Source organism: Ciconia boyciana, chromosome 8 (genome assembly GCF_034638445.1).
Source record: "Ciconia boyciana chromosome 8, ASM3463844v1, whole genome shotgun sequence".
Taxonomy (NCBI): Eukaryota; Metazoa; Chordata; class Aves; order Ciconiiformes; family Ciconiidae; genus Ciconia; species Ciconia boyciana.
Genome location: NC_132941.1, coordinates 41,865,384 through 41,937,472, shown reverse-complemented (window position 1 = coordinate 41,937,472; position 72,089 = coordinate 41,865,384). Strand labels below are relative to the sequence as shown.

At 42.2% G+C, this 72,089-nt stretch overlaps 1 protein-coding gene across 1 annotated transcript; it reads right to left on the bottom strand.

The window, feature by feature from the left end:
• Positions 1-54,979: 54,979 nt before the first annotated feature.
• On the bottom strand, positions 54,980-59,194 carry ZNF503 (zinc finger protein 503). Its single transcript, XM_072870957.1, has 2 exons — positions 58,339-59,194; positions 54,980-57,245 (listed from the first exon to the last, which is right to left on the bottom strand). Exons 1-2 carry the CDS (start codon positions 58,645-58,647, stop codon positions 55,725-55,727), a joined length of 1,830 nt encoding a protein of 609 aa, XP_072727058.1. The 5' UTR covers positions 58,648-59,194; the 3' UTR covers positions 54,980-55,724.
• Between the last annotated feature and the right edge of the window lie 12,895 nt (positions 59,195-72,089).

Here is a 72,089-nt window from a genome sequence, read left to right as displayed (position 1 = left end):
ATCAGCTTCTGCTGAACAGTCATCCACTAAACGGACATCAGTCTTTATGGTTCTGAAAAAGTCCGTGATAGGACTGCTTGTGTTGAGCTTGTAATAAAAAATACACAATACAGGGACCTTCACATTTCAAAGTGAACTTGGAGGATGTTAACTTCAATGTCATCAGCTGCATTTATGGCCACTGTATCCAGCTACTCCAAGACTGTGTGTAAGGGCATCTTCAAAATTATGGCTTTGGCCTAGGAATAGTTCATCATGTTTTTCCGTTGGTTCTCTTCTGTCTAAAGCCAACCATCAGTGCAGCAAAAATTTGGTGCACTCTGCAGTCTCATGTACCATCGCTAGTAACAGAACTTCTTTCTCACCTTACCCTTCAAGTAGTAATACAACTCTGGAAAAGGACTTTTCTCCACCCCCATCCTCACCCACCCATATTGCACAGAACTAAACGAGGCTTTTGGAGATTAAAGTGCTTGGGACTGGAAATCTGGAATAAATTAAATATTGCACAATTATCAAATTAATGGGGTTCACACCTTGTGATCTGAGGAATCTGATGCTCTCAGCTAAATTAGTGAATGAATACAGGATTACTGACTACTGGAACATCTCAGTTAGCATTTGTAGCCAAATGTTGACTTACCTGTCTATCTCAAAATTGTTTCTCCTTTTTGCCCATCCTCACTGTACTGGACAGTTGATGACACTGTAATCTTAGACCTGTATCATAAATCAGCATCATAAATTGGTGCTACCAATAACAGCTAACAAAGCTCATCTGCGTTGTCCAACAGTCCCGTTTCCCTTGTCTCTTTATTTGTTTCTCTGTTGTAGACCTAAATCTGGTCATTTGGTTGTTGCTTAAAGATACAAGGGTAGCTCTTCTCTAGGATGGTACAGAGAAATTAATTGGCTTGAAAAATAGATCTTAACTTTCTTACTTGCAGTGATAGAAGTGACCAGTGAGTTACTGCTGTCCACATCACTCTGTTCTACCAGATAGACTTTAAATTGTAACTGTAATTTCTGTTTTAGTCTTTTCCAGAATAGATTAATATGATGATAAAACAAAATTTTCAAGAAAATATCCCAAGGCTGTAAGCAAGTCAAAAAAACCCCGTTCCTAACCTGCCAAGAGAAAGGCAGAGAGAGATCTTCTGGCAAAACAAAAGCATTTAAAATGTCTGGAACCACTTGAACTTCTCTATCTTATATAGGGAATGAAGCAGCATACAGGAAATGTGCTGAATCACTCACTGTCCCTGAATATACCACTATATAAAAGGTCTTTGCCCAGACTCAGTGGTGTCTTCATTTTACAGGCAAGCAATTAGCGGAAAGGAAAACTGTAAAGCATGTCTTTCCCATTCCACCTTTGTACATTACTATATATTCAGGCTGATAGAAAGAATCTGACTCAGAATAATTCATTAGCATTTTAAGGGTTATCTAGCGTATTCATACTGTTAACAATTGAGCAAATCAATGCAAGGAGAAATTATAAACAGTATAGTTTTTTTTTATCTGGTGATTTGCTGGGAAGTTCTAGTACATGGTTTTTAAGATCCCAACTCCAACAAACCTTGCCATGTTACGCTACTTCACTGTAAATACAAGTTAAAATTTTGTTCAATAAACCCATAAAAATAACAACCACACCCCCCTGACTTGCCATTAGCAATAGTGTCCTTCCTTAATATGGTGTCATTTCACCTTTCTGCCTTCACATTACCTCCTCAAACAACTGTGCCGGCTCCTGAGTTTTGCTCAGAGGAGTGCAGGAAAAATGGAAGTGGAGCAGTACATGGAAGAACACCGTTGATATTCCCTCTAGCTTCAGCAGCTACGCTCATATGAGTAAATGCTATGCACTTAATAAATTGCACATTGTTTGTGGTGGTAAATGAGGGAAGCTGCAATTCAGCTAAGCTGGGATCCGTGTTCCTGAATTAATTTTTTGGGGGGTGGGGTGAGGGGTACCAGGGAGTCTTATTCCAAAACACAACAGTAAGAGGATCTTTACTATTTATTTTACTGGGAATAGGTTCGAAATGACACCAAGTAGCTGTGATTTTAATAATTTATTAATTATTCTGTATGGCTAACTGGAGACATCTTAAAGCAAAAACTGCTGAGCTGCTTTTCTCTCAGAAAGGAACACCCAAATTCACAGCTGATTTTTCGAACCTTAACCTAGGTCTTGATGTAACAGTTTATGAGATTAGTCTATGTGCACACATTTGTGCTACTTCGAGTGTATAAGACATTTATGTTCTATGCTATTCATAACTATCTTGCCTTTTTTTTCTAAAATCCACCCTGTCAGTAAAAGAAAACAATCTAAACTCAAACTAGAATTGTTTGCGCTAATGATGTAGAGGAGTTAATTAATCTCTGTAGCTTTCAAGCATAAGATGGAATAAACCTCTCACGATCTTGAGAAATGCATAAACTTCTGTGCATTTTCCTTTTACCTTTTAAGCTCTTTAATATCTGCTTAAGAATTAAGCATTAACTCGAACAAATTCACCTTAATCATTCATAAGGAAATAGAAAATGAAAGAGCTCTCATTCCCAGAATAAAGGGGGGGGGGAAGCACACCGGTAAGTGAACTTCATTTTAGTTTTGACACTTAGAAAACTGCATGTTTAGCATATCACTTAGTAGAGGTTAATGCTAACTGTCATTGGAATGAGCTGATGAAGTAATGATTAATATAGTCAGTGTTTGCAAATGAAATTCCCTGGAAAAATACAAATAAACCAAAGGACTTCTTAAGATGGGAATTTGAATTTCTCAGTTGGGGGGGGGGGGAAAAGCAGGATAAGTTGGGAGTGGGGTTCTTGCTATTTTTCAGTATTGTCCAAGCTTCCCCCCCTTTTTTTAATTACAAGTCCAAAAAATTAGTGCAATAGAATTTATCTCAATCTGCTTCATATTTTTTAAGAAAAACAGTATGTTAAAAAAATTAAATAAAACCAAACTTTTTTTCATTGATATACCAATGAGATTCCACTTCTTGGTTAATTTACATGGTAGGTTTATAACTGCTAAGTTAGCATCATGTTTTACAACAAATATTTTTAAAAAATCTTACAAAAGTGGGCAGTAAATTTAAGTGCTTTCTAACAGCTGTCTTCAAAGGCCATCACCCCATATCAGCTATTCAGTAAATCCTCTGTTGCAACAGTGAGTGCTTACATCATGCAAAAGACTATTTTAATTGTCCAATTTGGATATTAAATGCCAGGTGAATATTTATTTATTCATTACAGCTTTTGGCCTTCTTGTTACTGAAGTTATTTAATTTACTAGCCAAACCTAGATTACTAATAGTCCCAACCTATGTCTAAGCCTGGTGGTTCTGGTCCTATTCTCAGGAAAAATAAAGTCAAAGGAGCTGCTCAGTTACATAAAGTACAACATCTATATCAGTATTGGTAGACTTAGAATATTAGGCATTTACTCTGCATAATTTTATGATTCCAATGAGTAAAGTATAAGGAGGAATTAAAGTCATGCCAAGTCACAGAAGACACAGAGCTAAAAATTTCCAGTAGCCCCTGATGCTTGACAAAAGCTCCATGGTGCAGTACTATAAGATCCAACATGCTGCTTTCAATCCTATCCTGCAAGAGGGTCCCTGAATCCTGAAAGCACAGTGAGCTGGGACTGCAGTTCACAACAGTCAGATATTTCAGGTAATCTCATAGCTCATCAACCCTGAGCTTTCTGCCTAGGAGATAGGGGACAGACATAATTCAGGTGGGCCTCTACGTTTACTAAACTTGTAAAGGAACATCAAACTAATACAGGGCTATTTCAGAGGTTGTTATTATAGTTGGCACCTAGTGGGTCCAGTATATTATATCTCTGCAAGAAGAAATCTTCTTTTCTTTCCTTCTTGCACTTCCCAAAGTTAAGAACAACGGCATGTCTTCTCTTGGGGGCATATTTGTGACAATTAGGCAAGAGATATGCACCACAGTGTATGCCTTTTCTTCCTCATTTTGGCTTCCTTTTCTACTGCAAAGTAATAGGTCTGACTGCCTAGTGTGCTAAAAGAGTCATATTTCAGCAGCACCCCAGGCTGTGTGTCTGAACAGCAGGCTTTTCCTCTGTTGTTCTATTGAAATTAAGTGCAATGGTTTGCTTTGTTCAGAATATTTTCTGTCTGGTCTTGCCTGTTTTCATCGCTCCATGCTAGAAGTCCTTGGCCATGAAGCCTAAATAAGGGCACTGCCACCTCGGTGAGATTCTGCCAACCACAGCGCAGCAGCTAATCGTGCTTTCTCAGTCAGAACCAGTGTTAGGCAAGGATCACTTTAAACTGATCTTCTCTTTCTTTCCCTTTGGCAGAAGAAATTTCCCCTCACCTGGAAATACTCAGTCACCACAGAAATAGCGCTTGCATGCCCTAGCCATCAGGAGCACTGAGACGTAAAATGACCGCTTCCATATACAGAATGAGGCTCCCAGATGTAGTTACGGGTAACTCCAGTGATGCTAGGGATGAACTTGTCCCATTGAGTTATTATCTTATAAACTTTTACTCAAGGATAGAAAACACAAGTAGGGACTTATTTAATACTGTATTTCTATAAAAGGCCTGATCCAAAGACCAGTGGAGTCAGTAGGAATCTTTCCAATAATTCCTGTATGCTTTGAATCAGACTATAAATGCTTTCAGCCAGCAACGTGACTCGGAACCGGATCCTACAGATGATCCAAGGTCATTGAGACAACTTGCTTCAGTGGAAAATGATGTGAGGGGCTAGAATGCTTTGATGTCCTCGTCATTAACTTTTACGCTGCACAGACAAGCCTTTTGCCTTATGTATGACATGAGAAAGATACAACCCTGGAGAATAAGGACTGAGACCGCAGAATTCAGCCAGTTTTGTTTTCCTGCCTTGGGTTACTGTATTGTTATGCCTGTGCAAGATCCAGACCTTGGTGTGCAGCAGTAAACTGAGAACCTTTCCCTGTCTGTTCTCCTTAGTTAGTTATGAGGGTTTTTATAGTCTTAGAACTTACTTATCAGTCCTGAGTGTGTACTTGGGCTATACTGTGTAATACAATTTACTCTCTCAGTCACTGTATTTCTATCTGAGAAACATAGCAATGAATGAACATGAAACTGTCTATTAGGTGGATCAAAAGCACTGTGCATCATCAGGAAATAAGGTAAGAATGAAATGAAAACATTTCTTAGGGGCAGATAAAATGGCTTACAGAGGTTTCACACACTAATCCAGTCAACCAGCACTGTGATTACTGGAACCTTTACAGTGTAGTTTGACAGGTTAAAGTAGCAAGAACACTGACATATATTTATATTATTATTTAGGTTACTTAAACTGCTGTACCTCAGGAGTAACTCTTGATCCATCAGATTCGGAATACAATATAATAAAGCATAACTTAAGTTCTGCTGGGAAAATGCCTTCCCCAATACCTATAAAATCTCACACATTAATGTTCCCATATATTTCTAAGGCAAATATAAGCAAAATAATCCATTAGTATTCAAAGAGGGAAATGTAATTAGAAATAAAAATGTAAGATAACCACATCCACCTTCCCAAAAAGAGATTTACATTAAAGAATAAGATGAAAGTGTTTACTCTTAAAGCTTCTTTACTGGGTAATTTCTAACAGAACAGACCTCTTTTTCCTCTTGTTTCACATAGCTGTCCCAAACCAATAAGGGCTATATTTATCTTCAGTTCTGAATTTCTGAACTTGTGCTGTCGTTCAGCAGCTCTTCTTGGATAAAATACATCATCATTTACTCTATTAGAAAATAAATGTATTGGATGTATTATGGAATTTGCATTCCATTACCTTGGTTTGCATGCCATAAAACATTTATTACACCCTTGGGCTACAGTCTTAATAATGACTGGGTGAAATGCACTAATGTGGTCTTGGCCTTGCTATAGAACAAAAGATTAATGCTCTTTGATGTCACCCAGCTAATAGTTGTGCTCGCCAATTTGTCCCTTCAAAAGACATTACAGTCACGCAGGCAATCCCTGTAAGACTAAAGTGAGCAAAAAATGTTTAAACCAAACCACAAGCTGAAGCCCAGTTAACCAAGTAAGCATTACATTAGATTTTCATCTCTAAAAATAAAGGTATGCAAGTTCCCTTCAGCAAGGGAAGAAAGATCTTCCATGTTTTATTTTATCCTCTCCTTTTCTGATTATATCCTGCTGACATCAAGTTTAAAAAAAGCCATCAATATTTTCTTATATTTTATGGCAGATACAAAATAACATTTTAGTTAAGCTCCTGGAAGACATATATCAATACTGTCTACAATCCTAAGCCTCTCAGGCCCTTCTCATGTAATAAATTTCACTTGCCTCTGATAAAACTATTGAATTTTTTATCTACCTGCTCCTCTTTAGGGAGGGGAGGAAGAAGTTGTCCCTTTAACCTTAAGAGACAACTTTGAGATTTTTAAACTTTTTTTACAACATGCATAACTAATGTTGGTGTAGCTTATAAAAAAACCTATTACAATTAAACCACCCTGTCCTACCAGCAAAAGTTGCAATCTTGTCAGACTTCATGAATTGAGCAGTGGATCAATATTTGGATGACAGATATCGGGGGGGGGGGGGGGGGAACTGTAAGGAGGAGCCTTGTGGTACAGAAGGCAGGCATCTCCCAGAGCCAGTGCCCCAGTAGTGGGGGGGGTGGGGGTGTCTGTGCTGCTGGATGTGCCAACTTTCTAATGATCCTAAATTGAGAAAGAGGGCCCAGTTCACCATATGATGTAAATCAGTATTGCTATTTTAAAAGCAGTGGAGTGACAGTGACTTACACCAGCTGAGTATTTTGACAAGACTGTATTATTTGTCACACTGTGCTGTGTTCCAGTCTGGAGATATGGCACTATGCCCATTTGAATTTTCTAAATAGTTTCAACAGAGGATTTTCCTGCTGCTGCAATTTCATATTTTGACCAAAATGGTTTTGCAATGTCCTTTCCAATTGAAAACCAGCTGCTGGTATTTCCAGCTAGAGGTGGCTGTGCTTCTGGGATGAAGGAAGCCTGTATCTGTTTGAAGCAAAGCTGTTTGTAATTAGGTAACGTAAAGCACTAGATATATAATCAGCATGTACTAGATTAAAATCCTTTCAAAGCTCTAGTGTATTGACTGACAGGCTATCCAAAAGCATGCTTATATAGCATAAAAAAAATTATAAAGCTTTCAAAAACACTAAAGGAGTGGCCATGAAGCAATCCTTTGCAAGCAGTTGTGATTAACGTAGCAGATGAGCCAAAGTGAATATGTTTTTTTCTTTTTTCTTTCATATTGCAAGAGAAAGCACAGTCTGTTTTAAAAGTCCCAGTGCACAGGGAATATGGCAACACAGAGACGAAACTGAGACTCTACGATATCTTTTGATAAAGAGGTGATAAAAATGAGTGGAGAAATTGATGTTTGTTGAATGGCAGATGGAAAGGGTCTTTTTATAAGTAAAGTATAGCCCCACAAATAGTAGCAAATACAGCGTGCCTAACACTGGTCCTGCAAATGAGATGACAAGGAAATAATCCAGATTATGTTCTTTTTTCCAAGACTTATTTTGAAGTAAACATTTTTTAACACTTCTCTAACTACATGGCAGGCCTTGCGTTGCTGGTTGTGTATATCATACGTATCAGACATATGATGTATGAAACATCAAGCATTAACAGTAGGGATAGATATCAGTAAATTTATTTAGATTAGCAGTTTTAAAGGGAAGTCTTTACAAAGCTCCAAAAGCGTGTGTAGAACTTTAATTATTATGCATGCATAAGCATAAAAACATTTATCTTCTAAAAATATATGTTTTGCATTACAAAGGTAATATCGTCACTTCAAACCCCAAAGCCTGAAGTAAAATGTAACAGGACTGGCCATGCAGATTTGGGGACCTAATATGGGGAATAATACAATGTTTAATTAAACAGGGAAATTAACTACCTAAATACCAGGGCTTTTTAGTTGGCTGTGTAGAATGACCTTTCTTTCTCCCTTTCAAAATGCCAGATGAGCACATGACAATTGGACTGCAGCCTTAAAAAAACCTCTACCAACACTTGTGCATGGGTCTGTGCAGTACCATAAGACATTTATTTCAAAACCAATTTCAACTGAATTGCAAGTGTCAATTCCTCTGCCTGGTTGGATTTGTGATTCAAGTCTCTCATCTAAGTCCTAGTTAAACCTGCCTCTCCTCAACTTGAGTTCTGGTGAACTCAGGGTCTGGTGTCTTTCTGTTTGGAAGCTGCTGAACTGTCTCTGTCTGCCTGCCAGATAACTGTTACAGGGAAGAGTAAAGATATTCCACTTCCAGGTATAAAGTAGGCTGATCTCTTCATATTTCTCCTCCTGTACGAGCAGCACATCTCTCTTAGCAACTGTGTTTATGCTGGCTTCTGCCTGTGTTTCTCTTTTCCCTTTGGCTGACTGGCGGGTCAGAAATTCTGCTGGTTTGCAGTTAGACTAGCAATACCTAATTGTAGAGCCCAAAACAGAGAGGCCAGGCCTGTTCTGCTCCTCTCCACAAACCCTTCCCAGCATGGCAGCCAGATGTGACTACTGTTTGTGTGAGTTTGCCATATCGCAGTGTGATGCTATGGCTCAGAATTACAAAACATCTGCCCCATGAGAGGCTGATCACTGCTTTTAGCCCAGAGCTTGGTGCGTGACACACGTTATCACTGTCAACCTTGATTCCCCTCTCTCCTTACAGATACCTTCCACAAACAATGAAATATCTTTGCAAGACCAAGTTTAACCATTAATTGACTACTACTAAACCAGCTTAAGGTCTTGAATCAAAAAGTGCCATGACAGAATACAGAAGGTTGGTTGGGAGTTTCTACCTCCTTAGGACCTCTGTATACTTCTCTATACTTTGCTAGGAGTGTTTCTCTGAATCAACTACTTTTCAGGAAACAGAGCATCTAAAATGCTCTTCTCTCCTCCCCCAACAACCCAAAACTGTATGTTATGGTTAGCCCTTACTGTGATCCTATGTTATTTCCATCAGACTCTTGCTACTCAGTAAGAAAGGCATTTGTTTACCTCTTACACTTTTACATTCACTGTATGGCCTCAGACGCTATTTCAAAACTATCACTGAATTATCTTTTTCACCTTTCTCACTTGTTTTCTTATTTTATACACACAGAGGGGTTTTTTTTGGCATGGCCAAAAAAAAACCCAGGTAGAATTGTCCAAGGTGTCCATCTTGAGACATCTACAGCTTTGATTTCCCTCAGTATTTGGCTTTTTACAAAAAGGATCTGAAGTTCAAAGTGAAGCTTTGAACCAAGTACAGCTTAAACTGGCCAGTGTTTCATGTTGATCACTTGAAGCTTAAGGAATAACACAGCTGGTGGCTCCTTCTAAAGTCTTAAAGTGGCTTGTTCAGCATCATATAAAAATTCTTTGGCAGAAGAAAGATAAGCTCCGATTCTTAACCACTGAAGTGGCATTCAGTGGTTTTAGCCATAACTGTTTTTTTCATGTGTTTTAACTAGGGGAAGAGATGAGGTAAGAATCCTACCACACACCAGGTTCGTTGACTGCACCGTCCTGGGCACAGCATCCAACCTGTGCTCTGAATAGGGCAGTAGTTTTACAGAATAAATAGGATGCTTCATGGTGTGCATGGCAAAGGAACCAAAATAAGGCTGTGTGTCTCGTTTGGTTCTCATTACCTAAATCTTGATTGACAGACTTAGAACTACTAAAAGATGACTTTATTGTTCCACATTTAAAACAAACAATACTTACAGCATAACTGCTAATTTATCTTCAAGGGATTTTAGATTATTAGATCAATGCACAGACTTCTAGCATTTAAATTATCATGTGGTTGCTAAAGAAGGGCTATTATCCTCTATCTATATTAGTCTTTAGAAAGGAATTAGACACAAATTTTATCGAAGAGTTTCACAGACAGCTGCTGACAGGGGAAGAGATGAGACCCAATATTAGGCTCAATTTCCAGGATGTGAACTGCAGGAATAAGCTCCTCTGCCCCTGTGAAACTAGCCTCTTGGCTATACCTTTATACCCTTGCTCATCCCACAATTCAATCTCCTCCGTCTTCCACCTGCCATTCAGAGCCCACAGCAACTGCAGAGAAAACATTGCTTAATGTTTGCACTCTGGTCAGAAGCATGCATCAGCGCTGCGTAGCCTGTGTGACTTCTGGCACAAAAGGCATGAAGAGGATGTGGGATGTACATTATATTTTGCACAGTGAGCAGAAACCAAACTGAGTGGCTGTTCTCAAAGCATGCACTTCGTGATCAAGTGCGCGTCCCAAGGTTGAAAAACAGTATGTCCCCTGTAATTGTAGGGTCTAATATGATGTGCAAGGATGGCACAGTAAAGCTTTCAAAATTAAATTCTTACTTACATCTCACATATAGAGCCTACTGCTATTTCTTAGTCAGCTTTGAAGTGCCTGGTCTTAAAATCCACTCCCTCCCACTTTTCCACCCATGTGGTGCCACCAAGCTGTAGGATTTAAAATCTTTTCCTTCAGCCTTACCAACTTCAATGACTTTGGTAAGTAATGGTTTAAAAAAAAAATCTTATATTTCATGAAAAATCTTTTTACCTCACTTACATACTGCCATTATTAGTATCTGAAGGGTCATACATTCATTGTGCTGCTGATGAGTTAGTTCTCTTTTCTGCCATGTATTACAATGCCTTCCAGGTCACCAACATAAATCAGTTATTCAAATTTTTAAAAAATCACATTCCTATTACAGAATTCATTGTATCCTAGAATGAGGACTTGCTTTGCATGAGAAAACATCTGTCCAACATTCATTCATACTTGAAAACAGGAAATTCTAACAGAAGGATGGCTTACTAAACTTTTTCTGCCTAGGCTATCTCAAGGAAACTACTACAGCTCTTATAGCAAAGCTCAATCTAAGAATAGTAACCTATTAACTATTCATAGCCAATAATGATCATCTGTGGGCACTAACCTTGCTTTTCAGTACAACGAATGCTGACTTGGCCACAGCCCAGTACGTTAATAGCAGCATTGCTGTTTAAACTGGGGAAAAAAAAAAAATCTGTTCATGGAGTGTCTGTTTGACCCAGCCCTTGGTTTAGTAGCCATTGAGTTCAAGGAGCTCCTGCATGTTGAAAAAGTTGGAAAGGGGTAAATAAAACCATTTGCTCTATGGTTGTCTTCTACTAATAAGTTCCTGGATACAGGAATCACTGCTGGCAGGTCAGTGTGCATCTTGCTTGCAGACATGTAGATAGCCCACTTTTCCATGTGGTAGGTAACTTTCAGTATGCTTTGCAGATCATAGTATTAAAATTTAACAGGCATATTCTGAGAAAGTGGGAGTGTTTTTTAGGGGAGACACATATATCAAAGTCGTTGGGTGGTTTGTTTCTTCTTATATATGGAATTTGGAGAGAGCTATCAGTTACTTTTTTTTCTACAGACAGAAAGATAGTAGTTGCCCAGTGTGGCTGAAAAAAAGGCAGTGGTTCACTGACTGAGTTTTCAGCACTTTTCTGTAGAAGGATAGGACATGGGTTACCTCTAGCAGGTCATCAGGACACATTTCAAAAATCCATCTCCTGCAATGACTAACAGCTGGTACAGCTGCCTTGTATCAATCTTGTGCTAAGCCTGGCAGAGATCAAACTCGGAAATTGCAGAAGAAGGGCTTTTGCTGCAAGGTACAAGTGCATGCAGTTCATTTAATTATTTTAGGAAGTCATGCATACTTTGCTCATCTTGGACCAAAACGCATAATGGTTGTATCTTTCAATTGCTTTTTGTACAATTAATTACAAGATGTGCCTGGGTATCTGGTAGGAATGGTATGGTTGATCTTTGCTGAGTCAATTCTTTTCCTTCCAATACGTCTTAAAGAATGTTATGGGATGATTTTTTTAGTAGGCTCTTTGTTATGGGAAACTCTACAGGATGGTGTTCTGTGCAGCTCTTTTATTTGATGTGTATGTGAGAACATTTGAGACCATAAGTGGACTTATTAATGTGCAGATGGCACTCAGCTGTCTGTCTCTCCTATCACACCGGAAGGTTTAATCTCTTTGCTCTTGTAGAACCAGATCACTTGGGAGGCTAAAAGGCAAGTTGGACCAACCTCAATTCAGATAAAATGGTATTTAGATGGATGGGGGGATGTTCCTGAAGATGATTGCTGACAGGGCAAATGTTCTCTCTGTTCTAAAGAAGTATGACTACATTTTTATTTTCCTCTGGCAAAACCAGTATGTTCTTGTGACTTTCTGTACCTTTTTCAGTATTATTAACTTCCCTGCACAGGCCATTGAAAGAAAAACAGAACACTGGTGCCTCAGACTGCAAGCTGTGATGGCCTACTCATGGCAGGAATAAATATCATACCCCCTCATTCTCATCCTATTCTAAATTCTGTGCAGAAGAGAGCATCTAGAGAAACCCAAAAGTTGTCATAGTGGCCATGATTTTCTTAGTCTGTCCTAAAGGCCCATCACCTAAATGAAAAGTGAAATAACTGAACGTGTAAGACCTTAGTAAGTCCCACCTATATTGCAGTGAGGAAGGCTGAAAACTGCTGGAAGTATGGCAAATCACTGTTAAATATACCTTGGTTCTCAAACTGACTCTCGTTTGGGATATCTAGTCAATTTGAAGTAAGTAAAACTTAGACTTAACCTTTAGTTATATGAATCAGTGAACTCCATTGTAGTCTGTGAAGAGCCAGGGATTTAGAAAAGCTGGTTTGCCCCTATGTTTTTATTGATGCAAGCATACAAAGAGCCATAAGCAATGTGTTTATATATATTAAAAATCAAGAAAGGAATTAATAGAGTTCAAGGAAAAGCAAGACAGAACAGGAAACCCTTTTCCTACCTGGCACATTCCTCCATTGCAAATGATCAGTTGATGATATATGCAATGAACAAAGAATCACTGCATGAAAAACTGCAGCCTCCCACAGTTATTGCTTTCCTCATGCTTCCTGCCAGAACAAGGGAATAGAAGGCTTTCAATTTGATGTTGACGTTATTTCCTTGAATGGTTTTGTTAAAGTGCTGAACATACAGTTTGTTTGCTAGCAACCTCTGGATTTATGAGTTGCCAGTCCTGGAGACGTTACTGTTTGTCATGCATTTTCCTCCTGATTTCCCTTCTTTATCCTCCTGCCTTCAAACCTTTTTAAAGTCTTTCCATTGCTGATACTCGCTCTGATGCTAACTGGTAGTAATAGAGTGCTGTGCAGCTGTGGCACTGTAGCTTCTTCCCTCTGGATAATGCTGACCACAGACTTAGCAGCTTGTGCCAGCTCAGCACATCTTGATAACTCATAATCCCTACTATATAGGTTTTTATAGTTTGTCTGGTCTACTGTAAATCTCTAACTCACTGTCATCAATAGAGCTCGACCTGATTCATAGGCACCAGGAATTAAGCTCCTGTCACACTGTTAAAAGACGACACCATTTATGCTGTGATATTATACAAATAAAAATAGATGCTCTTGAATATAGTGAATCATAGAACAGCATCAAAGGTCATGTTGTTATTTTGAATCTTGTTAATTAAGCCAAGTAACTAAAAAGAAGGAGGGGAAAAAAAAGAAACCCACAAAAAAATAAACCTGTGCATTAGCCAGCACTTAGAAGTACAGGCAGGTTATGTTATATTTTCTACTAACACATCTGTAATTTGGGGCAATCTAGGGTGTAATAAGAAAATCATGTACATGTACATTACTAAAATGAAATAGTTCTGCATTTTTTTCCCCTCTGTTTTGCTGTGAACGTATAAGTTGTGTTCTAGTGATAGATAGTCCTCAGCCCTATTGCAGTTTGCATTGGTTCCCAGCTATAGATAGATTCTGTCCCTCTAAGGAAAAAAGGACCTCAAAAGTATTAAAAGAAAAGAAAGAAAGAAATTAAATCATTTTTGACATTTTGACGCAGCGGAAATTAGATAGGTTGTGCTGCAAAAAGGAGCCTAGTCCAATTCTGTCTAGTTTCTCATTAAAGATCGATTTGTTCAGTAATGAGGACCCTGGATAGGGTACCAAGATAACAGAATTTTATTCTAGATCACACCCTGGCTTTTCATGGGACTTCTGTACTGAGGCTTCACTTCGCTGTGTTTTTTATTTTTACTGTATCATTTCTAAGTCTTGCCCACTCCTAGCCTAGGGTCCCAGGAGACTGCCGCTTGCCATGTGTGCTCACTGCAGCTGGCCTAGTGGAAGCTCTGATTGCAGGTGGAGGAGCAGGATGCTATAATAAAATAAACTTGATCTTTGGGGGCTCTAATATAAGGCAGAACCGTCAAGTTGCTTTGAGTAAATTATATTTTAAAATGCATGAGCTAACTTTATTTAATCATTCCAAACATTTTGCCTTTGTTACATGAACAAATACAGACATTTTCAACTGAGAAGATAAAGTGTTTTAGATAGATACAGAATATAAGAAGAAGTTGATCTTCATGGAAGTCTTTTTGTATTTTTAGTTATCATATTTGCCAGCATGAAATCATTTGATAATAGTAGATTCCTTGACTTCATAAGGCTAATTAAACATCCTCAGTATACAAACGTGATTCAATAACAGAGGCCTTGTTTGAGGGAGTACAAGTTTATTTTTGAGAATTACACAGGATTACACAGAATTACACAAATTGCATTTGTGCTGGTTTTGGCTGGGGTAGAGTTAATTTGCTTCATGGTAGCTAGTATGGGGCTATGTTTTGGATTTGTGCTGAAAACAAGTGTTGATAACACAGGGATGTTTTCATTATTGCTGAGCAGCGCTCACACAGAGTCAAGGCCTTTTCTGCTTCTCACCCCACCCCACCAGCGAGGAGGCTGGGGGTGCACAAGAAGCTGGGAGGGGACACAGCTGGGACAGCTGACCCCAACTGACCAAAGGGCTATTCCATACCATATGATGTCTCAGCATATACAGCTGGGGGAAGAAGGAGGAAGGGGGGCACGTTTGGAGTGATGGCGTTTGTCTTCCCAAGTAACTGTTACTTGTGATGGAGCCCTGCTTTCCTGGAGATGGCTGAACACCTGCCTGCCCATGGGAAGGAGTGAATGAATTCCTTGCTTTGCTTTGCTTGCCTGCGTGGCTTTTGCTTTGCCTGTTGAACTGTCTTTATCTCAGCCCACGAGTTTTCTTACTTTTACCCTTCCGATTCTCTCCCCCATCCCACCAGGGGGGAGTGAGCAAGCAGCTGTGTGGTGCTTAGTTGCCAGCTGGGGTTAAACCATGACAGCATTTTTTGGTACATGACGGTGAAACTATAACTGCTCCTCCAGCTGTATTTTCCTGACAAAAATATGGCTTGACTGACCCACCTATCACATGAATACGTTAATGCTCAGAAAAGTATTATTATTATTATTATTTCAGACAGTTCCCAGTCCCCCTAACTCAGTTATCTTCATTATCAAATTCCCAAATTGTAAAAACCTGATTAGTAAAAATACGTGAAATTGCAAAGTAATCACAGACAGATGGAATAATGTGGTGTTTGTAAGAGAGGAGACTACATAAAGACCACGTTACACAATCTCTCTGCTGTATGTAACTGGTTTGACTATATCAGTCGTTGTCATCTGAAAACTGGTTTGTGAAGCAAGTTAGTTATTTTAGTTCACGTGTAGAGGAGCTGTCAGAGAAGGGGACAAATACCTCACGATACTACTTGATCTCCTTCAGGCAAGTTTAGTGCAATTAGTAAGGACTAAGTGGGCACACACCAGCTCCTTGGAAGACTTTTTCCTTTTTGGCTGTGATGGAAGGGCACTGGCGCACAGAATAGCGAGCACTGTGTCTTCCCCTGTCTATTGTGTTGTCAGTCTAGGATTTCAGTTTCTGCAGGCGATGATTTAGCTTCTTTCATTCATATTAAGTTCACTTGAGAACATTTGTTTTGCACTTTGAATTGTAGAGGTATATCTTGTCATTAAAATAACTTTATTGAAAATTTGGCCCCATTTAACCTCACAGACACATTTTTTCCTCTAGTGGTGTCAAGATTAGATGATGTAGCATTTTAATTTGTCATAGATATGGCCTGACAATATCTACAAAATCGAAACACTTAACTGCATAATTCAGTATTCTAAATTCCATGACCTATCCTTGGTGTGATACATATGATCTATAGCACATCCGTCTATATCTCTAAGGCACATTGGTGCCAATTGATGGTGCTAAGGAGACATAGAAGGAAAGACAGCCACTTCTCTGGTATGTATTTGTTCTAGCCTTAGGATACAGCAAACCTCCGTGTGAACTCTCTAATGGTCTGACTGCACTGATCAGAAAGGAGAAGATCCAGCAGTTCCTCACCCTCAAGCCATGCTGGATTGGGTACAGGTTACTCATGCCAGGGCAGTCAGGGATAGGGTAACTGCTGCAAGGCTCATGTTGCCTGGAGACACGGGTGGTCATAGGTACTGTTTTATGTCTTGGTAGCAAAATTCCTCTGTTTGGATGCCTCTAGCACTGACAAATGCAAGATTTCTAACATACCTTCACAGAAGGGTAAATCTCAGTTTCTGTTGAAATCTACTGATAAGGTCTATGTCTCAACTTGGGTCTTTTGAGTCCCCGGCAGGAATAACCAACCCATTGGGACAGAAATGTAGCTAATTTGTAGTCTGTTGTCTCCATAATCCTAAACCATTTTAGCCATAACAGAGACAACTGTTAGAATTGATAGATACTGATCTCTCCAACAGAAAAAGGGTATGGACTACTTGTTAGCCTGATGCATGTCAGCTGGCTAAGTGCTAAAGCTCTGTCACTACCTTAGCAACATCATTGCATGTCTTAACTTTATTATAGAAACAAATTAATGAAAAATTATATAGATTAAGGCAGGTAATATTCAGATCCAGTTCTCTTCTGTAATAGAGAAGCTATCTAACAATTATAACTTCAAAATTCCAGTGTGTTTCTCTGTGCTTTCTGATTTGATATTTCAGTGTGCTGTCACTTGAAATTAATTGCAACTAATTAAAAATGATCCAGTTAGGACAACTGGACAATAGTGGTCTGGAGATTGCTTCATTCCCAGAGGTTTTAGTGGCTTGCTGCTGCACTGGTTCAAGTCTTCAGAAGGGTGCTATACATCATAATGTTATTTTACATTGTTATTTCTCTGAAAGCAGCAATTTAAAAGAGTCTCCAGTGAACCTTGAGCAACTTTGCACTAAAAAGAAAAATGTTACCGTTCAAGATCTGTAAAATATAAAATATAGATTCAAAGAAATCACTTGACATGAATAGTAGCATTAAATTTGTGCCATTATTTGCATGTAATATATAATGTTGTAGTAAAAGGCTAACAAAGCATTTAGGCTGCTCTGGGGCTCATTGATTTTCTGCACCTTTGTTCAAACTAGGTCAAAAACAATGTTGGTCTTATTTTATCACACTCATTTTTCTCATGTTTGAGACTTATGTCTTAAAGTGATATAACACAGTTTAAGCCCACAACATATTGTGGCCTACAGCACCTATTTAGAGAAAAGCACTAGTCTTGTTTTGGTTTGAATTACCCTAACCAAGCAGCTGGCTAATGTGAACTAAACTTCAGAATATACAGAGGGCCCATTTTTTAGTAACTTGGGTGAACCGAGGGCTTAATGGAATAAGGCTTGCTTTCATGTTAGGGTGAAGGCCAGTCACTTAAAGAATTATGAAAATGAACCTTGTAACCAGTGCGAACGTGTGGCTCTAACACAGCTAAACAGCTCATTTGATATTCTGCCTCACACTACGCAGAAGCATAGAGCCTACTAAAATTAGATTTTGTCCCAAGTCCCAAAGCAACAAATCTTACTGCCTGTGCAACTCATACTTAGCAAACTTTATTCTGTGAAGAAACAGAGATGCAGAATTGAGGATCAGTATAGTTCTCAAAGAGGAAAAACACAAGCTAGAGGCTATTTTTAGACAATGATGAGGCTTTTAAACAAATCATATATAGTCCTGACATTTCACATAATTTCTCCACTGTGAAACATGTGTTTTATCATTGAAACCAGCTTATTTGTTATAGTGTGTGATCCTTCCTCCCACTACAGCACAGCTGGAACATCACCTCCCCTCAACATATTTTGCTTTTCTTAATTCATCTGATTTCTGAACAGGACCATCAGTCAGTCTTCGAATAGGTTTGATTCAACACTGTGTTATTTCATTTTTACACTGCCATAATAGCACAAAAATCAATGGAGTTGCACTGACATACAAATGGAGTAACACATTGGCAAATCAGACCTATTGAGTCTATTGTGCTCGCAAGACCATTAAAAATGGTTTTTATAAACTTCAGGAATGAGATAAGCAGTAGTTTATTTTCGTACATATAACCCATCCTGTGTTCTAATACTTGTGCTCATATTAATGGAGAATGAGTGGATTCTTGACTTTCTTGTCAAGAAATCTTTGAGGAAAGTTTTAATAAAAAATGTGCATATTTCTTTGTACAACAGTAATCTCCATGTCTCTTATACAGACAGAGAACTGATCACATGCAGATATGCTAATGGATAAACTACAGAGCCAAAAAAACAGAGACAAAATGCTGGTCCCATTACAGTTAGTTGCAGTTTTACCTCTGACTTTGCTGGAATTACGAATTTATCCTAGGGATCTCCTTTCTTTATTTATCCCAATTCAGCCACACTAACCAGTGTACACAAGTACATGCTTCCATGTAAGCATGGCATTATTATCTTCTGCATTAGATCAACAGAAATCTCTCAGCATTTTTCTGGGACTATCCCAATATCCTCTTGCTAAATGCAAAGTGAGATTAAGCAGACTTTACTTGCAGTGTGTTTTGTGCATGCTGAAGCTCAGGCTTTGGCAGACTTCAAGAGAGAGACAGAGTTCCAGAGAGAGTGAGCAGGAATGTTTTGTCCATCAAGATGTTTGAACCAGACAATAAAAGCACTCCAGGCAGTTGTAAGTTATAACTACTAGAAGATACAGAGAAAAAGGCAGTCTCAGAGATAACTGAATCCTAGACAATGTACTTTGGTTGGAAGATAACTCATGTCACCGCTGCTGCAGTTGGTTTTTAAAAAGTAATCTTTTTCTATTCAAGGCAGGGAAGAAAATCACTAAAACAAATAAATGACTGGGTGAAACTTAAAGAAGCCTCACATGCATTAGCCTTTATTTTGTTGGTAGACAGATACGTTTTGCTCAGAGGGCCGGTAACAGATCATAGAGTTAAAGAGGGAACCAGTAGTCTCTGCTTCTCTCTCTTGTTTCTCTCTCCCCCCCCATCCTCCTTGTCTCTCCCTCCCACTTTCTTTCCCTCTCCTCCCCCACCTCTCTCTCTCTCTGCAAGTTTTAAAACTGATTCAGGCTGTGGTCTGACGTTTACTGTAGAAACTGCTTTCCTAGCTTAAGACAAAACTCCTGCTGGTTTTACCTCTTCCCCTGCCAAAGGTTATTGCCCCCACAGCAATACAAAGTTAAGTGGATTACTTCAAAGAGTCTTCTATGGTACGTTAAACTGCCTTGGCTGACTTTGCAATGAAGTAGGTGAGGATCACTCATCTGCCCCACTCTGCAGGACGCTGCGGAGAGCAGCACAAGCAGCTGGTGGCTGAGCCACCTCTTGCAGTGAGTGCCTGAACACATCCTCAGTATGATCATAAGCAAAAGGTAACAGTCTTAAGTATCATTTGTGCTAGATCCTCTTTACTAAGGTCTCTTTGTGGCACTGGAGCTGTGTACTTCCATACCCATTCTGAAAGAACAGCTCAGGATCTCCTTGGTTTTAACACTCTCTCTAGCCACCTCTGATGGAAGAGGTAGTGGGGGGGAAAAACCTTGACAGATTAAATCTCTCAGACCCAGCTCCCATTTACTGAACTTAAGGGAAGTTTAGCTGAATAAAGATAGCATACAGTTCTTTGATCTGTATTAAAGAACTGTCTTATGGTATTTCAGAATCACTAGGATAATAATGAAAATAATTTTATAGTTACATGTACTACAGATTCCATCACAGAGACGGACACACAGGGACTGGAGAGTCACTGTTAGTACATATGTGACATTTCTGCAACTCTAATTAATAAAAATTATAGGAAAATAGTAGCACAGAGTCCCATTCTTTCAACTTCTCAGTGTAAACCTTCTGGTTTTGTATTCTGGCAAACCAGTAAACAGAAATCTGGTTTTTGCAAACATTTTAAGGGCTCTACTCCATGGTCTAGAACACCTGGTGTATCTCAGCTCTTGGCATAATTTAAACAAACAGGCCATGTAACACATCTCAGTCAAATAAAGCAGACTTGGTGCGCTGCCAATTCTGCTCTCATTTATTTGCTAACCCTGGGTTTTATTTATTCCTTGAATCATCAAACACATTGCAGAGAGTGACAGGGGCAGACAATATTACATCTAATAGCTATATAATAATGTAAATAAAATATGGTAAATCATCAGGTGCATTACTTGCCTGTTTTTAACTACCCTACTTCATTTTGTGCACTTGAACCAAAAGTATAGTAAATGAAAAAGCTTTTTGCACAGAGCAGAGTTGGAAAGAATATACCCATTGGATACTGAAGCCCTGTCATTTACATTAAGTGAAAAATACCTTTTACATAAAAATACACCTGGATGTAATACAAAATTTGCTGCATGCTCCTCCTCCTATGCTCATTATCGTCTGTGGCAAAATCTCTTCTGATTTCAATGACTCGGGGATCAGCCCAGTACTGCCTAACTGTGGGATACAGTCCTGTAAACAGTAACGGATGTGAGGATCTGTGCTATGGTGGAATGCTTTCCAGTGTTGAGTAAGAGTTACTGAGAGCATTTCTATGATCAGAGGGAGAGAGGAATTAAGGGGGAAAAAGGGGAGGAAAGCAATGTTTTGAAGTTAAGAAGTGTGAAGGAGATCACTCTCAGTTCCCACAGGGGAGAAGAGTTCATGGTCAACAGACCATTGTGTGGATTAGATAGGCAGAACAAGTGTGTAGGTGACAATAAAGCCTTGCGTTTGTTTAAGGTTTGTGCTTTAATGAGATTTGTCTAGCTAAGGTCTAGCTCAACTTTACATCAGATTGTTTTCCACTAGAGTTGATTTAAACCCTCACCAGATGAAGGATCGAAGCTGACAGGTCAGTTACATGTCACTCCTGACATTAACTACTGAAGAGAGGAATTATAATTTTTATATCTGTAGTATTGCTGTTGAAATACATTTCTGAAAACTGATTCCATGAAGAGTCTTCAAGAGCAGCATGCAAATAATGAAGGGAAATTGACTGCCTGAAGAGTTTTGTGTACAGTTTCTGACTATAAAGTTCACCAAACACTTACTTTCTTCTGTTTATTAGTTGGCCATTCCTGCTAGGTTAACATGGGAAGAGAAGACTCTGCAGTACTTGGGGTTGTGCCTTGACCACGTAACTGGAAAAGTAAATGGTTTCCCTATGATCAGAGTTGGAATCTGTGCCAAAATGACTGAGCTCCATTCAAAAACCCCTTCTCATGAGTCATTTTGTGGCAATGCATGTTAAAAGAGATGGCAAAATACCAGGAGTAAAATAATCAGCACACCTCAGGCTGCTAATAATAACAAAATAAGCTTTTCCTACTGTGAAGCTGGCTCCTCTGTAGTCTTCAGACTTACATGAGCTTCCTATGCAAGAGTCTAAGTCAGAATCAGGCCACTATTTTTTTTTTTTCTTTAAAAATGTACATCAAGACCCCAGTTTATCTCCTGCCCTAAAATGTAAAGAAGCAGTGCTTAAATTTCCAATTTGTTAGCTAGTCCCAATGTCCTTTAGCATGTGTCCCTTAGAGAAAGAATGTCTGCAATATTTTGTATCGGAAAAAGAATGAATGGCAAGGCACGGTTGCAGAGGCTGGAATTCAAGAATCATTGGCCTCACTACTGAAAGCCATGAATCACTGGCTTGACTGTTCCAGGTCCAACTCTGGACACCCCTCTGTCCCCTAAACCCATCACAATGTATTAATTTGTACTGAAGCTACTCACGTATTGTGCAACACATTCATTTTTACTCTCTTCTACTCATGCATTGTGCTCAAAAGACACAGCAGATTTTTCCTGCTATTCCAAAAAGCAGCAGAGGGCTGTGAGTCCTCACAGATTTGAATAAAGTACATGCTAGAGAAAACAGCTATTTCTCATCTTCAGCTTATCAGTTAGTTCTCCAGGATTTCAATAGCCATACTGAGGAGGAGAGTATACCCCTTTATTTCTGAGGATTTAGCTCCTTCCTCTATTATGTGGGCTGGGCAAAGAGCATGGCCCTAAGTATTCTCCATGTGATTTATTCTACATTGACAACCACTTAAGTGGAGGCAAAGTTAGACCCAAAAGGCACAAAGTGATGAAAGCTGGAACTGAAAAATAGCATGACAGTCAAAATTGCTGAGTTTCACACAGCCCCTGCTCTGACAGTGTTAGAAAACTCTTGGTCTAAAAGAATCCCAAAGAGCCCTCTGGAAACCCAATCCCATGACTTATACGCTCTCCTTGAAGGCTTTTTTCTTTCCCTCTACCAAATGACACTGAAAAAAGCCTTGTGGACTTCACTGCTTGCTGCAATTTGACAGCTTTTAGTCAAAATGTTTTCCATTTACAAGAGAAGGACTTCTCTATATCCCAACCGAAGTTAAATACACTAGCATTTGCAAGTCAGACAGGCCTGCTTCTGGTTGGGTCATAGGCTGGATGGTCCCATAGAGGTGCAGTGCCTCCTTGGCAGGGGATGGGAAGGGATGCAGAGGAGTTGTGCTACCTCAGGAACTTCATAAAGAATTAAGTCTGGTGGCTCAGGCACTGTTTCCCAAGGACTCCCAAGAGCTCAGATGTCACTTAATGAATCATCACTTTTGTGTTTGCCTAGCTCGCTGGACTGGTTGAAAGACTGACAAGCCCATGCCACTGCATTACCTGCTGCAGGTGAAGCTAGGAGGAAGTGATTCTGGTCACTAGGTATATTATGATTGTTCCCATGCAAAAGTAAATAGGAAGATAGGACTACCCTTTCCTTCCCAGCAGCCACCCTATGTTGATTCATAAAGGCCAGATGCTATCTGATCGTCCCGCTGGGATTCAGTTAAGAATGCCGTTATGATCTCAGACCCTGAATACTCAAGCTCCCTCTGAGTATTACACAGAACCAAAAGTTAACTGAGCTACTAAAAGGAGCACGCATTACACGCATAAATAAAACTTATTTGAGGATAGAGGTGTTGCTTTGATGATTGTTTTTGAGTAGAACTTCACATTAAAATGAAGAGCTAGGGAATTGTCCATATAAGCTCAGAAGTGGTTTTAAGATAGCTATGGCTAATCCATTGAAGCCAATCAGTCTTTTCAAGTTTGTGTGTTCAAGACCCTTTTATAATCCAAAGAGTATATAAAAAAAAGGGTTTCTAGTGTTTTCCAACTCCACTGTCAACAGCTAAGAAATGGGTCATTATGTGTGTGCTTTGATAATCTTCTGTATGTATGAAGATGCAATAATAAACTGATTTTTTTTTCCTCTGGCATAAGAAAAGGCATTCAGAAGGAAGGAAAAAAAGGAAGATAACAAAGCAGCATAGGTAGGCCTTTTCTAAGTGCTTTTTCTAAAATAAAAATTCAAAATTAACTAATTCACCTTATGGCAAAGGTTGGCTAAAACTACAAAAAACCTGAGTTTTGTTCTAGCTTGTGTTGTCTTCAGTGTGCCTTAAATTAACTGCAAGGATCCCTGTGCTTGCATGGTGTATCTCCAACTGCTTTGCAGGAGAAAGAAAACTTTGAAAGGAAACTTTCAAGCCAAGAGTGCTATAACAAACTTTTGTGTAGTTTTGTGTTTTTATAATACAGGTTTAACAAACAGGTGTGTTTTCTCTTCAGTCTGGATTTCCCTCTTCTTCAACATGAGAAAATTAAAGCTGAAAGACTGTATGTTGAAGTCCGTGCTTATGTCACTGTTAAGTTAGCAGAAGAGAAAATGAGAGAGGCTAATTTTTCTCACTGATGTGCTACATGTATTTTGTATGTTTATATACAGTGAGTATAAAAAAGTGTTTTCTCATTTCCTTAGATTTGAGTTTCAGATCTGGTACTGCTCCCCTTGCTACTATGCATAATAAACTTTTGTCTCACTAAATTAGAAGCACTACAGTCATCTGGGATGAAAATGAAGGTGTTACCTACAACATTAGGGTTTTCTTCTACATGACCCAAACAGTGGCAATGTAGATTACTCATTGGGAAAAGCTGGTTCGAAGAAGTGATGTGGATCACAAACCAGACACCAATTTGTCACTGCACAGGTGCATAAACCTACTATACTTTACTTGCCAAATGGCCAAAAGGAGAATGAGCTGTCAGGAGTTTTGTGCTATGTTCATAAGGTCTCTGTTGCCTTGGTACCTTTATGGAACTAATGCTGCCATGCCTCTAAATACATGTTTGAGGCATATTCCACTGTTTCTTTCACTGTATTATTGATGTTACAGATTGAACTCTGCGTATCTAGCTTATGTTAATTCCCATGGCTTCTTAGCACTTTTTAATAATAATAGAAATTCTTCATGTAGTCTAATTATTGCTTCAACCTGTATCCTTTATATTGACTTTTAAAAACATTATAGATTTCAAATACAACCTTACAGCTACAATGCAATAACCAACAACTTATTCCACGCTGGTTAACAAGTGAGAAAGTAATGATTTTTTTCCCTAGTTATTACACATCTGAGCCAAATTAAAATTGACAACATACTGGTGAGAAATTTAGGGCCTGAATGTCCAGCATTGAATATTCCACCATCATTTTCACCAGCGCATCATGGTAGTAAAATGATAACTCCATTGTATGTTGCTTTGAATATTCTTCAGCATACATTTACACACAGGAGAATCCAGCCTTGTATACCAGTGTTGGGTACCCTGCATCTTCTAGTTGGCTTTATTATTCTCAACTATTTAATGGTCATTTCTTCAGTAATCACTTATGCATTTCTTCAGGTAATATTATTAGCTTGTAACTAGCAATGTTACTAGCATTAAAACTTTTTTTTGCACTGCGTTGCTTAGTAGATTGATTTATTAAGTTGCACTAAACAAAACAGCAAACAACATATATGCATAAAAATTAAGATGCTTTCTATTCTTAACCTTTTTTTATGGGTTTTTAAAGCAGGTTTTCAGCTTGTCTCCTTTCAAATAGCTCCTAAATAGTATAGTTTATTTTGGATGATTGATTATAGAAATCTTGTTCATGTAACCAAAGCATGATATTTAAAATCATGTCGTCTTTTCATTTTTAAGGAATGAAATGATCTTTCTATCTTGGCATGTTTTATCATTTTGAGACTGAACCTGTTATCTGTATGAGTTCATTGTATAGCTCTTTAAACTGATAGAATATTATCAGGACTTATTAAAAACAAGTACAGCTTCCTATTACAGCTGTATTTCAAAAGTGAAACAAATGGATTAACAACTTCTCTGTAATGTTATCATTAGTTAATGGTATTTTTAGTAAGGCTTCTGCTAAAAAAAATTAAGATTATGTGGTATTTTAGTACTAAGCAGTGGCTCTTCTGTGAGTCCCACTGCTAAGTACCTTATACAAAAGTCTCAAAGCATTTTTTTTATCATATATTTATTAAAACTTCTTCTCTGGGAGGACCAAATAATAGGAATAAAAATAATACATTATTTTACTCTTAATTATCAATTAGTCCCATGGGACTGTCCTTATCCTTTTAACAGTGGTCTTTGTCCTAATCCATACCCCTAACAGGTGTAAAAGTGAGCTATTAGAGGTACTCCTGCTGTTTTTTGCCCACTGTGTGTTTTTGTTTTCCTTCGTTTCTTGCAGATGAAAGTGAGACAATCCATCCTTTGTCTTTTTAGATCATAATTATTTTTGCACAACTGCAGTTTCTTACTAGGACTTGGTCTACATGGGAAACTTTTGGTAGCACGGCTATATCAGAGACTATTTTTTCCCTTTGCTTCATTCCACCACAGCTGCGCTGGCAAAACTTCTACTTTATATGCACTTATACCACCAAGAAGTCCCGTTGCCAGTTTTCCTAGTATTGCTTGAGAAACAGGTTTGTTTCTTTTGCCTACCTAAACCATACCCCTTCAAGGACAGATTACTTTCATCTTGGCTTTACTAGTAAACCTTTGTAAGAGTAGACATGTCTAGGAAGTACTTGGACACAGGTTTGGAGGAGGCCTAGCTCAATGACACCATGATCTCACTAAGACATTATGCAGTAGCACAAAATCCTATGAGAATGATGAGGAAGAACAAATAAAAAAACCCATCTGTGATTCTTTTAGTCCTCTAACCACCATTACTGATGAGCTACACAGATGTCTGCAGCCTGTCAAAGATTAAGTAACTTGTTATGTAGGGCTTCAAGTATGAGAGTACTGAGAGTAAAAAGGACAGTGGCAGAAAAGGGAAAGTCTTCACAACCCCAACATTAAAAACACACCATAGACAGAAAAAACAGATTCTTAAGGATTCTTGGTAAGTAATGTGACAATCTAAGTCATAAAATCTTTAAAGGCTCTTTAAAGGTCAGTGGATTCCTGCAAATTTGACATTAGTACTTTGAAGTTTTGAAATTAATGCACTTATTGAAACATTTTATTAGCATTTTTATCCTAGTCAATAGATGTGATTTTTACAAAAAGTAGATCTTTGTGGTCTACTTCTTCAAGCTGCCATTATGTCAATCAAAAATAAGTCCAGCTAATAAATTATTTTGACAAATAAATGAAATGCTTTTGTGGTTAGTTTAGTGTTTTCCTAAAGTCCCAGCACAGTCCAGGAAGTATTCTGCCTTCCCTCTTAACCAAACTTACTGATTGCTATGCATCAGCCACAGGCAGACTCTAACATTGTTTTTGCCTTGCCCTTACAGTCTTACTACGATGCATCTTAACCCACACTGGCTTAAAAACAAATGCATGAGGCAGTGGTTTCTTTTAAAATTATTACCCAAAACATTTCCCTGGTGAAACATAAACACATATTAAATAATATGACATTAATAATTGCATAAAAGGAATGTTAAAAAAATAGTTACAGGAGAGAGAATAAACCATTAATGAATTACTACATTAGTGAAGTAGTTTGGGTAATAGTTGAGATGTTTGTACTAAGTTGATAAATGCTGCGCTAGTAAATCACTTGCATATATCTTCTTTTCTAGCCTTAGTTCAGAGTCCTTTAGATCTACAAAGGTTGTAGATAATTTTTGCACCCACTCAGTCAATGACTGGCAATGCGGCATGTAGCCACAGTCATTCATTCTGTCAGTCAGCAGCCCTTGATAATGTGCCTGTCAATATAATTCAGTGCCTGTTCAAGGAAAGTGACACTTTGAATAGTGGACACTTTTCAAAAGCATTCATACAGGGTCAGTTCCATGATAAATAAATATATTTTGTGTTTGGAACAAATAGGCAATACACAGGAGCTGGAGTCTAAGCAGAAATACACAACCAGTCTGCAGGACACAATAAACTGCAATGAAGAGTGAATATCATAAATGCAACTTTGTTTTTCATGTTGTATTAATTATGGGATAATGGATAATAAAGTCTTCAGGATCCTACTTGGCTCAATGGACCACTGATCCATGACCAGGGGCACTATGCACTACTACACTACAAATGAGATATTAGAATAATACTATCAATAGTTCTTTAAACCCTATAAAAAAGAGCACATATTTTCATTGCTGAATGAAAAACACAGGCAGAAATCTTTAATTACTACTAACGCTGCGTTAAAGAAAGTATTTATATGGCATACAGCATTTAGCTTCTAGTTTCTATTAATACAAGCTGAGAATGTGAGGAAGAAATATGTGATAGTGACAGGATTTTTAATGGTACCTCACCTTAAATGCATTTTAAAATATGTAAATCAATAAAAAAATTATTTGTAATAGCAGACTAAGAGTGCTGGTTAGCCTTACTGCTGAATGAAATGTATGCTACAAGCCCTATTACCATACATCGTGGGAGCTGTAGTTAGGATTAATCTGTCAAAAGGGATGGTTTAGTGTTGATGAATATGACATGTGACCATTAATGATGTTGATTTTATCTCCTGAGATTAGCATGATTTACTTCGGATGGATAATAATGTCATTTGCTTGATGCAGTAGATCTGTTTACGAGCTGATTAAATTGTAAGGCCTTGCTTCATTTCATGCTATTTGGTTTACAGCTTCATTACTGCAATCACAAAAGCTGTGGAAATGTCCCACATCCCATGTCACAATAAATCATTGTTTAAGATTGCAGCTATGTATTTTAGCATTTCAGTTTTGCACGGACCATGCATTCCTTAACAAATATGTGATTGGGAATACATTAACAAGATATTCTGGAACATACTGCTGCAGAAATGTAGAAAATCAGCCTGAATCTTTTAATTGAGATTAAGGAAGCACTTGAGTAATTAGCTGTAACAAATTACCTTATTATTTAGACAGTGAAGTAAACGTTTTTGTTGCAAGAATGATTATCATAAATCTGCAGAAAAGTGACAGTCAAACAACCATAAAGGAAACTTATAAGCAAACTACATTTTCTGCCTATTACCTTTTACATTTAAATAAAATTTATCAGAGACGTACTCTAAAAAGAATGTATTTGTTGTTTAGGGTTAGTATATGTTACAAGCTATACCATCTGTAACTACTGTACTGGGAAGAGTATACGCGTGTAAATCACTAAGAAAAAAAGAATCTGTTAATTATAATGGCAAATGCTAATGTTGCCATAGTTAAGGCTGTGTCAACGTTTTCATTATAAACCCAGTTATAAAAGAAGAAGGAGAGAGGGAGGGTGGTAATCAGCCATCAGAGATTGCTGTGTGCTAAAATTTTGTATACAAAAGGGCACGCTGAGCTCTCACACCGTGTAAATCAGAGGTATCTGTGAAACCATGCCTACAGTCCCAGTGAGAGGGAGGACCAGGGCCAAGCTCTCAGCTTAGGAGTGAGGGTGACTTTCTGTTGCAATAATTTTTTCACATTTCATATAAAATGATATTGCTACTTTCATTGTACAAATGAAAAAAATGTTACATTTATCAGTCAAATAGGGCCTTTCAGAGCTTGTGGCTTACCACTGGCTGAATTGGATAACTACGGTTGATTAAGTCTTGGTTCATGTACTTAATTTTAACGAAAGTCTTTATAAATTTGAAGAGCATGCTTAAATAATTAGCTTAAGTTGCTTGTTGTATTGTAATAGAATGGAATTTCTTTTAGTTCTTTCTCCTTCCTGTTTTTTTAAAACCCCCCAAGTTTGTTCCCAATGGTTTTCATGGAAACATCTCAAGTTACTTTACATGTGAATTCTGCTGGGTTATATTATGATCAAACGTGAACTTTATAGTGGATTTGTGAACTTTTTTTTTCCCTTAGCTTTTACCTAGTAAAACTCCACTCTCCACCTCAAAACATTTCAGTTGGCAGATGAAGAAGTGGGAACCTCAAGAGGAACTATACTTGTTTATATTCATATACATGTACTTGAATGATATTCTAGGTCAGGCCTAGAGTATCCAAGGATTTCCAAATGTGTTGCAGCAATGACCACGGTCAAGATATTTTACAAATGATTCATGACTTCACTATTCTGGTCACCCAACCTGAGACATTTTGAAAAGCCTGTTTTTTTTCTTGTTTGTTTGTTTGTTTTTAATGGCTAATGCATGAAACATTCTGGAAAGTGGATTCTTTCAGGAGAGTTCATGCTGTGGATTTGGAAAGAGGGGACAACTCTAATGCTTGCAACTCAATTCTGTCTGGTGGTTTGGGGACAGATTTACCGTGTTGATTTAGTTTTCCAATATATTGTGGCTGCTGGGCATAGATCTACCACCTTTGACTTTTTGCAGAGCCAGTCCCTGTTGACATTGGTAAAGTTAATGAAAATGTTTCACATGTTGAAATGTTGATATTTCCAGCAACATTTCAACTAATCAAATGAAAACAGTGATAAACATTTTCTCCTGTTTTCCAAATAGCTCTAGACCTAAGTTAATGAAAACATATCCTTGAAAATAAGTGGATGAATAAGTTTATTTTTCACCAAAAAAAATTTAACTGCTGGGGCAAAAAGAAAAGGCAAAAAGAGGAAACCACACTTCAAATCTTCATTGCTTCAGGAAACATTTGGTAATATATTGCATTCCTGCTTAAGTTGGCTGAAATGTTATTACCACAGTTTCACAGTTTTATGTTTTATAAATTTGAAATTAAACAAAACAAAGGCTTCCTCTCTTGATGAGCTGCACCTTTTGACAGCAATTTGGTTTCCGGCCAAAAAGAAAATGCAAAGGCAGAATTTTTCAGAGCGCACATTCTTTCACTGATATTCCTGTTGAAACTAAAAGAAGAATGCCTTTGAAAATCCCAACTGCTGGCTTTACTAAAATATATATAATTTCACCACCCACCTGCCAGTGATGGTTAATTTAATGTAATTTATGCATAGAAGAAAATCCCTTTCTAGCACCATGAGGTGGAGAGGCTATCAGCCAGGTTGATGGAGTAATGGTAGTTTTGTAGAGAGACCTTTAACCTGAATAGCTGAAGTCATCTCCATGGACATTAGTAACCACTATTCATATTAAAAAGGACAAAAGTACTAAGGTTATATAATTTCTTGGTTCCTTTACAAGCTGTCCCCAATCTGCCCTCTACCATTCCTTAGACTCTCTGATGTTTGGGGAATCTATTTAAATACAACTAATGAATTCTGGCTGATGCTTTGAGGTTGCTTTTCCGAAAATGGTGGCACTGTGTAATGCATGTGTCTACCTTACTGATAAAGCTACTACCATGGTAGGAGTGAAGAGACTATTTGATCTTTATGACTGAACCCTGAATAAACAATTTATACATTCAGAAAGTTGATGGTTGCTGGAAGATGCTTCATCAATCTTCTCTGCAGGTGCCTTTGAGTATGACAATTATTGAAATAGGACAGAAAGAAGTAAAGGAGGGGTTTAAAATAATTTGGATGGATGCAATTAAAGGACAGAAGTTGAATCTCTGAGTGGAAGAGGGGAAAACCTATGCAGTATTTTGCAACAGGAGAATTGGTTTAGCTGCAGGTCTGTTCACCGATAAAGGAAGCAAGCTAATCTGAAAATAATAATTAAAAAAAATTGTGGTCTACAGTAGAAGGATCCTGGGCAGCTTTAGGCCAAAGAATTTTCCAGACTGGTGTTGAAACTCAGGCAGGAGAATACACTTTTTGTCTGGCTTTGGATCTTACACTTCTACATAGAATATTCTTAAACCCAAGGCAAGGTCTGCAGATATTACACCCACTGCATTTGAAGATATTACACCCACTGCATCTAAATTGTATATTCCAGGTCATCTACATAGCTGGAATAGCTACATACCTCTTGGGTACAAAGAAAACTGTGGTATTTTGTAAGGCAGCACTGCTTATGAGAACTTATAACAATTGGATTGCAGAATTCCAGATAGAAAGCTGAGTCAAACAATGTATTAGCACAGTTTTCTGTTTGAACGCTAATCCTAATAGGGATGTTTTCCCAAATTTAGGCCACTAAGAGAAAGCACTGAATTTGCCTCCAGCAAACAATTTATGTTCTTTCACAAACTTGCTAATGTCAGCAGAGTTGGGCAGGTATGTACTGGGACCAAATTTTCTTTAAGAGGTTCTTAAGGAATTGGCACATCCTAAATCCTTGGCTGTTCTAGCAGACACCCAAATGGCTGCTGAGGAGGGTCAAAATTGTAAGCAAAGAAAATCTACAAGGCAGTGTGTGTGCAGGTACTTACATTATGTCCATTGTGAGCCTTGTTACAATATTTAGAGGCTGCTTGATGGCACTTGCAGCAGTGAGCTGTGAGCAGCTTTAGGAATCAGAACCATGTGTCTTCTGAAGAAAGATTCCTAAGAGAGATCTTGTTAGATTTCAGGATGAGAAAAATCTCTATGATGATGCGGTCTGATTTTCTGTATTACCAGGGTCACAGAATTTCATAAAGGAGATCCTGCATTAAGTGCAGCTATGTTTGATTGAGCTAGCTAAAGAATATGAAGAGAAATTGGGGCAGACAATTTGTTATTTTCTCCCTTCATAGAGTTCAAAAATAGGTTTTGCAAAAAGCGATTGTGCCTCCTTCAATTATTGCATTACCTCTAACACAGAGACTGCTGTAGTCAAGCCTTTTAATGAACAAATTTGGTAGAATTTAGGGTCTCTGAAGTTTAAAGGCACAACAGAGTGTGGCTCTTAATGTGGCATATGAGCATTATGTTGCTTGCTTTCTCTGTCAAAGCTGACATGTATCAGAATGCAATACAAGAAAAACTTTCATTCAAAATTAAATGGTGACATCCAATTAAAGAAAAGACTCAAGGCTCAAACCGTAAAATCTATTGAAAGTTTCTTTCCGTTTTAGAGGAAATGTACCAATTGCTAATGGAAGAGTTACTCTAAACGATTGGCTACTAGTTAACTATTATGTGTTCTAGCAGGATTTGTGGTTGGATTTTTTTTGTCATTCCTCCTCCTCAGAAGATTTGGAGAAAAGAACAGAAAACTATTGAAAAGATTTGCTTAGTCTTTTATCTTTTGAATCAGTGTCATACTAACAAAAAGATGTTTTGAAGTCTTTAACCATTAATTGACTAACTGGTTTTCTTTAGACATAAAACTTGTCAAGGCCTTGATTGTTGTGAATCCATGGTGATAGATTCTGGCTGACTGCCTAAGTACGAGGTCTCTGAACACTAGGATAACACTTTCTGAAGCAATTTGGGCTTATCCCCCATAATGTCATTTAAACAAACTTAATTGACTAAAACTTTCATTTTTGTGCATTCTGTATGAGGTACTATTTGAGAGAAGAGGCCTTTTAGGAACTGACCCTAAATGACAAAATCTGACCTCTACCTAGCCTTAGATTTCTCAGTTCTTGTTTATTTACACAAAATAAGCCAATATTAACTGCATTAAAAATTCACTATAAGCAGAAAGCCTGTTATATACTCTCATTTTCCTTTAGTGAATAACCTTTAGAATGGGTCCAAACTGAGACTCTCTGAATAGCAAAAAATTCACACATTTCTGCAGTAAGACTAACATTATCTTCAGATGATTGCCTATGCATGTCAGTCAGTAAGCTTGTTGTATATGAAAGGAATAAAAAGTTTCAGACTGAAGGTTAAGACTTAACATTTTTTGGTTGCAGTGAAACTTTACTGAAGAGATGCTCCTGGGATGATTTGCTTAAATTTAGAGTTCTGGACATACTCAGAATTACACATCCACCTCTACAGAATAGTAATTTGCATTTTCCACTTCTCTTTCACTGGTAAAATTACTTGGTTTTGAGTGGAAGTAGTATGTCAGATTTAAATAATACACAGAAGTGATAAAACTGTACTCTAACACTATTTCCAGGGAACATGACAACTCTGGAATGCCCGTTTCATCTCTAGGAAGTCTTCAAACATCAGAAAGTAAAAGTTCTTAACACCTAATGAGTTTTGAACGGCCCACATGACATGAGTTGGTGATAGTACTCTATTCCGTAGTTGTCAGGGCCCTCGGGGCCCTAATAGGCCTTAATGGCCCTCATCAGCTTCACCCAGGGTCTCCCCCAGCCCCTGCCCACAGGCCCTGGAGGTCCCTCAGTCCCTGCCTGAGCTAGACCATAGGAGTGCCAGTCTCCAGCCTGGCCATGGGCCCCACTGATCCTGAGCCCGACCCATGGGCTGATGGCCTTGGCCTCACCTTGTCACCATGGACCTGCTCTGAGATCATGACCTCAGTTACACTCACTGGGTCTGATCCTGACCTGCAGATAGAATGCCAGCTTGACCTGGGACCTGCCTCATCACCACAAACTTGTCTAATGGTCTGAACTTGTCTAATGGTTGAACATCAGCTGCTATCTATGGTCCTGCCCTGGTTCCTCACTGCAACAGGCAGGACCCTGCCCTGGTGACCATGGCATTGCCCTTGGCTCCACATTCCCTGTTGGAGCAGCTGCCCTTGCTGCTTCCTGACAGTAGTTCAAAAGGTTTTATCTTACCAAAACAATATCACAGATAGGACCCAAAGACCAATGCATACTCTGCTGTAGTCAAGGGGTGACTTCCAGTGATGATGTGATCTTTTTGTTTGGGAATCTCACTAAGAAGCCCATCCAGTGAAGGAAGCTCCTGTTAGCAGTGTACTTGTTTCATGAGCAGAGGATCTCTGTCTCACAATTCTTTTTCTAGAATAACCACAGAGTTTTAACATAAACATCCCATTTTCTTTTAGTTTTTCTTTAAAAAATTATTCCAAGAAAAGAGAAGTTTAGCCTAAGCAGCTTTGTAATGAGTTAAAAATCATATGGCTGAGTTGAGACTTGGCCTTAACAGGCATATTTCACTACAGACAAAGTCTAGCTGCAACCTGGAATAGTGTGGAATAGTCATTTTTGTCTCTTGGATGCATAGAAGTACTGCAACTCTACTGCAAACCTAAGTGCCAAGCAACCACTATACTGCTCAAAGGGTGCCAATCAATGTGCCAGTTATTTCTCCTAAGAGAATGCAACTATTATTAGAGGTTATTGTTAGTATGGAAATCTTTCAGATTTAAAGGATTTTATTATATTTTGGGTTGAATTGACCTAGGTTTTGCTGAGCAAAACAGAAAAAAAACAAACCTCAATCTTATTTGAAGACAATTTTTAATGGAAAAATGCTGTTCCAGTTTTCAATTCATGGAACACATAATCAGAACTAATTTTTTTTCTTTAAAAGTTTTATACATATTTTTATATATATATATTTAAAAATCACATTTTTGCTATGCAGAATTTGGTTGTCTTGACTTCTGTGTTTAACTAACCACTTTGCTGTTCGAAGGCAAACATTAGTGATGTGGCAGTGAAGTTTGTGAAGCAGCTAATAATGCAATATATCTAGAAACTGAGAATGTTTTTAACACGTCTGAAATAGTAACTTTGAGACTGTGCCAGCTTTGTTAAGTCCATTATCTCCATCACTAGCACTTGTATATGTGATACCTAACAGGTATTATTATATTATTATGCAGGTCTTGTTTGACTACAAAGGCACTGAATACCATACAACACCAAGGCACAGTGTCCTTAGGCTAACTTTTTTATTTATCTGGACAAGATGAGACTTTCTGAATAACAGTGTGTCTCACCATTGTTTTACAGAATCAAGTCTACTGAGAGCATACAGCAGAAAGCTTAACTACACAGTTGCAGAACAGTAAAAGAGAGTGTCTTTGAAGGAAAAACGGTGCTGCCAATAATGCTACTAGGATGCTGAAGTGCCCAGTGATTTTTATGTTATTTTGATGTGCTGCATCTGTACAGCTGAACATTAGATGCAGAGTGAAAATTACTACTGAGAAAAGGCTCAAGGCCCAGTACCAACAAGAAGAAAGCATCTGCCACCACTGAAAAAAAGGATGTGTAATCCTTTTGGGATCCCTGTATGCCCCATCTCCACAATGAGTGGTAACCTGTGTGAAGGAATGATGAGGGAATGGAGTGTGCTGTTGTAGTGTACTGTTTATTTACTGTTGTTTTTTTCTAACATTATAAAATAGTTTGAACATTATGAAAGTTTTCTGGTAGAACTTCATGACCCTTTTTCCCTAAGCAGTTACACCTTAACATATTTTACAATTAAACCCATTTATTAACAAATAAAAAAGTATTGAAATACCAAATACTGTAATGAAAACGATTACAAGAATCCCTTCTGCCAGTAGTAAATAACAAAATTGAAAAGGTATGTCTTAAAGGAACATTAATACCAGGCAACACAGTCTCACTGGTAGTGGTAGCAGAGAGCTGAGTGGGTGCACAGGAATTAGTGAGAACCAGGAATAGCTGTTCGCTGCACAAATGAGGAACAAGTCCATGAACCTGTCAGTCACTGCACGGCTGTGAGTGTGAAGGACTATTCCCAGGTACCCATGTGTGTTAAAGCAGGGTTTAGCAATTTAAGTTAGTGGGACAATTTAAGTTAGTAGGGTAATCCTCCAACTGCCGTCAGTTCTGTTCCGTCATCTCTGGCTCAGCATCAGGGAATGAAGGGGCCGCAGTTTCATCCCTGTTTTCTCACTTCTCTCTCTCTTTTACACTTTTCAGTTCCTTGCTGAATGAGAGATGCTGGTTCAATCTGCATTATGAGTCTTTATGCATTTCTTGCCATAGGTCATCCAAGAAAAATTTCCCTGTTGGTTCCCCATCTGCTCTCCAGTAATCTGGGTGTTTGTCTCAGACCTACTTAAGGTAGAAAGTCCTACCAAAGCAAGGAAAGAACAAGTATTTCTTTTTACCATTGGAAAAATAGGAAAAAAGCCTTTTCTTCTACTAAGCAGCTTGCAACTCCAAAGTTGATAATTTTACATAATTAATATGTCTTTATTTCACCTCTGATCATTCACTTGTTCAAAAGCTGTTTCAGGCCAGTTTACTAACTCACAGACAGACCAGTGATTATTGTAGATTTAAGACACCTAAAACCAAAAAACTGTCAGGCCTGACTATTGCACAAGGGGATCAGACTAAAAGGCTGACACATTACTACTTTTTCAGATTAGCGAAGCCTTGGATGCAGGCTTCCCTCCATCATTCCTAAAATGATGCTAATCCCTAGACCTAAGGTTTTTCAATTCTATAGCTGGACAGCACCTACACTAAAAGGATTTTCCATTGCTGCTGTCTGGTGAGCAGATTAGTTATAGGAGGGGACTCTACAGAACAGGCCATGCTTGACCTGCACAGAATCTCCAGCTGTCTTGAGTTTTTCATGTTTAGAAAATTCTCAAGCATTAACAATTAGGAGTGGAGAAACTTTAAAATTATGTCTATATTTTACTAACCACGCCTCCATTTTTCCCTTCTGAAAAGGGAAAGACCAGTGGCCCAAGATGGTTGTGACTAAGGAACTTCTTAATTTAATCTTTTATTTAATCTACTGTGACACAGCATATGCCATAAAGCTAGCACTAGTAAAACTATATTTAACAGCATAGCAGTAAGACAAAGTTATACAGCGAAAGTGCATGAAGCAGCATGTACTCATGTCTCCAGCTTTGATTTTTTCCTTTTTTTAGTAATCAATTCAAGTATAGCTAGAAATAATTAGCTGACTTTAAAAACATTTACCTCACTTTGAAGCCATCTGGGCCCACTTGAACTTGGTAGGCTAGAGGTTATAATGGAAGAAGAGTGGTGCCAAGAAAGTAGCATGCCTTCTCCCCTCAGTGAAGTTAAGGCATTTCATAGTGCGATACACCTGTGAGTGTATGACTCTGTGAGTCACAATCTGGAAAATCCTCCAATGTATAGAGCAATTGGTCTAGAACAATAGTAAAGATGACAACTTCTCACCAACTAAAGCTCTTTGTGGCTTCTTCTCTACCTCTTGCCTGAGGAGACCCTCGGTATCAGGTCCCAGACCTTCCCATTTGCTCAATATTCTGAGTCCTATGACTTCCTCTTGTTCCCATTTTCTCCCTCTGCAACCTATTATTCCCTAGTTCTGCCTCGGACCATTCCTTTTATGTCCTAAAACTCACACTGTGCTGTTAAAGACTTTGCTTGTGAGACTGCAATCTTCATGCTGACTGAGGTGAGGAAGGAGAAGGTAGAACATTCTTAGTCCTTTCAACAGAGAAGGAAATAGATAATTTCTAGAACTGCTTTGGTCTCCTTATTATGCAGGATTTGATGCTGAAATTTTTAGTTCTCTCAAGCCAAAGGCTAATCATTTATTCTATCACCTCTTTTGCTGTTTCTTGCCCAAGCTTTCATGCAGAGCACAGTTGCAGATGTTCCTCCTGAAATTACACTTTCTCTATTTCTCTATTTGCTCTATTCATACCAGAAAGCAATCAGAACTTGCATGTGATTCTCCATCCTCCTAGCAGCTCATAGAGGCATCTGACCAGAGACTGCTAATGCACAGGCAGCTGGAAGATGCAGTGTCTTATACAGAGAAGGAATGTGGGAATAAGTAAACAGAAGGGCCAGAAATCCTCACCCTAGGGAACTGTGGAACTGACACTGGAAGACTGTCAAGTCAGTATGTCCCCAGAATGAGAGGACATGGGTTCAAGCCACACATAAATCCAGACTTCAGAGGCTTGAGCTCAGGTAAGACTCTGGATTATGTGAAATTTGTAAGGAAAGTACAGGAAATCTACAGTGATTTCATGTATTTAAAATTTGTTCTCAATCAAACTAAGAAAAATTAGTTTCAACAGAAAAAAAGAAAATCCTTGAAGGGATTCCCAGAATTTTGAATGAAAAGGTTTTTAAAAATTCAAGTTTAAGATATTACTGTATTTGAAAATTATTTCAGGCTGAGGCAGGGTGTGAATTTAATCGTAACAGCCCTACAAAAATATTCTACATATAGAAGCTTATCACATAACATGATTACCTTATTCTACTTTGTATTCTAGAACAAGCATGTCTGCACAAGAAGTTATTCAGTAAGAATGCTGCTTTTATTCTTGAATAATTCCATGTGCAGTCAAGCCTTTAGTCAAATCAGCACAACTCTGTATGTAGATAAATCGTCAGTCTATCCCTGCTTGTATTTACAGGAAATCTGTATCTTTGTTACTATATGCAGTTGACAGATCTGAAAACATCACATTTGTTTGCAGAATAAGCATAGATTGTACAAGCCCCCACCCTTATTAACCTACTATTTCTTGTGTCCTTTGGAGGCTTTATGAACTGCATATCCTTCATATTTTGTGTTCAATGTCATTAGCAAACTAGTAAGTACTATGGAGAGAAGGAAAACCTTTTTCTTCCCTTGTTTGCTGAATAGCCAAAAGGGAGAGTTTTTGAGTGTGACGATGCTCCATCAACTTTATATAAAAGTCCAGGAGAAGAAAGCAAAGTTGCTTTTCTTTTTGGTGGGGGGCGGAGGGGGGAGAAGTCTTTGTTCTAGTTCCAGAAAAAAAAACATGTTAGACCTTTTAACCATAAAGGCTTTCCTTTCTTCACATGGTCTAAGTATTTGTGTTTGTCACCTGTGTTTGCCTAGTTCTGTCATGAGTGCTGTCTCAAAGCCTTAATAAAACATTAATGTCCAAGCCCCAGAACTTCTACTGCTGTATTTCTCTCATTTATCTCTGTTACTGATTTTAGCTGTGGTTACTTTTTAGAAAAGTAAAATAGCAAGCTATACATTTCAAGGAAGACACAAGATTAATGAATGTATACAACTGGGACCTGCTGCTCATGATTTAAAATATCAGTAGGAACTCTTAATATGTAGATAAAATTGTTCGTTTTCTACTTTGTGTAGTTTTTGTACCTCCACTTTAATATTCTTCTCTAATACAGGGTTAACAATTCAAGCACAGACTGGGTGGCCTTTTTAGCATCTTTCTCTGAATAAACAAGTATATCTTTTAATTCAATTGCACCTAAAAGTTGCCACCACCAAATGGCTACTTTCTAGTCCATAAGAAATTATGTGGTGCTAGCTGTTCAGGCATGTTTAACATGAACTTGCCCCAGCTGTATTCTCAGCAGAGAGCAACTTCTGAAGAGCCCATGAAGACTGATCTGCTTTTTTTCCTACTACAGTTACATCTCCAGTCCCAGTGCTTCCCGCAGCAGACTGGAACAAAGAGGTCAGTACTATTATCACATTTGCAGTTTACGTGCTGTGGGCAGGAGTCCACATCCCTGTTTAATGTCACAGCAGACTATAGATATAAGGCATTACACAAGCATTCAGTGATAACATTTTTCAGAAGCGCACGAGCCCAAGACCAATGGGTTTTCTTGCCGGGGAGGTCATTCCAGATTTCCGAAATAGGATCAGTGAACAAGATAATCCCTCCATTTTGGATATGTTTTTGTTCTTTAAATATGTATCATCAGCCTTACCAGTTATTGGCTATTCTGACCTATGACACAATAAAATAAAGATATATTTAGGAATGATGCAACCCATACTTGTGTCACTCTGCTTGCACAAGCTCAGTATTAATTTCAGAGAGCATCAGCTCCACAGTATTCAAGGTAAAAACTGCCTGAGAAAGGAGTAATAACTAAGGCCTGGCTGTCTCTCATTTGCATACATGGGATACTCAGCACGGGTGCAATCCAAAGCACCCTTCCTTCATCTTAATAAACACAGGGTTCCTCAGCTGGCTGGAGCCAGGGGACTAGCCAGCATGTGGGATGTTTAGACCTGGAGTTTTCCTCAGGGCTGTCATATCGGCAGCACCTTATTCCCTACATAAAATGCCTGTTCCCACATGCATTGGCTGTAAAAGCAAGGCTAACACGACTCCTGCAGCCACACGTGTTGTCTGAGGCGGCCTGCACAGGGCTGACAGACACCTCTGGCAGCTGGGGCCCAGTGGGGCCGTGTGGGCCTTCTCCACTGGGGCCTGCAGCCCCGTGTCCTGCTGGCAGCACCCCCGCACCTCCCAGGGCATTCTAGAAGGTTCCCCAGCACCTCCCCACCCGAGGAGCCGCACTACTGCCTCAGCTCCTCAGCGGTGAGGGCCCAAAGGTACTTGTGGAGTCAGCCATGGCTGCTGGAGAGGGGGAGGATTTCTGTGTCCCCCTCCCCGGTTACTCGTGAGAGGAAACCCAGCCTGAGGTGTGAAACGCCTGGGCACAACCACTGCAGGCGTCTCCCAGACTTTACAGCCACCTCACGGAAATCTGCCAGGCTGCAAGTATCCGTCCCCAGTGTGGGGCACTGAGTAAGGCTAATTGGGCAACTTGAGAGTAACTGTGAGATTCAACTTGCTCACCTGGGAAAAATCAACCCTTATCACACTGAGCTCGTCTTTAAAAGGGAAAGAATGATTGCTGGGGATGCTTTGGTGCAGGTAGTCCAGCATTTGGCTGCCTGGGAAGATGGAAGCAGGAGCTATTTTTCTAGTTAGCAGGAGCTATCTTTCTAGTGAAAGATAGATAGTAAGGAGCAGGTGCTGAGCTGTGGCCGGGTTGGTGTGCGCCTGGCTCTCTGCTCTCCCTGAAGCCTTGGTTGTGGGTTGCGTGGCCCTGTGGGGAGAGCCATGCATGAGAGCAGTAGGGAGCATCTGTGAAGACTGCAAGCAGATCCATGACTAAGCAGAAATTAGATCACTTTTATTTTCTCTGAGGAATTTTTGTTGTCACATTAACCTCTTTCAGACCTTTTTAAAGTATACATAAAGAAAAATCCTTTCACAAATCATCATCTACTTAAGTCTTCTTTGGGTCAAATGTTATTCCCTTTGCTATTGAAAGTAAACTTTCTTTATAAAGAGATATTTTCCTTTAAAACAGAGGATTTTATGTTTGATATCAAAGTAGCCTTTAGGTTGTTTGCTACTTATGTATCTTGCAGTACGGTATTTCACTTTAAGGGGGAATTATTTTTGGCAGGAGTATTTTCTTCAAAAATATAGAAGTTGATTTGTTTGACTTAAGATTTTATGGATTTTGCTAATAACTCATTTTCCACGGGAAAAAGTAATAGTTTGTCAGGATGGCCTTCCTCTTCAGAAGGAAGTTCTGTAGCATTTTTGTTACGTGTCATGTGGTTGGCTCTAACTGGTTGCTTTGTGATTTACTTCTGTTGTTAAAAAACAAACTGGGGCTTCTTAAGTGTTAGAAGGAAAAACACACAGTTGTTAGACTACTGTTTACCTAACCATTAGTATCACACAGTTCCTTGTATCACAAAAATGTTATTTAATCGTGGTAGATTTAATCCTATCTACCCACTCCTCCATTGCAAGGCTTTAGAACAGGAAGGCACTCGCTGGGCTACTGAGTCCTCCCCTCCCTATTGCAGCTGTCAGGTAATTCTTTTTTTAAGTGTGTTGTACTCCATCTTAACAACAGTTGTGTGGTTTATTCCCACTATTTCCAAAGAATGGCTGTTACAGAACGTGATTGCTTTACAGCATTGCTGGTGAGCCATTTGCCATTGGCACTGACTTGGGATAGAGTCAAAAATAATGAGCTACCACCATACACTTAAAAAAAAACCCAAAAAACCCAAAACAACAAAAAAAACCCTGCACCAGCTATCACAAAGGTTCATCACCAGTGCTCTGTTGGTTAAGAACCATCTTCTAATTTCAAACTTAGTTTATTCATGGCCAGCTAAAGTCCATTTGATCTTGTGCCAAAATTCTCTTTTAAATTAAATAGTCCTTTTTTTTTCCTCTCAGCTTTTTAACTAACACAGTTAGACAGCAATCCTATCCTCTCTCAGCTTTTGTTATAGTAGACTAAACAAATCAAGCTTGTTTAATCTAATTTCATAAAATAAGCTTTCCATTGCCCTGATCTTCCTAGTAGTCCTTCTCCTCTACCTGCTCCAGTTCCAGTTAATCTCTCAAATGCAGGTGACTAGACTGTATGCAGTATTTCAGGTGAGCTCTTCCCAGTGCTTTACACAATGCTATTATTTTTCCTTGTCTCTGTTGAAGTTACACCAGCTGCCTTACCCTGGTGATCCATAGTCACTGTATGTTAGCAGAGCCGCCTTAGTAATGTCGAGAAATTACACCAATGATGCTTTTTTAGCCCAAAATGCTAGGATTTGGTTGGTTTGGGTTTTTTAAAATCAGAGAAAGTTATTTAGTGTGTTGTGATCTACTTTGAATAATCCCAGACTATATCTTCTAAATATGTTTTTTATTTTCTGTGCCTTGTTACTTTCAACTTGTCATTGCAAAGTTTTGGCTATTACTGGAATCAGATAAACATATCAATCTCAGACATCATATTTCCCTTCTTAAAATAGTCTTTATTAATTTTGTGCCAATTTTGTTTTGGTTGTTTGGTAGAAAGTCCTTGCTACTGTTGTGGTCTCACATTCTAGAGTTCTGAGTTGGGGTGGAGATTAACTAGACTCCTAGAGTTTAGAGCTATACCAGATTTGATTTTGTTTCTACTTCACCCTATTTTAATTCTTTAACATCATTCCTATTAGCTATTTCCCTTTCACCCCATGCTCAGTATTGCCTTTCTTATTTAAATTAATGCAACATATCAGTTTGAGGTTGGGAACATGCCTGCATTATCCTTAATCTCTACTGCATTCCTTTATTTCATTTTATTTTATTTATGTAACTGAAAAAATATCTTCATCCATTTTAATATCCTTCGCAAAGCCTAACACAGCTCCTCTTTTGGCAATTCTTACTTCACCCCTATGCTTCAAAGATAAGGTCTGATTAGCAAACAAAAGGGGTTTTTCCCACGAGTTACTTTTGTTTCTTTTTTCACATGTAACACATTTCTTGAGGTGATAGTGCCTACAGTTAGGCCTGAAGTACCTTCTTCTGGGTTTCTTTTTTTCTTTTTCCTGTGTTTGGAATATAGATTCTTGACCATTTTAATATTCTTCATGTGAAGTATTTGTAAGACTTTGCTCCCTACTCAATCTATTAGCTCCTCAGTCCAGCTGACATGACTACACCAGAGTTTGCCCTTCTGAAATTGAAACCTTTAGAGACCTATTTCATTTGTTCTCCTGTTTAACTTAAATCAGTTTTGTCTGACTTGATCCAGAGCTGACTTCTACAAATGGTTTATTTCTAATATTCTCATTACTTATCAGTAATAGAATATAAATCTTATCACCTCTTATTGTTCTGATGAGGATTTGATTAAGTGCATTGTACATTGCATCCAAAAATAACTGGATGTTACTGCTACGGATAACATTTGTAGTCCATTCTGTCCCTAGTTTTGTAGTTAAAAACAACTGCCCTTGGCCACCACTCCAGGAAAAAAATACCTGTGTCACACTGCACACAATGGACCCTGACTTAGGGAATGCTAGAATCTAAGATAATGTTTCCCATGCTTTCCTATACTGTAGTGAACCCTGGTAATAGTACCACCAGAGTTAAGCTGATTTTTTTTTAAGAGACTTGAGCACCTGTAGTTCAGCTCCTCTGAAAATCAATTTCTTAGCTTATAAAATGGATTAGTCTCTAGCCAATCTTTAACTTGCTTTTGAGTAGGTATGCATATGTAGCCCACTGTTCACTGTGCTATGTCTCCCGCTCTGTGTCTGCATCTGGCCAACAGCGGATATGAGTATGCTACAGCTGCTTGCTAGGGTATTTAACTCGAGGTGTAAAGGTTTGTGATTTAGCCCTGGAGGTCCCAGGTAATGAGCAAGATGATGATTATTACACTTCCAGAATTGTATGTGCTTGCATTCCTAAGGACAGCTTGTGATGGGGATGTGGAGAGCATAGTTTCCTTTTATCTGTTCTAAAGCTCACAACACTTTTTTTTTTCCCAGAATTAAACTATTACAAAATACATCAAAAGAGACTTCACAGAAATATGCCTGCCCTCATTTTAATGTCCGCAACAAAAAGACTGGGATAATGTTGCACAAATGAGTTTAACATTTAATAGATGATGAAATAACATGGTTATGCAATAATTGTTTTCAAGATGGAGACGCAAAACTCACTACCTCTTTCTGCTAGTACTCAAGTCAGTGTGTAAACTAGTCTATGTATCAATGCATGCAAACACTGAGCTAAATTACTGAGCAATAGAACTAAATTATTGCATTTGCTTCATCCAAGATGATTAGCTATCAGAACAGATGTAAACATTTTCAGAGATGCTCTGCATAAAAAAGTTGTTCTTTTACATGTAGAACCTCTCATTTTCCTTTATTATTAATTTAAAGGATGTTTTTAATTTTTTTTAGTTAAATCATAGAATAATAATTTTAAAATTTCTTGGGAAAAGACCTGGACAAGTATTTTCTGTGTAAATAATATATACAAGGTAAAAATGCACACATCTTACCCATCACTGAAATGCAGCAATTTCTTGAGTAAAACATGAGAGAGGACTGATCAGACAGATGTGCTGATTAAACTCCCCGTGCTCTTATTACCTTGAGAAGCATCAGCTCAAAGTTGACTGTGATACAATGGCCAAAACCTACTCTGTTCTGTTTTACATAACATCTAAAATTACATGTGTTCAATGTTTTCTTTTTTACCTATTTAATACTGACCTACCTTGTACGGTCTCTTCAGATTTTGTCATCTGAACCTTCTCATCACAGACAGAAAAACAAAATTCCCATAGTTTACTCCAAGGTACTCCCAAGCCCCTTCCCAAATTGTCATTAATTGTACAACTGTGTTGCACGTGTTTAGTTCTTATTTATATGAAATTAGAATTTGTAAGCTTTACGGCTGTTTTGTCTCAGGAGTAATTCTGCCTTCCTTTTAGGATTGCTAGAAAACTTCTGCTGATTTCAGGCTGACTGGAATTTCACACTAGATTGTGAACTTAGGGTGTGTGCAAGTTTAATAGCTTAAAAGTATAAACATAAATTGACACAATCCCATTAACCAGCAAGCACAAATGTGGAACCCTATGTTTATACAAGTTTAAGTGTTTTAGTTAGAATAAATATTTTTTTTCCTTACAGAGTTAGCTTTTTTCATAACCTGTGACCTGGTATATATGCAGCTATGATGATTCACAAGTACCTTCTCTAACACGGATAAACTGTACCAGTATCATCTATCAGTAGTGGTAGAGTTTACCAGTATTTTTACATACTTTGGTAATATCTACATGTAGGAAATTGTACCATTCTAACTCAGTGACTTTAGAAACAGGTAAGTTAAAGTAGTATAAAAAGTGTTGACTGTCCATTGAGGAGGTAACACCTGCTATAACATTTTTCCAACTTACTTAACTCTAGAACAAGATTGTGGCACTTTGAATAGCCAGTTTTCTCAGAGAAGGTGTGAGTACCTGATTTGTAGACACATCAACAACCATTTGTTTCTCAACCAAATGATACAGTTAAGCTAGAAAAATTAGTTGCTCCATCTGGTCTAAATTCCTTTCTCAATCTTTTTATAAACCCATTGATGTATGTAGGGTATCTGCTTTTGATCAAGCGTAACATTTTACCCTAACTCCGTAAAGTCAGCCTGAAGACCATAATTATAAATGTGATTAGCTCTCTTCATAAAATCTGTTTGACACCTCTACTGGAATGTGTTTAGCAGCTGATCCTTCTAAAAAAGAACTTATTTCTACTCATCTGTTTTATCTGGAACACATTCCCTGGGCCTGCTGGTGCAATATATATTTAAGGAAATTGTAATCTTGCAAAGGGAGGGGAATTGGAGGGGTGGAGGGACATAGGACAAAAAAAATATCTTGTGAATGTTCTCAGACTCATGAGCTCAAGTATTTCATGATGGAAACTGGCTATACAGTTATTATTTTCTTTTTAAAAGTTGACAAAATGAACAAAACAAAACACAATTGAAATCTTGTTGTAAAAATACACGTAGGGACAAGTTAGATTTTGTCTGGCTTTGTTTTGGTCTCCATTAGTGAATTTCTGTGGTAGCCTGGTACAGGCAGGGGTAAGCAGCAGTGGGACTGCATGTGTGTGTGGTTAGAGGGGATGGTCACCAGCGGCTCCATATAGGGTGGGACAAAGTAACAAAAACACAGACCAAAGAGGAGAAACAGTCTTACTTGCATAGCCAGGAACTCTGCTACAAGAACCAGGTTTTTTTCTGGGCTGTATAATCAATGCACACAACGCACTGGGAAATTTTGCCTTTTTAGTAAGGCCTTGTCAGGCAAAGCTTGCTGTCACCTAACATGCCATGGTGGTTTCTACTTTCTTTTAAAAAATGGTGACTCAAAGGTCCGTATTCAGGTAGCTATTTATCTAATAACTTTGTGGCTACAGATCTGTATTTTTTCCTACTCCACCTGAGTAGACTCATCTCCTCTAATTACCATCTAGGGTGGAAAGGGGATGTTGAAAGTGTTAAGTCTTTTTTTTTTGTGTGTGTGTGTGTGTAGAGTGTTTAAAGCTTTTTCTTGGGCAATGAGAGAGTAGGTGGGAACATGATTAAATCTGAGCACTGACTGGGACACCTGAGCTCCGGGCTTTGGCAAACACCATAACCAGGAGACTAAATAGTCTTGTTCCTTCTTTCTCTTTCCCTCTGGCCTGGTGCATTTTTATGCAAAGTGAAATGCCTTCAAAGGAGGGGTGGAGATTTTTCCCACATTAGAGTAGCCTGGTGATTGGGAACCCTAATAAGAAGTGAGAATTGTGGGTTTGAAACCTTTCAGATCTGGGAATTGATACTTACTCCTCTGCCTCAAGACAAGTACTTCAAGCATGGAGAAAAGCATGGTAGATGATGGCAGCAGTTGATCTTTCCTGGGAGGAAAAAATCTGTCTCCACAAAGAGAGGATTAAGGGCTGTGACTTGTGCAAGAGGGAAGACATTTCCCTGTGACGTGTAAGGTAGATCGGCTGTGTTTGAGAATCTGGGCCGATGCTTACTAACTTCAGTGAAACTAAAACATTATATTGCAGCTGCAGGTTTAGGTCTTGTGATGGCTGAAAGGGTGTTAGGAGAGGGCTCACCTCCCTCGCACAGAGTGTGTGTCCACGCACCCGGGCTGTCTGTCCCAGTCCCAGCTGAATGACCCCTCCAAAGCCATGGCAGTGGATGACCTGCAGCGGCGGCCTTTCCCAAACAGGGCGCTTTGCCTCGAAAAAGCTGAGTGGCTCTTTCGGTCCTTCTCCTGGCCTTACCGCAACGGGAAGGCCTTTCCCTGCCCGGCCCTGCCGGCAGGGCCCCGAGGTGACTGCTGCTCGGGCCGGGGCGCCCAGGTGCAGCGCTGCCCCGTCGCGTCCTACCGGGAAGGCAGGCAGGGAGCAGAGAGACGCCCCGGCCTTTCTCTCAGACCCCCTCCCAGCCAAGAAGCAAAGCGCCCTGAGGGCCATGCTGAGGCGTCGCGGCAGGGTCCCGGGGGCTGGCCCTGGAGCGGGGGGGGCCGGGCGCGCCCCGGGCCGTGAGCCCTGCCCTGCGCCCGAGCTGCCCGCCCGCCGCCCCGCGGGCGTTAGACGCAGGCAGGGCGCAGCTCTCGGGCTTTCTTCCCCTGTCCTTCCCCTCCTCCTCCCAGTATAAGTAATGACGGCACTACTAGCAACGGATGCGTTTACCTTTGCAAAACGTCTTAGTGGGTAGCAGCGTACGTGAGAAAGACGGCTGGGCAGCCAAGGATAGGGCACAAACGCTGAGCCTGTAATACGAAGGATAGGTTCATAATTACCGGCATTCTGCCGTCCTACCTAAAACAGTCAGTTCTGCAGGTCTTCTGTGATCTACAGTAATTATTCCTATTCATTTTACAAGACTCTTGCGTCACTGAAGTACCTTGAAGTGAATCCGTAGGAAACCGGCGGCAGAGGGGACGCTGACGACTTAGGGCTGGCGGCAGCGGCTTGCAAAGGGCTGTGTGAAGGCGCACCGCGCCGCTCGGGGTCGGGGAGCGCCGGGCCCCGCCGGGGAGGGGGCTTGCTGCCGGGGGCTTGGGCTGCGCGGCCCGGGTGCGGCGTGGGGCGGAGGGAGGGAGAGCGCTCTAAACATAAGGCTCGGCTTTTAACGCTTTTAAATAATGATCACCGAGCTAGCGTGACAGGTAAAGGAACTGGAAACTAGCCGATATTAAGTGGGAAATCATTAATCAGTTTAAGGCTGGTTGGGTCCGGTTTTCTTAAGGTGATGGAGGAAAAAGGGAGAAGGGTTTGAGGAACCTGGAGCCCGTGTACTCACTTCCAAATGGCATTGAACTTCTAGTTCTACATCGAAAATCCTTTCCTAAAAATAACTGCTGTCCATCCAGGAACTTCAATGACTCGCAAAGTGTTTCTTAGGCTGCTTGATCGAGATCAATCACGCAGCAGCATTTCGTGCCTCCCTCCGTTTAAAAACAATGGGAAAATGTGGTGTTTGGATTTAGATTAATTTTTCACCAGCGATAAAAGGGGCTGTTTTCTGTAACAGCGTAGATTATTAGAAACTTATAATTTGCAGTTCACATTTGCCATCAAGATCACAGCAGGGGGAAAAAAGACACTAGAGACTGCAGTAGCTTCCGTAATTCCCGTTCACGGGTTTCACATGACGATGGAAAAAACAACGCTTTCAGAGCAAACTTGCTTGAGTTTAATATACAGTGACTTCAGAAAGTGCAATAAAATCAATTAATGTTGCAAAAGCATTGGCCGAAAGGAAAGCGGCGAAAGGATTTATGGAAATGTAATGGATTTACAAGCATTTATCCTGCGACTTGATAAACAGCAATGGGAAGCCGAGATGGTGAAAATAATTAGTCCCGCAGCCTCAGTGAATATGGACAATTTATTGTTATAATTTTATCCTTTCAGTGGTTATTCAAATTTATTTTTTAATTTTGTGATCTGAAGCGCAGGGGGATTAATCTAAAGTTTGGTCTCGGCTTCCTCGGGGGCTGGGTTTCTTCTTCTAGCATTGTGTCTCTTCGCCAAGCAAAGCGTGATCTGTCCTTTGCCAGGGCTTCTCCACGCAGAGGGCTCTTTCTTAGTTTTTCTGCGCATATTTTAAGGGCTGTTGTCATTGGCCTTAGTAGATAACGTTAGCCAGCGGGGAAGGATCGGCCGTTCGCCTCCCTGTGCGCCAGGGTTTTCTCTCCTTCTTGATTTTCAGACGCGTTTTCACGGAAACTTTGAAAGAGCCGCGATCGTAAAGAGGCTGCCGGAGCATGCCCTGGCTCTTGAGCAACGCTAGCACCGGAAACTTTTCTGCTTGCTCTCAGAAGTTTGTAGCCCTGCTATTACAGTAGAAACGAGACATCTAACATGGGGTAAAGATTACAATTTCCAGAAGTCAGAATTTATTACAGTTAAACTGTGATAAGATCCCATCTGTTATGAACACATGTAGCACCAATTGTTTTTCATACAACTGCAATTTATTTACCCTTCAGAGTGAATGAGATTACAAGCGTGATTAGAAAAAAACCCAACCACCACCACCACGGTTGTTGTGTCGTCCGGCCTATCTGTTTTTATCTGGCTAAATCCATTTACGCTGCAATACTTCCCTTCGGATGAGATCAGAGATTCCCTCTGCCCCAAACGAGCGATTTTTATCGGGTTCGGGACTGGCACGCCGGATGCCGGCGGGGGCGGTGCGCGGCTGGCCGCCCGGGCGGGGGCGGGCGGCGGGGGCGCGGGCGCGGGCGGCCGAGCACGGCGCCTCCGCGGAGAGCGGCCGCTCCCGCCGCAGCGGCGGCCCTCGCCTGCGCCGCGGGGCCCGGCAGCGCCGCCTGGCGGGCGGGAGCCCCGGCAAAACCCGGCAGGGCCGCGGAGACAAAGGGGAGAAGCCTCCTCTCTCCTCCCGGGGAGCTGAAGTGCTCGGCACAAAGTCCCCGCGCGGGTCTCCGCGTAAATGTGCCACGCGCTGGCCTGCGCTCCAGGAGAGCGGTAGCCTTTACTATGAACTGGAACGAGAACCTGAAACGGGGGAGGGGGAGGGGAGATATTTTTGTGTTTCCATTGGTCGTAGTAGTTTGGGAGCAAGGAATGTGCCTGCTCGTCGTCTTACCCCATCCCACAGAAGTGGTTTGGATCAAGGAGCACGCGCCTCACAAAATAAAGCAGGAAAGATGAAGCAGTTAGGGGAAAAAAAAAAAAAAATCCCACACGTTCTTACCGCGATAGCCTAAGAACGGTAATCTAATTTTGTTCTCTTTCAAACTGTTTCAAGGCATGTATGTGTGTGTGTGTATATATATATATATATATATGTGTATATATATCCTCCAGGTTTCAGTGGGCGTCTTTCTGCTGCTCTGTTATCGTTATTTCTTGCCTTGATGTGACGTTGAAGACGGATGACAGCATTGTCAGGTTGTCTTTAATTCATCTGAAGATTTAAAAAAAAAAATACTCACAAGGCTTCTTACAATATTCAAAGCCTGCACGGATTTACTTTTTTCACATAGGGGACGGGGTGTCTGGGAGGGGGGAGCGGCTGATGAATTTCAGACATGAAGAGGGAACAAAGTCCGTGCATCGCTGTGCGCGCACACACACACACAGAACAAGCGGCCAGAGGTGGGATTTTTGCAGCAGCAGCACCTGGTTGATCTTGATGGAGAAATACTCAGCATTAGGACAGTCTTTTCGCATTTATGCACAAGCTCAAATGTATAATCTGCTCAAATTTCAATCCCGTCTCTGCTGCCAAAGCATTCCACCTCCAAAGAGGTGGGAGCATACGGACTCAGGGTCCGTCTTTTTTCTTTTGACACCTTAATGCTTCATCGCAACAACATTTTACCTTTTTTTTTTTTTTAAAAAAAAAAAAAGGCAGTCTGCCCTGAATTTCCTAGGACTGAGCTGAGAGAGAGATTTAGCAGGGATCAGACACCTCCCATCAGGACTGCTCGCTTGCCTGCCGCAGGTCTGTTCGTGAAGCAGTGTGGGCTGCGCTTCGCCGTGCAGAGAGAATCGTGGGGTGTGGGTCTCAGCTTGGGGTTAGAAATGTCCGAAAGTATACCCAAAATCTGGATGGAAAGGAGATTTGATGCTGCTAACTCCAGCGATTTTCCAACTTTAGATTCGTTCCTTAAAAAAAAAAAAAAAACAAAAAAAACCCAAAACCCCCACACAAACAAAAAACAAACCCACAAAACAAAAAACAAACCAACCCCCCCCTAAACGGCGCCCTAGTGAAGGCCTGTGGTGAGAGCCAACGGTATTAAAGCAAGGCAGTATTTCTCTCCGTCTTTTCTAAATATGAAAGAATGAAGTTTGATCGATGTTTTTACAGAATAGGAATGCACATTTACTTTTGTTTCGGAGAGGCTAGGCCTTTCAGGACTCCACTTGCCTGGGTGATTTCGATTGTGGATGTGGGCAGTTCATTACAAACCTCGGGTTAGCGAGAAGAGGGTCAGCCCAGTCACAGCGCTGCGCCTACCTTCCTGGCTGCGTTGAGGGTAGTTTCAAAGGTAGTGGACAGGCAGCGGGTGACTTTCCGGTCTCAGAAAATGGAGCCTCTTATCGCCGAGGAAAATCTTCCCGTCATAAAGGCATCACTGTATTTTAGCTCTAGCATACGTTTCGCGCTCTAAAATCAGTCAAGGAAAGGTGTATGTATGTGTTTGGTGTAGACCTGTAAGCATCAGCCAAGATACATATGCCCATATAGGCTCAGATATATTACAGAAACTCCTTTGCTGTCTGTGGAGTCTGGTGTTTTATTGTTTCATAAAACTAGCTTAATTACATTTCCCCATAGATAAGATAAACAGAACCCTTCTTTTCTAAGCGTTGCTTATCAGAAAGATTTTGTCCAAGTGGCATCCAGAGTAAGCCTTTGAAAGGGGATGGAAATGCATTAATTTTTATTTTGGTTCTTCAGTTGCACTTAGCATCTGACAAGAGTTGATTTAAATATTACATGAGTTTATCTTTAGTGTTCAAGAAAGATTTGTGAGAAAGACGAACCTGTTTAATTTAAACTAATGTATGCCTGACTCTGGTCAGATTGATCAGAGTTTCGGGTTTTGATGGGTTTTGCCCTTCTGTTGCTTGTCCTCTCGAGCTGGTTTTTCACTGTGAAATTATTTTAGTTCGGTGGCATGGACCAGCGGCTGCTGTCAAGTCCACAACCCATCCAGTTAGTAAGAACGGGGGGGGGAGAGAAATAACAAATGCAGTCCTTTTACCTAAAAACATTAATGTCCATAAGTCAATCTCTATTAGGGGGAAAAAGCAAATTTCCTAGATTAATATCGAAATCCTACGTGACACTTGCCAGGTCAAATACTTAACAAGCCTGGAAGAGAGACCTCCTTACCACCACTCTACATATAAAATAAGCTATTTTAATTTTTCATCAATCTCGGGGACAGTATCTGAGCAAAACGGTAATAGTAACGTTAAGTGTTCATTTCATCACTCGCATCAGAAATCTTTATGTGTATAACTTTTCAGAGATGAAATCCGCAAAACTGCAGTTAGGGCCCCAGGACACAGAAATCCCCCTCGCGCTCTTTTTACAACAGCCCCTGCAACACCTGACTGCGGGTGGGTTGTAGCTAGCAAGGGCCGAGCTGCAGCTGTTGGGAAGCTGTAACTGTAAAGTACGTGAACAGAAGCGGAGCGTGTGCGGTGGTGGTGTTTTTTAATCGCGGCAAATCGGTAATAGTTGCTTGCACACCCAGATGGAGCCTGAAATGTAATTTTCCTCAAATTAAGGGTGGTTAAAATAGCGAAGCGGGGAGGGCAGGCTGGCCGGGCTGCAGGAGAGGGCGGGGGCCGTGCGGCGTGGGGAGAGGGCTGCGAGCTCGTTCTGCCTTTCTCGGCCTCGCCGGATGAATCCTCCACCGCCATCGCCCCCACCCCCGGCCCGCCAAGCCCTTCTTTCGCTTACTTGCTGCGGTTGTCTCCGCTTCCTATGTTATTATTGAAGTTTACGCGGCGCAGTTAGCCGCACTGCCCTCCCCTCCCCTCCCTGTCGCTAACCCATCAGTTCATAACGAGAGCTCATTTTACATTCCCTAAAGCAGAGATACGCAATGGTCCCTTTCCCATTTAAGGGGAAAAGAAATACATTTGGTTAAAGCACAAAGCGTTCCCCGTGCCGCTTTCGGACCAGCGTCCCAACAGAGCCGCAGCGCGGCCCAGCACCCGCCGATCCCGGCGTCCCCGTGTGCATCCCGGGCACGGCCCCGGCTCCGGGCCCGGCCCGGCCCCGGCCGGCGCGCCGCGCCGGGTGCCGGGACGGCCGGGCGAGCGCTGGAGCTTCATTAGCGTTCTGCTTTTCTCTCCTTTGCACATTAACGCTGACTTCCACTAATTAGCTGGGGTAAATGTATTAGACTAATTAGCATCTGGGCACCGCGGGAAACTTTGAACAGTAGTTATATTGTGCGGGATAGAGAACGAGGGAGAAAACCCAGTGATTTGTCAAGCAAAGTCGCCGCTTGCAACTTTTCCCCCTGCCAGCGCGTCGCGCCGGGGCCGGGGCGAGGGCAGCCCGCAGCGGGGGGAGAGGGGCTGTGCGAGGGACGGCAGGTACCCGGCTCCGCCTGAGCCGCCCCTGCAAGCGCCCGGCAGAGCGCGGGGGCAAAGCCCTTCGCCGGCATTGCCTTCACGGGCTTGGGTATCGCTTTTCCGTCTATCTCGGCGGCAAGGGTTCGTTCCGCAGTTTCGGTAGCTGCTCTGGCTTTTCCGTCGCAGCCCCCGCTCCTACCTGAGTGCAGGACGACGAGCCGGAGCCGAGCGGTGGCTCTGGGCGCTGGGAAGCCCGGGCTGGGGAGGCAGAGACGCGGCGCAGGCAGGGGCAGCCCCTCTCGGCATCACGTCGAGTTTGGCACTGCACTTCAGCAAAGAGCAAACTCGGACCAAATAATGGATGGACTTCTTTTTTTCCCCCCTTCCTTTTCAAAAGAAAAGGAGTTCTCAGAGCAGTCCGATTTTTTTTTAACGCGATGATCACTTGTGCTGCGGTAGGAACTGAAGAAAGAAATTGAAAATAACTGGATGAGATCAAACAGCGCTTCCCTAATTGCTTCTGAACTTCTCATTTAGAAAAAGACACGCATAGTTAATGTATTACACTGTAAAAAAAGCTTTCAGATAATTTTCTTACTCTTTGACAAATAAGTCCTGCCTTCCCCGTTTCTTTCTAAAGAAAGAACGAAGTCTTTTAATTGAAACCCAGTTTTAAAAAACAGGTTCTCACAGTAAAAACATTTTTTTTTTTTAAAAAAAGTTAATCTTCCTTAGGAAAGCGAAAGAGATTTAACCGATTCTCAGTTTTCCTATTTCGTGCCTACGATTTGTACTGAAGGGGAAAAAAAATACTCCCGTCTGATTTTTTTTTTTTTTTAAGAGAGCCCTGAGGTTACAATAAAAAAAACTTTTGGGTTTTTTTTTTATTTTTAATTAAAATTGAATAAACGCTTAAGGAGAAATTAGCAGTCGCCTCCATCCAAGACCTACTCGGGTTTTTATAACAGAATCAAAGCGTATTAAAAAAAAAAAAAAGTAAAACCTTTTAATACATCAAATATACGGAATTTTAATCTTTAAAGCGATACATTGTCTATTTTAGTACATGACGTAAACCTTACTTAACCCTTTTTACAGGGTGGACTTAAAAATTAAAAATAGTTAAGTGTTCCTTTTAAAGAACAAAATAAGGCAAATGAGGTTTTTGGAATAGAATTGTTTTTGTTCTTCTTCCAGAATACATACAAAAAAATACCAATTCTCTTTCAAGGGTATACACCTTAAAAATAATTGCAATTTGAAATTATAACTGACAAATTGCGAGTTGTTTTTTAGTAACAAACATGCATGTAAATTTTTTTTGTTTCAATGAGACATTAAATAAGAACGTACAATACAATCATAGCAATTTTAAAGTAACATTAAAGAGAAGACCTCTATCTTTTTATTTATATTCTACAATGGGTGTTCCACTTTTACCTATTGAGCTCAGTTAAGTAATGCACTTTATGATTCGTTGTCCCGCTTGAAGCTAACATAAATAAATACAGTGCTCATGGATCCAGTCCTCAAATGAACACTATTTTATAAAAAGTCAGATTTTTTTTTCCTTTCCAACTTTTATAAAGTTTCGCAGGGCTTCCTTCCCTCACCGCTAGACTCTGAGTTGTGTTGTGTGTCAAAGCCCCGCCGCCTGCGCTCACTGGTACCCCAGGGCCGAGGCTGTGGTGAGTCTCTGCCCGTAGAGTGCGTAAGGGGAGTAGTAGGGTCCGGTGGCGGCGGGCACGGGCACGGGGGCCCCGGGGGTGGGCAGGGGGCTCTTGGAGTAGGGGTGGTAGCGGCTGCCGAGTCCCAGCGCATGGTGCGGGCTGCGCAGGGCCAGCGTGCCCGGGCTGCCCGGGGCGCCCGTCGTGGGGATGTGCATGTGGCAAGCCATGGCCGCGGCCGCCGCGCTGGCCAGCGACGAGGAGCTGGGGTAGCTGGAGAGGAGTTTATCGGTGCCCGGGAAGGCAGTATGGGTCCGCAAGTGGCTAAGCAGCTCCTCCGAGGTGGCAAAGCGCTTGTCGCAGGGTCCGTTGGCCGACACCCAGTTGCAGATGTGGGGCTGGGGGTCGTTGGGGAGCATGAAGCCGTAGGGGTACAAAGGGTGGCCGGCCAGCGAGGGCGGCGTGGCGCCGGTCAGCGAGGAGTGGACGCTGTGCAAAGGGTGGGTGGGGTAGACGAGGGGGTATCCGGACTTGAGGGCCTGGTCGTGGGCGCAGGAGGCGCCGGCGGCGCCTGCCAGGTGGCTGGCGCAGTGGTAGCTCAGGCAGTACGGGTCTCGGCACAGGCTCGCCGTCATCACCGACGGCGGCGACGCGCCCGCCAGCGGGCTCGACCCCGCCGGCTTGCTGCAGCCCAGGCTGCTGGCGGCGGCCAGCTGGGCCCCCACCAGGCTGGAGGATTTGGTGGGGTCCAGCGCCACTCCGTGCGGCAGGAACTGGGGCGGGTAGCCGGCGTAGGCTCCAGCCAGCGTCCCCGGGTAGCTCATGCCCGCCGGGGGCAGGGGGAAGACGGTCTGGCCCGGCTTGTAAGGGGAGACGGGGGCCACGAGGCCGGAGCCCAGGACGGAGGTGGAGGAGGTGGCGGTGGTGCTGCTGCAGGAGGAGGCGGAGTCCGAGGCGATGGGCTTGGAGCCCGGCGTGCTCTCCTGGTGCTGGTTGACCTCCACGTTAATCCCGGCACAGCTCACGCTAATCCGGCTGTGGCTGATGCTGGTGGTGCCCGGGCCTCCCTCCGAGCCAGAGCTGCCGCTCTTTCCGCAGCCCTCCGAGTCCTTCTTGTCCTCCCCGCCTTTGCCCTCGGCCGGCAGCAGCCCCGGCGAGCAGGCGGAGGCGCTGGAGTTGGGGCTGCCTGTCCTTGGGGTGAACGGCTGGCAGGTGGCGCTCGGCACCCGGAATCCCGACTTCTCCCCGGCCGCGACCCCCGCGGCGGGGGCGCCCGCGCAGCCCGCCGCCCCCGGCTCCTTCTTCTCCGCGCCCGGCTTGGAGTACGGCTTGAAGCTCGACTTGTCCTCCACGCCGATGTCGCTGAGCTTCAAGGGGCCCGACTTGGAGTCCTTGTCGCCTCCGGAGCCATTGGAGGTGACCGAGGAGAGTTTGGAGGAAGGGGACGGGTCCGGCTTCCCTATCTGCGAGCAAGTTTGTGCCAAAAGGGCCAGGGGACTCTTCTTCGCATCCAGCTGCGGAAATCAGAAGGACACACAAAGACAGAGGTTTAACCGGGGTCGAAGAAAAACCGCGGGGCGTACCTAGGACGCTCGTCCCGTACGTTTTCGCAGAGAACAGCCTGGAAGTAATGAACAATTTTGTGCGCATTCATCACCCTGACAGCCCCCTCCCCTGCATGCACCATTTTCCACAAAGCCTTTAAAAAGGGCTGGGGATTTTCGTATCCCTTCGAGCCCACCGCGGCCGCCTTCAGCGCCCACTGCTTCCCCGGCAGCGGCCCGGGCAGCGCGGAGCTCGGCGTTTGCCTCCCCGCCGCTCCGGCCGTGCGGGCGCACACGCCCGCCCGTGAACTACAGCGACTGCAGCATTTCTGCGCCCTGACTGCCGACACTATTTATAAACAGAGCCCGAGTTAGCCGGCGAGCCGGGCTCCGGGGAGAGTGGTGTCCTCGCTCCACAGAGACCTTAATGAAATCATTCATTCCCACGGACACACCCTTCCCACCACCCGCTCCATTTCGAGTGTCGGTCCCTCAAACGGCGAGCTACGCAGAGGGGGACCGACAACCTCGACAGAGGAGAAAAGGGACGAATAGGGCCCCCGAAGTACGAACGCGTGTCGGTACTTGAAAGGGAGCGGTCGGGGAGCTGAAATAGTTATCCTGCCGCACCCACGCTTGAGCCTGTCCCTCTCCGCGCCCCCCCCCCCCCCCCCAAACGCTCCCTGCAAAAGCAAGGTTGTTTGGCACTCGGAGCGCTGCTTAGTTGCGTGGCCGGATCGTGACCCCAGAGCGGGTGGTTTCCTTCCACTCACCCCTCCTCTAACAAAAAAAAAAGAAAAAAAAAGGCTAAAAGAGCAAAAATAAAAAGTTATTTACATATTTACAGAGGAATTAGAAATTCGCCCAGTAAACACGGAAACAATAAGCAGGAGCGGTTCCTCGCACTAACTCTAGATCAAAAGCAGCCCATTTCCTGGTGTAAGTGCCTTTCAAAGCGCAGCAAAGTGCCGAGGGAGGCTGGCGGAGCCGCCATGCACAGCGAGCGCCCGGGCAGGGAGGGGAGAAAGAGCTGGGGGGCCGGGGCCGGCTCCGAGGTCCTTACCTCGATGGGGCTGACGGGCGTGGAGGGTAAAGGCTGCAGGTATTCGGGGTGTAAAATGTGTCCAGTCCGCGCCGTGAGCATTTTCAGGACTTTGATGGGAAGGCGGTTGGCTTGGCGTAGCGGGTCCGAGGGGGGGACGGCGTGGAAGCAGGGCTTGGCGGCGGCGCTGCTGCCGTTATTCCCAGCGTGCCCGTTCGGCCCGGCGAGGTCGGCGGCGCTGCGGCTGCGGCGGGGGCTGCCTCCGGGCTCGCTGAGGCTGCTGCTGCGCTTACTACTTCTTATAGCAGAAAGCGAGGGCGATGTGATCATGACCCAAAACCTCGCATGAAAACTGGGGCAAGTGGCGCCGCTCGCACTCGGAAACGCTCGCTCGCTTTCTGCGGGCGAGGAGGGAAAAAAGCCACACGCCCCCCGAGCAGGAAAACAAACATAAAATGTCCCGTGGCTCTCTCTGGCGGGGAGGGCGTGGGTGGGGAGGGGGAGGGAAAGGGGGAGCCGGCCGGAGAGAAAGAAGAGGAAAAAAAGCCGAGTAATCCTTGGGCTGTGCTGGGGGCGGGGGTGGGGGCTGCGAGCGTGTGCCGCTGTCCCCCTCGGCCGCTCTCGGCTCCCCCGGCTGGCGCGGCGCGGTGCGGTGCGGCGCGGAGCGGAGCGCTCGCCTCCGCCGCTCAGCTGTGATGCGAGCCGCTGCCCATCCAGCCCGGGATCTGGCAAAGAAACTCACTTCAAAAGCAGCTGAATTAGTCTGAGATTAAAGCCTTTGCCGCCTTCCAATCAAATGGGACCCCGAGGTGATTGGAGGGTCAAGGGGATGTGACGTTCCCTTTTCTGGGGCTTTTTTTCTCTGTTTTTAATGGTCTCTCGCTCTTTTTTCCCCCTTCCCTTTCTCGTCCGCCTTCCCTCTCCCCCCCCCCCTCCTTCCTTGTTTTCGCTCCTAGGACGGGCTGGGCGTTAATTCTCTGTTTCACGTCACGCGCTGCGAACGTTTTTCTTCCTCCGCAGCCGCCGCGGATACCCCGTCGGCAGCGGGGGCGGCCGTGGGGCTAGGGGCGCCGCGCCTGCCGGGGGGGCGGCCGCGGGGCTCCGCCGGCCCTGCCGCCTCCCCCCCCCCGCCCCGAGCGCGGCCCCGCCGCACGCACACCGCCCCGAGCGCGGCCTGCCGCCGTCCGTCCGCCGCGCACGGCCCTCACAGGCCCAGCCCGCGCCCCCCCTCCCCCGGGCAAGCCCGCTGGGACAGCTCCGTGGCCTCCGCCGCGCCGCGTCCCCTCCAGGCCCCGAAGAAGGGCGCGGGGCGCTTCCCTCCCCCTCCCGCCTCACAACGCGGGGGTAGGCTCGGACGAGAACCTGCAGAGCGCCGGCCTGCACGTCGCCGCCCGCGGCGGGCGGGAGCCGGGGCGCTGCGGCGCGGCTTGCGGCGGCGCGGGGAGCGCGGCGGGATTGGGGGAGGCCGGTCGTCACACGCGGGGCTGTCACGCACCGCCCGCCGCCGCCTTTCGGGTCTCTCCGCCCCGCCGTCAATTGTCAGTGCTCCCCAACCGCAATCAATCAGTTATTTGTCAGCCCCTGTCAATCCGCCCTTGATTTATGTCAGCTTTTGTTGCTGATTACAAGCCTGGTGTGACTTGAAGGGGGAAAGAGAGAGAGAGAGAGAGGGAGGAAGGAAAACAGAGGGAGAGACGGGCTCCTCGGGAGAAAAAGCCATTCAATTTACGGAATAAATCCTTCGAGTAAACTCGATTTGTGTGCCAGCGCCCGGCAGCCCTTCCCGGCGCCGCACCGCGCTGCCCTGCGCGGACGCGGACGCGGTGCGGCGCCGGGAAGGGCTGCCGGGCTCTTCTTCCTCTTTTCTCCTCGTCCTCTTCGAAGAAGAGCCCTTCGTCCCTGCAGCCGCCGGGCTGGCCCGGCCGCCGGCACCGAGGGCCTGGGGAGGCGGCCCCTCGCCTTAGCGAGACTATCGGTTCGCCATTTATGTGTTTGGTTTCAGCTAGGCTGTGTTGAGAACCCCGTGGGTATGCACACGGTGTCCACCCGGGCGTTACATACATTCTGCTTCGTGTCCGTGCGCTCCCGAAGCGTACTCTGCCCTCAACCCCGGTTTTACCGCGCCGGCGGATGCCCCGAGCGGAGTCCGCAGCCCTTCTGTCGCTCCCTGGATTGCCTTTTTCTTTTATCTTTGTACTTTGCATCCCACTATCCCCCCACCTCCTCATCCCATAACATTTTTTCACAGGCAAAATGTGTTAATCAATCTTTTACTTTTGTTTCCGGATCTGACATGGTGGCCCACACAATCTACAACATTAACAAAAAGGTCACTTAGAGATAAAACACGTTTGACAAGTGAAGAACAAGGCAAGTGCTTTAGGGGTCGCGTCCAATTCCTGACCTGGACTCCGACCAGAACAGGCGCTGATCCTGGAAGGGGTGGGCGAGAGGAAGGACTTTCACTTTCTCGCGGTTATATCTGCTGAACCAAGTCCTTTTCTTCCCTTGAAACACCGATCTCCCCCAGTCCCTAAACAGATGTGTCAGATAGCCTTTAATGATCTTCTCTTCTTACGAGGTAGACATAAGGCAGGTTTTCCCAGGTATCTCCCCCCCCCCCCCCCTTAAAGCGGGACCCTTTAAATCCTGCAGCCAAGTAAGTATATCTGCTGTCTTTTATTAAAACCACTTTACTTTTTTAATATAGTGTATAGAGTAGGGTAAATATGTGGAATTACTCTAGCTTCTATAAAGATACAATTAATTTTAACAAACTTTTACATTTCTGTATTTTCTCTGAAAGCAGAGGGCTTATTGCCACAACTTTCCAGTGGAAAGTCATAAACGTACTTTCATTTTGCAATCACCGCGGTCATCTTACAAGACCGTGAAAAGTAAAAGGTTGGGGGGGGGTAGAGAAAGAAATCTTGCATGAAAAATGATATTGCAATAGGACTGACAAGAACCGCAACTTGCCCTCAAGGAACTCCCCCCCTTCCTTTATATAGAGTGGAAGTGACTTGAATCTGCCCCAGGTTTTCCCCCAGTTCTTTCTTTTGTTGTCAAGTCCAATTGATAAATGGAGTGCAGTAAAACTCTGGAAGAAGGAAAAAAAAAAAAAGCTGAAACCTTCATTTGTGTTCATTTGCATTAAAGTGCTTGGAACAGCTGTTTTCCTTACAGGACCGGGGAGACTCCTATCTGTTTTCTCGTTGTATTTATCCTGCCTCCCAGGGTGAAAGACTAAAGATTAATTGTCTTAAGGTAGAGTCAGCTGTGGGAAGGCTCCCCCCTCCCCATTTTTCCTTCCCTCTCTCTTTTCTTGTGGAGGTGAGGGTGATTTCGGGAAGGGGTTGTTTACTTGTGAGCCAGGGAAGCCAAGGCGATACCCTGTACATGTGTAAAACGGGCAGCGCACCGGCGGGAAAAGCGGGGGAAGGAGAGGGGGAACAGCACGAACCCCGATCTTTCTGGCTGAAGTAGAAGCATCGGAGGGTAATTTCATTAGTAACTTTAGAGGACAGCTTTTTCTTTTTTCCCCCTTTTTCGCTCAGCCTTTGGAATGAGATTTAAATCACACTCGGTACTGTAAACTTTTTATGTAGAAGCTTGTAAAAAAATCAGCCCCAAGACATCCCCTCCCCCGTGCCCCCTCCGAAGCGTTTCTGAGCTATGAGAGCTTATTCACTGCGTTTAACACACGCAGAAAACGCTTCCCAGCGCGGCTCTCGGAGTTCGGATGCACACGCGTGGGATCGGGCGGGCGGCGGGGCTGCAGCCTGAACGCGGTGCGCGGTTTTTGCTTTGGCTGCCGCGGGCTCCTTTCCTCTCGTGAGCTGAAGAAGATGGATTCCGTCCTGCTCGTTACCTTCGCGAGGGATCCTTGTTTAATGAGTCCGCGCAGACGGTTTGCTGTTTGGCATTTACTTGTGTAGTCTTGTTGAAGTTTTGGTGGCTGTTGCTTTTATTCTCCTTTTAAAAAAACAACCCAAACCTAAGGGTTGGAACCCGTCTTCCTCCTCTTACAAAGGAAAATTGTAACTTAAAAAGAAGGAGAGCAAAGGAGGAATTAATTAACAAGTGCCAGTCCACACTTTCCTTTACCTACCAGCTATTGGCAAGCATGTCAAGTCGATTTTATTTGCACACAATGGAAATGATTTATTTTCTCTTAAAAAGGAGTGGGCTGGCAGATATTTGAGGAGGAGAGGAGAGCGAGAGAGGAAAAAAAGTTTGAAAATGCCTTGAACTATTCACTGTCGAGATGGCTAATCAGTATTGAGGCTCGAGGGCACTCGGGCAGCTTTTCAATGCGGTTTTCCTTTCATCTCAAGCTGGATGGAGGCGCTCAATTAAAAGCCTATCAGTTTGTAAGTAAATCAACGCCTATCAAAGTTGTCACATCAAACAAAACGATTATTATTGCAGCCCGCCTCCCCTATTAATCTCCCTCTAAAATAATCCGCTTGACAGGTCAGGCTGGCGAGCTGCAAACCCTGGTCAGGATCACCCAAAAAACCCGGACTGACTATTTTTCCCTCGGGAGAGGGAACTGCAGAAACCTCGGCACCAGCGTGCCTGCTCTGCGAGCTTGCTCTCCTGCCATTTAAGTGTCAGCTTCTGTAGATCATCTTGGAAAAGGGCGTGTAGTCTTTTAAACTGAACAGCAACAACCCTACAGGCCCTTTAGATTTTTTTTCTTTCCGCCCCCTCTCTTTTCTATCGTTTAGAACAAGGTTAAGCTTTTAATTAACAGAAACGTAGTTGCTGAGTTGCGCCTGGGCTATATTTCCACGCGTAACACAACTCAGCTACCTGTCCGTCCGCCCTGTGCGTCAAATTTATTTGCTTTGGTAGTGCTTGCCTTTCACTATCTACCCCAAGGCTTTTGTTAAGATATGCATTGCAATAGATTTTTGTAAACGGTGCACCTCCTTCCCCCCCCCCCCCTCCCAAGAATGATAATATTTCGGCTAAGAAATGTGATGGGTTATCAGAAATACCGCACCACGAATTCGTACATCTGGGGAGAGGCACTATTTCTTTTTCCTCTTTCTTTCTTCTTCTTTTTTTTTTTTAATACGAGACTGCATGTGCTCAGATAATAGCTGATGCATCTGCCCAGGTATCCGGCAGAGGTGTGGGATATTTTTTCCAGAATGTTGTTAAAGCAAATAGTTTGAATGCTTGCCAACAGAAAGTAAGATTTCCAAACCGCTCCCCTGTTTGCATAGTACTTGAAAATATTTACCCTTATGATTGTAATTACTTTCCTAATATATGTAAGCAATATATATTTTACTCTGCATGAGATGTAGGTAATCGTTTTATAAGCGGTGATAATTTTAAAGCCATCTTCAAAATGTCACGTTTAAGTGAACATGAATTTTAGTCGTCAGTGGTTTTTTACTAAACGAGCAGAAAATAACTTGTTTGTTTGTTTGTTTGTTTGCTTGCTTACTGCTTTCGGAAATAAACCTTCTCCTAAAATGTTTTCGAATGAGTTTGTCTAATTTTGCTCCTTTTGTTACGCTGAGATAAGGAAGAGATTAATGCACCTAATAAAAATCCCCTTTCTCTTTTAAGCCCTTTGATAGATTCCCCTGTTGACGTTGTTTCATGTATGAGTGTGAAAATTTTTACTCCCGTGTTGAAACCCTTTTACCAACAGCTGTTTTTCCAAATCTATCCTCTTTTATGTTTAAGGTGTTTCTTATGCAAACACCTTTTATCTTCAATAAGCCTTAAGGTAACTTTCTAGAGGGCGAGGGAGAGAGCAAGTCAAACGAGTGTGATGACACGGGAAAGGCTGGGTATGTTTCCTCTTCAGTGCAGGGAGATTTTTAGTGCCATTTCATGCTATTAAATGTCCTACGATTAAAATGATCGAGCCCAAAGCAAGTGAACACCTTTCCTAATTCGTACGTACGTACTCGAACTGGTATTTGCTGCCTCGATTTTGAGTGAAAAAAGAGTCTTTCAGCTTCTCTAACACCTTGGGCTGATCTCTGAATCTCAGCAATCATAAAGGCATCTCTGTGTTTATCTTCTGCGAAAGCCTGGAGGCTACGGGAGGGAATTATACCAACTATGCACATATTTGGTTACAGTAATCCTCCAGAAATTAACTATGGCACACAAGTGGAGGCGATCTTTAGCTTCGTCACTTGGATCCCAAACGCAGAGTGTGTTTATTGACAACTTTGTTATGGAAACTGTGCAGATCAACCAGATGCGCCTTCCACAGCGTGAGGAATAACGTCTTTTGAGATACGAGGAAAAGTTTTAAGGATATGGCTGGAAAAGGCATTGGAACCCCAATAATAAACCTGATCTAACCACCCGAATGACAAATGAACAATAATCCTTGACGCAATTACAAGACAGCTACGTTTGGGCGGGGGTTAGGGGCAGGGAGAAGCATGCAATATATCTTAGCTAGCTTCTTCAGATAGTCTAGGTCCACGATCCGAAAAGGTTAAAATAATCTTGATTTTAATAACTATTAGCTTGTTTTCAGTCATCCCTAATGATGCATTTAGGTCTCCTCTAATCCCCACTGCTTTCATCTTTAGCTTTTTACACCCTAAAATTAATTCCACCTAAAGTACATTTTTCATTTTGTACTGTACTAGCGACGTGCAAATAATTTACATCAGCGTTCATCAGGACTGTCCTGAAGTGATGGATCATTTTGTTGAGTTGCAGTAAAAGTGCAGAATGATCTATAATGATGTAATATATACATTAAAAGGGTGTCTGGATGATCAGAGTTTTGCTAAAAATGTAAAAGGGCTTTTTGATTGATAACAGGGTTGCTGTTTTTCTGCAAAGGCTGTCACAGGCTGACACAATGCTTGAGTTATTAGGGCAGAGAAGGGCAACCATAAATTTCCAACGTCAGGCAAAAACTCTCTTTATTGTCTATATGATGGATGGGCCTCCGTACTAGACACCAAATACTTCGTATCACCCTTAAATGGGAACACATTTTTCGTGGCCATAATTCATGTTTTTTAAATAGAAAGTTTGAAATGCCTGCCTATATTTCACAATCCTGACATATTTATGAATCACTCCCTGCATGCAAATATAATTATTTAAAGCACTGAGGTGACATATGGGTTAGAAATGTACCAAATGCTGTTAGCGGAGTGATTTTTTTTAATTCCCTAAATTGAACACCGTAGAAAACTCTGCCTGTCTGTTCAGATCAATAAAGTCGAAGGTGAAGTTTTACTGATTTTGTCAGTGCCACATACAGATATTCGGTTTTGATTAGGTGAAGCTGACAAAAAGGGAGTCTTTTTGCAATTACCATTAGGTTAATGAAAGAAACACTCATCTTCCTCCTGGCACCCCCACGCCGGCACAGGCGCTTTCCCCCCTCTCCTCTCGGGCGATGAACCAGCCGGAGGTAAATTCGACAGGCGTTATTTTTTTTTAGAATTTATTCTCCGTCCAGCAGCGTTCGTCTCGGAGGCAGCGCCGGTCTCCGAGCGGGAGAGGGGGCTCCGCCGCCCCGAGGCTGGGCAGGGCGGCCAGGCGCCCGCCGGGGCTGAGCGCTCCCGGCGCGGTGTCGCCGCGGCCCCCTGGCCCCCCTGCCCTCGCCCCTCCGGGCGGCCGGAGACGAGCCCGTCCCCCGCGGCGTTTGCCCCGAGCTGCTCCCGGGAAGCCGCCACGGGCAGAGAGACCCGCCGCCACGGGCAGAGAGACCCGCCGCCTCTCCCCGCCGGGGCCGCGCCCCCCCGCCGCCCGCCGGCAGCGCGGGGCAGGCGGCGGCGGCGGCCGCCGTCCCGGCGGCGGAGCTGCCCTCCCTGCTGGGCACGGCGCGACGTTACCTGCCGACCTAGGCGGCGGGCTCGGTTCGGTCACACGGCAGCGGCAGCGCGGATTAGGCGGCCGCTCCGCTGCCGATTTCAGTTAATTACGGTGAAAACCATCCCACCCTCTCGGCGGGGAGGCCCAACCAGCAACGCCCGCAAAAGGACGCGACGCGGCGCGGCGCGGCCCGCGGTGCCGGTGCCAGTGCCGCCCGCCCAGAGCCGCCGGGCAGCCCCGCGGCCGCCGAGACTTCCGCCGGGGCGGGCGGAGCCGTCCGTCTCCGCTCCGCCCGCCGGCTGCGCCCGCCCCCCGCCGCCGGGCCGGGGGAGCCGCGGTAGCCGAGAGGGAAGGGGAGACGTGCCCGACCCCTAGTAAGTACCGCGGGAAAGTGCTGGAGCGGGTCGGTGCCCGCGGTGGGGCCGGCACTTGGCGGGTGGGACTCGCCGGCGAGGTCCCGTGCCTCTTCGCGGCGGGCGGTGAGCCCCCGGCACCGCAGCCCCCCGCAGCCTGCCCCGCGCTTTGGCTGAGCTCCTCCTGCCTTGGGCGTGTGTGCCCGCAGCCCGGGAGCCGCTAACTCAGCCTGGGGGTCCGGCCTGTAACGCACACCTTTGTATTTATTTGATTGGAACTTAACGGTATTTTCAATAGAGCTCAAGCGATGTGAGCATCAAAACCACTTAGTATCTTGAATATTTTTTCCCCTGGACTTGTGTGTAAATGTGTAAAATGTTTGCAGTAGTCCAAACTTACTATAGCAGGCTGACTCTTTGCCCATAAAATGTTAAATCAACCATGACCAGACTCATTTTCCCATGTCAGCCAAGAGGACTCTGTAAATCAACACATTAGGGCTTCGCTGGGTAGGAGCTGCGTGTGCTTCATGCAAAATGGCCCTGACAGCCGCTCTCTTGGTGCCGTGGTTGTCAGCCTGTGGCTGACTGCGGAATTGTCATGTGGCGGCGGGAAACCTTGCAGGTAGAGTGCAAAATCATTGGCGATGCAATATGCAAGAGACTGAGGACTGGCACAGCGGAAGGAAATACAGTACAGGTTGTTTTACCTTTTGATGTGATTGTGTTTTTAAGACTCACAGGTGTTTTGCAAAGCCTATCCCACCAGCTTGAATCGCTTAGATGAGCCCGTGCCTCCTGTGAAGGCCTGGTTACTCGTATGTGGGCAGAGATGTTCTGCAGGCACGTCCTACCATCTCAAGATGGAAGCCACTTGGAAGCCATTACAGAAAGCTCATCTCAAGGTTATGAAGGGGTGTGTGATAGCTATACCTGGATGCAAATGAGCACAGTGGATAAGTACAGCTAAGAAAGAATAGCCTTGGTCATGGGTGACCATGCAGAAACAACCAAGACAAACTCCCTTCTTTGTTCAAGAAACAAGAAAAAAAAAATCCCCCCCCAACTCTGAACGATATGCTGTATTCTATAAAAAGCCTCAGCCAGCCAGTCCTTATCTAAACCACTATCTCTGGCTAAGGGTTCAGTTACTGAAAAGCTTATTTCTGGGTGCTAGTAGGTTGAAAGGAAAAGGAGACATAGTACAGCATATAACAAAATAATATAACCCCTTACTACCACACAACCGATCCCAATAGTTACATACATTGAATCAGATTAGATTCAGATATCAAGGTAGAGCTTTGTGCTATATTTCATGAAAGGGGCCTCAGCATAGAGAAATCATTATCCAGTGCTCCTTGCTGGATTGCCTCCCACTCTGAGGAGTGACCTGGCTATGACCCAGACTCTGAACACTTGTGTGTAAATTTAATTTTCAGCATTACATCATTTCAACTGGAATCTCACCTCTTTGCTCACTGGTGTGCTATGCGGCTTACCTGGAGGTAAAGAAAGAAAAGGAGAGGAAGAAAATGTGCCAAATATTAGGAAATACAAGTTTAGCTTAAAAGTATGCACATAGCCACTTCTGCCCTGTGGTCTAGTGAGACAAAATGAGTGAGGACTAGTAAGCTGAGAGGAAAAAAAAAATCACGATAAGTTTAAAATCCTAGAAGATGTCAAAAGGAAGAGGGTTACTTATCAAGTGATGATACGAACTCTGCTTACAAATTTCCCTGTGGTTTGTTTTTTTTTTTTTTAAAGTCAGAAGGCATTAATCAAACAAGTGTCTGTAGCAGCATTTCTTCTTGGTCACTACTGTCAATACCTGAAGAAGGGCTGAACAATGAAAACTTGTTCTTCAAAATTTAATGTACTTTCTCATGTGGTTTTTGCATATTTGCTGTTTTCTCCAGCAATTTTTTGGAATATGAGTTGCAAATAAATTTGGAATTTATTCCAAATTTTTGGAATATGGAAATCAACAAAAAATAAAAATGTAAATTTTGCATTATGAAAGTTTCCCTGTGAGAATTATCTGTCTCCATGAAGATACATTTTTAAGGGAACTAAAACCAGTCCTCTTGTGAAGGCTGCCAGTTCCCTGAAATGTTGAAGGATTTGAAGCAGACTAAGAACAAGAAACAACTAAGCACACACCCTACTTCATCTAATTGTAACTTTTATTTTTCATTAACTGAGCAGAGAGTTACCCTTTATGTCATTTCTTTCCCATAAAAAACATATTTCTTCTTTTTCTATTTCATTCACAGGAAGTTCATATCCTCAATGGATGACAAAGTAGGCGGAAGCATATGAGTGTGAAGAGTTTTTTTCCTGACCAGCTTCGTTCAGGTACTCCCAACTCTGATAAATGTACTACCTTTAGTGTCAGGAGTAGAGATGAAAGGCAACAGGAGCTTGGCCAAGGTCACAAGTCCTTACAGTAAATAAGCAGTCTGTTCAAGTAAACTTATTAAATTGTGGCCACAGAAGAACAGGGACTAGACAGAGTTAGCAACTCTTACATTCCATTTCCAGGTTTACCATTAACAGTGTGCAACTTTATTGTCTGGCTCTCTATCTGTGAAATGGGGTCCTGGTATTTAGTTATCAATTACAAAGAGTTTTAATGAGGACAAGATAGTAAATGCTTTAATGCATTACCATGGCATAAAAATACAAGAACTTAATCTCACATTTCCCATAGAAAAGCTCCAACATTATATAGTGTGTCTTGCTGTATAATACCATAGTCAAATCAAGAGGATCACCTTGTTCCCGGTTAGGGTGCCATGCTCTCTTGTCAGAATTAAATACACCGGTGCTGCTGCGAGTTTTACGTTTTGCATTACTCAGTGACCAGAAAGAAACATGCTTCAAGGTTTCTCATTTCTCCACCAATTTTCAAATTCATGAAATGATGTAATACAACATATGCATGTAATGATGACATATACTTTGAATCAGTAGTTGCTACATGTTTCTATAATATTGGAAGTTAGGGTTCTTGTTTTCTTTAGATTTATACAATATGGTGTTTTTACCTGTGACCTTGAAATCATGAATAATCTCCATGCTAGACTGAAAAAGGCACAAATTGTATTATTATATAGCTTTGGTAGTCTTGTTTGAATGTTATTAATATACAAGGGTAAAATCAATTAGCAAAACACCATTTTTGAAATGTAATTTATTATCACTGTATAAGAGTATTCTTCGGTTGAATAGCTCTAAGACAGAGATAATATAATAGCGTTGTGGCTACTTCAGTTAGGGCTTGCATCTTCTCTCCGTGGACTAAAAGGCAAAATTTTCTCATTTACTGCTACATGAACAAATTGGACTGTGGTAAGCAGCTGTTTTGGTTCAGTAATCACCCATTGTCTCATTCCCACATTTTTATCATGATCTCAATGGGAAAAACCAAATTTAAGTAGGATGCCTTCATATGTATTATGGGTATTTAATATCAAAGTATGTTAATAAGAAAGAGGAACGGTTGGACCCAAATTATAACATCTAAGAAAAACAGTAAACATTACAACTCAATTTAAAAGGATGCTTCACTTTCTCTGGACTGTTGGTATCCATTTATATCTGTTATTGTTAATAATATTAATAAACCAAAGGAGAAAAAATAAGAACCTGATGCCATTTTTTGTTATTCATCATGAAAACCACGCAGAGTAGATAGGATTTTTAAAAGGGTGTATTTCTAATTACAGCATTCATATAAACAACTGTGGATCTGTAATGGCCTCTTTACAGTGGAGGTAAAAGCTATTCTTGGCCAGAACTGCCTGCTTCTTTCAATACGCCTCTTAAAATCATTTGTGTAACAAAGACAATGAGAAAAAGTTTCCATGGGGCTCAGCTGTGGATGTGGAGATAAGCTGACCTTGATTTTTTGGGCCGACATTTGAAATTTCTGTGATTTGGATGGCGTGAAAATCCCTTTTATGTGCAGTAGCGAAGGACAAGATTAGTTCAGTTGGGTTCTGGGTGAGCAACCTGGTGTAACCGAGAAGAAGTTGAAAGGAAATACGGTTCTTCCCTGTGGCAGGATTGTAGTTCTATTTATATATTTATTCTGGAGTAATGAAAGCAGTAACATTTTTACAGTGAACAGTAAATAATCATGGGATGCCAAAATACCCAACCCAGGGTAGGGTATATTTATGTTTGTAGTATACACACACACAAAAAAAGTATTACCTCTTGGAGGAGTGTTGGGCTAAAGATGGTTTGGTATCTTTTACACAATCTTGGCTACATGTCTCTGGAGAGATCAAATGTTTATCAGTAGTGCCCTTATGTCTTCCCAGAAAGCCTAGGTATGCTTTCTTGTGCAATATTATGAAGTGTCCCAGGAAAAAAAACGATCTGCAGCACCCACAGATTTCTCCAGTTACCTGTCCTCAGCGTGGGCACTAGAATATCAATGGATCTGTTGCACTGGGGACTTTCTAAGACCTTGTAAGGTGGGGTGAATTTCATCCTTATAAGATTAAGAACTGAAACAGACTCCTGAAGTACAGAAAAATTAATTTAGCAGTTGTAAAGACGTCGAATTGATGACACCGGAGAATGAAGTGCAGAATGTCCTCCTCTGCCTTGCCAGAATAATTAGAGAACGGTTCATTCATATCCTCTCTGTTGATTCTGCAAAAATACCAGTTGTGTGACTGGACTTCTGCGATAAGAGATGCCCACTAATTCATCTCACAGATTACTTAACAGCTAGAGTGGCGTAACATCTTTGATCCAGACTTTGATACAGTAGCCAGTGGCTACTGGGTCCATGTTTCATTTTCTAAATGTAAAGTTATTTGAATTTTTTACCTCTGCTCATATACTATGTGGCTGATTTTGAATCTTTGCCCTTTACTGCTGAAGATTTTTAGTTCACCTTTAAGTGACAAGTTCAGATAGGAACTTCTTGGCTTTTATCAGTTTAGGTCAAATCGTGAGCAGAGTTTTTTGGATTAAAAATGCTTAGTCTTCCACCCTTCCATTCCATATAAAATAAAATTGCCTGAAGATATCCGCCATAATCTAATCTGTGATATTCTGATAGGTACTGTATACTATCAACTGTAACATTTTAAAATCTTAAGTGAGTATCTGCTATCAGTGTTTAATACAAATAGTTCTGAAAGATTTTAAAAATATTTAATGCATAATGCATGTCACTCGGGTATTATTGTCAGTAATGGACGGGGAACAATGTTTGGATAATTTATAAAAGTAGACAAACATTTTTCAGTAGTTAGTGTTTTCAGGGTGTTGGTTTCTAATAACATTTTGGTCATAATACCTTTTTAGCATAACTTAAATGACTTATGCAAATTGGTGAACTAACTTCAGTGCCTGAAACACTGAATTCCACCTGAAACACTGAAAGTGTCTTGTGTTACAGAAATGTGTATAAAAACAGTTTAGCTCTTTTGCTTGCTTCAAGTCAAACATTAAAACAGAGCACAATTTTTCTTGGTTACAAAGTAAAGGAGCCCTCCCCTCACTCCCGTGTGTGACTTGTGAGGTGCCAAGGAGCTGGAGAGGAACCTTAACAATAACTGGGTTTGCCCT

What these genes read in the sequence shown, in the direction of transcription:
- ZNF503 (XM_072870957.1), bottom strand. Translation starts at nt 58,647, where the DNA reads ATGATCACATCGCCCTCGCTTTCTGCTATAAGAAGTAGTAAGCGCAGC. An exon ending in CGCCCGTCAGCCCCATCGAG is followed by an intron (nt 57,246 to 58,338) that starts GTAAGGACCTCG and finishes TGATTTCCGCAG; the next exon opens with CTGGATGCGAAGAAGAGTCC.